Source organism: Notolepis coatsorum (assembly GCF_963971535.1).
Source record: "Notolepis coatsorum genome assembly, chromosome: 12".
NCBI lineage: Eukaryota > Metazoa > Chordata > Actinopteri > Aulopiformes > Paralepididae > Notolepis > Notolepis coatsorum.
In genome coordinates, this window is record NC_140176.1 from 118502240 (window position 1) to 118574328 (window position 72089).

At 44.1% G+C, this 72089-nt stretch overlaps 1 protein-coding gene across 1 annotated transcript; it reads left to right on the plus strand.

Moving 5' to 3' along the window:
* Nucleotides 1-13023: 13023 nt before the first annotated feature.
* On the plus strand, nucleotides 13024-51574 carry LOC311238288 (TBCC domain-containing protein 1-like). Its single transcript, XM_084326314.1, has 9 exons — nucleotides 13024-13127; nucleotides 17877-17944; nucleotides 18612-18878; nucleotides 20812-20967; nucleotides 24089-24205; nucleotides 26990-27230; nucleotides 46104-46290; nucleotides 46870-47388; nucleotides 50687-51574. Exons 2-9 carry the CDS (start codon nucleotides 17879-17881, stop codon nucleotides 50829-50831), a joined length of 1698 nt encoding a protein of 565 aa, XP_084182440.1. The 5' UTR covers nucleotides 13024-13127; nucleotides 17877-17878; the 3' UTR covers nucleotides 50832-51574.
* Nucleotides 51575-72089: the final 20515 nt, after the last annotated feature.

Below are 72089 nucleotides of genomic sequence, written 5' to 3' on the forward strand. Positions count from 1 at the left end.
AGGAGGCCGTGCAAACTGCAATGGAATATGGGGCATCTCTCTCTCTTTACCTAATATTTTGATTCTATCCTGACATTTTTCAGTTGGAAGGGCAGTCTATATGCGTAACGGTAAAAAAAAAAATAATAATAATATATTTTTATTTTATTAAATTTTTTCCAAAAAGGGCACTTTTTTGATGAGGCTCAAAAAGGCAGGTGCTCAAGCACCCCTTGGCCTCTATGTGTGCACGTGCCTGCATACCACTCTTCATACTGTTCATTCTGTTAAATGTTCATACTGTATACATCTTAGCACATTCATACCTACCTTTACTGTTTATTGTATTTATATATTATACATAATATGTAAGTTAAATTACACTGCACTTTACTGCTTCTTTTGCACTTCTGGTTCGATCCTAAACTGCATTTCGTTGTCTCAGTACTTGTAGTCTGTGCAAATGACAATAAAGTTGAATCTAATCTAAATATCAATCATGCCAGAAACTACTCAATTAAGCCAAGAAAAGAAGTTTGGTCAACAGTAGAAAATATACAAGGCAAGCAATTGCATTCCACAATTCTTTTTTGCATTATAGGCCTATAATATGTCCAGGTAGAGGGTAAAGGTCCAGTCTTCCACTCGTGTTGTTGGTAGTGCTAGATTCGGGCCTTGCTGTCATGACTGCTGCTCACAAACCTCAGACTGGACGCACGCACGTCATTATAGTGGTAATTTATCCTAGAAAACAAAACGGAGATAGAGTTATGGAGTTGCACATGTACTCTACAACAACACGCATCTTGTATCTCTTCTCATCTTGAACATTTCCATTCCACAGCATGCAAGCATCCTGCTTCAAGAGGTGTATGATTGTGTATGTGACAATAAAACTATTTGATTTGATTTCAATATTTTAGAGGGTTTAGAGTTCACCCACCAGTTTCTGCTGTGGGAAACTTGGTATTTTAGTATACATATTTTGTTTGCTTAATCATAACATCTAACTTTTATAGATCGACGTCTTACCATGGTTAGCTGTGCAGCATTTGGATGTACCAATCGGTCCGAGAAAGGGATCCGGATGTATGGCTTATTGGCTTCCCAAAAGACACAGACAGGAGAAGAAAAAGGTTGACTAGTTTATATAGTTTAACTAGTATACAGCTCAGACAACAACTTAAAGGTCAGGCCAGCTTGACTTAGATATGACATGGCCAAGTAAATCACATCTTGTTCTTTTTCTCGTTGTCTTCATATCAATCTTGTGACAGATACGACAAAACCCATAATCTCACCTTTGTTTACCTTTCTTGTCATTATCTTATTAATTTGTCATCTTAATTTGTCATATTTTAAACTGTGCATAATCTTTCTATGGCCATAGAAACGGATAATAAACTATATTCTATTTTTGATACAATTTGACTCATCTGAATTTCTACAGTTTCACTGTTTGGCTAATTTAAAATATTCCACAACAGGTTCAATGTGTTTTACTGTAATATGTACATGACTACAATGAATTTGTGATTGACAATTATGGGGTAAAGTCTGGAATGATTCTGCAGGCACATTTTGAGGGAGAGCAATTCACAGCAAACTAAAAGGGCCAACTAAAATTGAAGGCTGATGCTGTTCCAACCATATTTGTGCATCGCCCTAAGCCCAAGAGGAGGAATAGTCCCGCTGTGAGAGCCAGCCCAAAACCTCCAGCACATGTTCATGCAGTGGCCAATGACCACACATATCCATATAAAGATGGAACCATGAGTATTAGGGGAGGTGTTTGACATGCTGAAGGTAGATGGCCTGACAGAGATGGAGAGGGAGTGTGTGCTGACTCTGGACGAGATGTCAATGTGACGTTACCCGGCCACACAGGAGAGGCAACACATGCATGTCTTTTTATGTTGGCAAGGGAGCATGACACGATGGAAACAAGTAGTGGCTTACCACTACAGTGGCAATTCCACTAATGGGGCAATTTATAAAGCAATCATCCTGGACATTATTGACAGAGCAGCTTTCATAGGGCTACATGTAATTAACGTCACCACACACATGGGCAGCCCTAATCTGGCAATGTGGAAGTGGACCTTTGGAGTGAACCACAACAAAACATCTGTCCCACATCCAGCAAGACCAGACAGTAGGCTATACTTCCTGCCAGACGTCCCACATCTGGTGAAGAACCCGAGGAGTGCCCTGGTCCATGGACAGACGTTTACAATTCCACCAGATTCCATAGAGAAAGAGAACCTCTCATCCAATGAAGTTTCAATTGGTCCATTGAAAGATTTTGGTGGATTTTCAAGAGGGGATGGTAATGAAAGAATTTGGGGTGAACAGGCAGCTAACTTATTTAATATATAATATATTGGCTTGACAAACCTTATAGTGCAGCTGTAGTTTCAAACCATTGGTCTATCATTGCCAGATTTCTTGGTCTGCTTTGTAAATCAGAAATATAGATCTGTTTTGCAAGATGCAAGCTAACCATGTTAGTTGAGCAACTTATTATGCATTGTAATCAGATGTGCTAATACGGTCGAAACTATGTGTTGCTCACTAACAATAAATCGAATAAACGAAGTATATATAAATAATTTGAGGTAAATGTAACGTTAGGCCAATGCATTGGTTATGGTAACGTTAGCTAACTGCATTTAGAATCTAACAAGCTATTAACTTACGATAAACATTAACTAAAGCTGGCTACATAAAATACCACTATTGACTAAATCCATGAGTCGTCTGCTAATGCGTTAAAAATGTAAAAAAAAATGCAGTAAGTAAAGTAAACTTACTTACCAGCGAGTGCCCCTCGGAAAACAATGAAAAGTAATGGCGTTCAAGGCTGGAAAACGTTCACTGCTTGGAACTACGGACCGCCCATGAGGCGCTTCACTTCCACATTCCACGATAACAATGAAAGCCTATGAGAGTGTCACAACTCTTATTATATGGCTCTGATTGTACCCATTCTGCAATCTGTTAAATAAAGTTTTCTTTCATTCATTCATGATGGCAGACCGATCCAGGGCGGAGGTCTCACATCGACATGCTGTCCGTTTCACCTGTTTTCTACGGCGTTAGATTCTTTTTTTTTTTAAACTTTGGCCATTTCCCTGGCTCTTTTATACGTTTATCGCATTTATACTTGGTCAAGTTCGACCGACAGAAGCAGGCTGAAAGGGTTCAGATGGGGGGGAAGACACTCTGGGAAAGGCACGGCTGCAGTCCGGGATTCGAACTCGCTCAGCCCCAGATCCGTGACGAGCACGGTTGTCCACGGCGCTGAAATAGCACTCGCGGTACGTGGTGAGCTACTGGAGCTCCCCGGCGTTAGATTCTTAACACATTGACTGCCACGCTTCTATCCATCAATGTATGATCACTGCCACCAGTCTAAGCCTATGGAGATGTTCACCTTCTTTGCAGGGCTATAACTTTTTTAATTGTATTGCTAAATTGACATTACTATGGCCCATTCAACATCGATTATCTATCATTCAGGATGTAGGAACGTTATACTTTTTCATTAATAGATTCTTCCAAAAATACCGTCTAGAATATAATTATGTTTTTATCGTTTTCTGCAGTAATTCCTAGAATGTGAGTTATAGGCATAAACGCATATATAGATTATCAACTGCTGTTTATTGCCGATACACGCTATATTAAAAATTTCAACTGTACATGATCCTAAACGTTATGACTCATCATGCGCGGATGAACGGGGGGGGGGTCGTTTATAATTCCGTGATCGTCAGTAAATGCTTTATGTAGTATGGGTTGATTTATTGATCAGATGGTTTGTAAATAAAGAAATGTACAATCGCCTTGAAAATAACGTTACTGTCCTCTTACCGTTCACCGATGAGACTGGAGGAAAAAGATCCCACTTATTTGACGTCGATCGACTAGATCCATTTCCGGTTTGTGTGGCGCAATAAACGCCCAAATCATATCAATTATTGAGTTATGGCAGCGATCCATATACACGGATGTGTGTCTAGAGTCCCGCAACAATATGTGACTGCCGGACGGATTTCCCAGATGCACCGAGATCACCAGATCCATTTCTGGTTGTAACTCGCCCGATCATCCACCAGGCGGCTGTATTGAAGCGTTGCACTGTTGTGCAGAGTCCCACTGTCTCAGCAGAGGCTGGGTGGCGGAATTATGAATAACATGGCGAAAAAATGAAATATGATCTCAATAACGTCGTACGCCGTGCTTTGGCAGAATTCGCATGACCAGCAAACCCGTCGTACAACGTGATTGGCGGTCAATGTGTTAACCATCTGCAGCCTGACATCCACCAGGGTTATTTTCTCCTCCTGTACTGCTACCGCCTGTCACCTAGAGGGCCCTCCAACCTGGTGGGAGAGCTGTACAAAAGACGGCAGAACCATTGACTGCTCTTCCCACCACCTGAAAATGAGACATGGACCCATGTTTTTGTACTTGTGTTGATGTGTTATTGTATTATTATAGCTATTGTGTCTGCCCAGAACGCAGCCGCCCGTCTGATCTCCAACTTACCAAAGTCAGCCCATGTTACCCCACTTCTTAGGGACCTGGCTCCCCATCGCCGCAACGAATTTGCTTCAAGGTCCTCGACCTGGCATATCGTGCAGCGAAGGGAACGGCTCCCTCCTGCCTCCGGTCAATGGTCTCTAACTACACACCCTCAAGACCCCTCCGCTCTACATCTTCTGGCCGCCTCAGACCCACTCCTATCCGAGCTCCGGGGTGGGCCACAATGGTGGAACGAACATCCCACCACAGTTAGGACAGCCGAAACATGATCAATCTTTCGCCGTCAACTAAAAACACACTTCTTCAATCAATAACTGAAATTAAAAAAATTATAATAACACTCTTACTGTCTTATACTATCATGCACTCCTCCTACTATACTAATATGTCTTTACTACTATGCACTCATCACTGCAGCACCCAAGTTTCAGCACTGTTTGATGAACATTGTTACTCAGTTGTAAGAGTCGTACCCTTCCTGCTGACTTGTCGTACAGAACCTGTAAGTCGCTTTGGATAAAAGCGTCAGCTAAATGACTAAATGTAAATGTATTCTTGTCTGGGAACCTACCTTCTTTTACGCCCAGGTCAATTTAGGTAGACATTTGAGCTTTTGCCATGATATGACTAATACGTCTTGGATGGGACTATACGACACTAGGTGGAACTAGGCTTGAATACGTCTCAGATGGCACTATACAACACTAGGTGGAACTAGAATTGAATACGTCTCGGGCAACTACGACACTACAGTAGGTGGAGTTGAATACGTCTCGGGCGACTACGACACTAGGTGGAACTAGGTTTGAATACATCTCAGGGGGGACTATGATGCTAGGTGGAACTAGAGTTGAATACATCTCAGGGGGGACTATATGACTAGGGTTGAATACGTCTAAGGGGACTATATGACACTAGGTGGAACTAGGGTTGAATACGTCTCGGGACTATACGACACGAGATGGAACTAGGGTTGAATACGTCTCGGGACTATATGACACGAGATGGAACTAGGGTTGAATACGTCTCAGGGGAGACTATAGACACGGTAGAACTAGGGTTGAATATGTCTCAAGGGGGACCATACAACACTAGGTGGACATGGGTTGCACATTTTACAAAATTATGCTCAATATCTGTAGAGGCTTACTTTGATCTTTAATGTTGAATATTAAGCTTGTACTGCCAAATTCAGATGATAAATAAATCATTGAAGCTTGGCATCAAGCATTAAAGGCATGATGACAAGCGGACGGAGCAACTTAACCATGCACTCTGCACTGGGCTGTTTCTCCCCATCTCCTCCCCTCCCCTTTACTACAGATGTCCCTGAAACAAAACCATGAGTGAATGAACAGCAGGGTCATTACAATAGGCTGATCCTGTTGTACTCAAACCGTGACCCCAAAACCGAGGTACGTACCGAACCGTAGCTTCTGTGTACCGTTACACCCCTATTGAGTAGAATTCAGTGAGCTCCAATGGGCACAAGGAGCAGTCCAGTCCAATAGGCAAAGCAAGACACGTTAACACACACCATATAACTAGAGTTATGATAATAACTCGTTATATTGAGCCCATTTTAATTTAGTTATATTAAGGTCAGAGGTCAAGGAACGACTTTGACTTTGGTATTAAGGTCTCCACAGATTATCACTCATTCCTCACGACCGACAATGGGATCAAAATGGGGGACCCTGATGTAAACAGGACGAAAGTCTTTCTCTGGTCTGCATCCCCTTAAACAATTGTGTGTATTGAGCCGTTGCCCGTTTGATTGAATGATTGATTGAAAAGTTTATTAACAGATTGCAGAATGGGTACAGTACAGTACAGCTCAATACATACAATTGTTAAGGGGATGCAGACCAGAGAAAGACTTTCGTCTTGTTTACATCAGGGTCCCCCATTTTCAATTCATCATAACATATATGACATACATGACATACAGATAGACAGTACTGCTATATCTATACATTTATGACATATCAGATTTGCAAATACAGTACTGTTTGTGATACAAAAGTGTCCAGAAAAAGAGTGTATATACATTTGACGTAGAAACTGTACATTGGAGGAGGTTGGGTGGGTGGGGGCTGTACATTGGAGGTGGGGGGGGGGGTTGGGTAGGGGGGGAACACACATTGTACACTGTACATTGGAATACTGACAAAGCCATACTTGGTCATTTACAGTACAACTAGGTTAGGACATTTCAAGTTCAAGTTTCTTTAATAGTTGTTATACAAAATGCTTCTTACTGTTACGCTCCAGAGACTGTGCTAGACAAGATAAGTATGAAATAACATAGTATAGCATGTAAATTAGAAGTAAAAAATTAGGTCACAGTGTTCAGTATAGACATATGTACAATGTTCGATGCAGAATAGACGTAACTGAGTTACCATATAATATACAATATACTATGCAGTGTACTAATATACAATACTATATAGTGCAAAGCAGAAATGGGATGAGGTACAATTTAGGTACAATTTACAGTAAGGTGTAGTTGTAGTGCAAATCCTTTATCAATAAATATAAAGTGTGTTTAGGTGATCTAAAGTGTCGAGAGTGGGTGCTGCAGTGTGTTGTTTGTTTAAAGTGAGTGTGCGTGTGGATGTGTGTGCTGTGTGCATTTGATGGTTGTTGTATAGTGTTTATTGTTCGTTGAGCAGCCTGATGGCCTGGGGATAGAAGCTTCTTCTGAGTCTTTCTGTGCTCGCCTTGAGACTCCGGTATCGCTTGCCTGACCGCAGCAGTTCAAAGAGGCAGTTGTTCGGGTGGCTGGAGTCCTTAATGATTCTCTTAGCCTTACCCCTGCACCGCTTGTTGTAAATGTTCTGGAGGGTGGGGAGCCCCCCTCCAATTGTACGTTCGGCTGAACGTGTCACTCTTTGTAGTCTGCTTCGGTCTTGTGCAGTGCTATTCCCAAACCAGGAGGTGATGTTGCCAGTCAGGATGCTCTCTATTGTACATGAGTAGAAGTTCTTAAGGATCTTCTGACTGACTTGGAACTTCCTTAGGCGCCTGAGGAAGTAGAGGCGTTGTCGTGCCTTCTTCACAACACTGTCAATGTGTGTGGTCCATGTCAAGTCCTCGGATATGTGGGCTCCGAGGTACTTAAAGCTGTTCACTCTCTCAACCGGTGCCCCGTCGATGCTGAGGGGGCTGTAGTCCTTGACCCCCGACCTCCTGAAGTCCACAATCATCTCCTTTGTTTTGCTGACGTTCAGGGAGAGGCTGTTTTCCTGGCACCATCCCGCCAGGACCCTGACCTCTTCCAGGTAGGCCCTCTCGTCGTTTGCAGAGATCAGGCCCACCACTACTGTGTCGTCAGCAAATTTGATGATTGTGTTGTTACTCCGCTGAGCCACACAGTCGTGTGTGTACAGGGAGTAGAGGAGGGGACTCAGAACACAGCCCTGGGGGGCCCCTATGTTGAGGGTGATGGATGAGGAGGTGCAGTTGCCTGCTCTCACCACCTGGGGTCTGCCCGTCAGGAAGTCCAAGACCCACTGGCAGAGGTCATAGTTCAAGCCCAGGTCCCTGAGCTTGGCTATGAGTTTGGAGGGGACTATGGTATTGAATGCCGAGCTGTAGTCGATGAATAGCATTCTCACATAGTTCCCCTTCCTCTTGTCCAGGTGTGATGCTGCTGTGTGCAGCACATGGGCTATGGCGTCCTCCGTGGACCTGTTGGGGCGGTATGCAAATTGCAGGGGGTCCAGGTTGATGGGGAGGGAGGAGCAGATGTAGCCCTTTACTAGCTTCTTAAAGCACTTCATGGCTATGGAGGTGAGAGCTACAGGGGCCAGTTTCGAATTGCAGTCTCCCGTAGGTGTTTTTTGAGAGTGTTTTTGAAAGTGGGTAGTGATTCACATTCCTTTACAGCTTTGGGTAGGGCGTTCCACATTGATGTGGCATAATTGCGAAACGTGTTTAGTCCCTTGTTTGAGCCGAATCTGGGTTTAACATGATTTGTGGAGCTCCCTCTGGTGTTGTGATCGTGGTATTCACTGACCTTTGGGAAGTATTTTGACATGTACATGGGTACCTTGGTCGCGTAGTGTATCTTGTAGACCAGGCCCATTGCAAGTTACTGTACTCTGTCGTCTACTCTAAGCCATCCTAGGTTGTCAAAGTGGGCAGGGGTGAGGTGGGTTCTAGGAGTCAGGTCAAGCAGTAGTCTGACTAGCTTGTTTTGAGATGTTTGTAATTTGTTTTTTAGTGCCTTTGAGGTGCTTTGGTACCATGAGGTGCAAGCATAGTCGTAGTACCCTTGAATGAGTGCTCCTGCTAGAGTCTTCAGGGTATTCTTGTTTACCAGAGAGGAGATCCGGTACAAGAATCGAGTTTGTTGTTTGACTTTTTTTTATTACATTGGATGCCATTTTGTCACAGGAAAGATTAGCCTCTAGGATGGAACCCAGGTAGGTAATTTCATCTTTCCTTGTAACAATATTGTCACCCACTGTAACCAAGAAGCCGTCGGTCTTGCTGAGTTTGTTATTTGAACCGAAGAGAATGGACTCTGTTTTGCCCATGTGTAATGATAGTTTGTTGTCGGCGAGCCATATGCAGATTTTGCCTAGTTCCGAGCTGAGGGCTTTTTCAACCTGTACCCTGTTCTTGTCAGAGACCAGCAGGGCTGAGTCGTCCGCAAACAGGAACAAGTTGCAGTCACAAGCTGACGACATGTCATTTGCATAAATTAGGAATAGTAGCGGTCCTAGTATGCTTCCTTGTGGAACACCACAGCTCACTGTGGGGGGGGGGGGGGGTAGGGTACCGTTTACCTCCACCATCTGTTCTCTCCCCTCCAGGTAGGATTGTATCCAGCTCACTGATAGACTATCAAAACCAATTGCTTTTAGCTTGTCAATCAGAATGGTGTGATTGACAGTGTCGAAGGCCTTTTGTAGGTCCAGCATGACCATGCCGCAGTATTTGCCCGCGTCCACCTCTTGTTTGATGTGGTCGTTCAAATAGAGAAGGCATGTGTCAGTGGAGTGGGATGTTCTTTTTTTTTTTGATCCACTTTTTCTCTCATTTTTCTATATTTTCTCCCATCCCAATTTCGTATCATCCAATTCAACCCTCCCCTGTCACGAACGCTGTTTCTTGCCTCCCACAAGCCGGCTGCAATGTGGACTAAGGTCGCTTTCACACAGGGGCTGTTTGGTCCGGACTTTCGGCGGAACTCTGGTCCGCCTGAAAACGTAGGTCTCGGTTCGGCTTCAGCGGACCAAACGCGAACCAAATATAGGAAGTGATTATTATTACCACTGCTCGCAGCACTCACTGCAAAACAAGCACACTGCATCTAATCTCTCTATCTATCTATCTATCTATCTATCTATCTATCTATCTATCTATCTATCTATCTATCTATCTATCTATCTATCTATCTATCTATCTATCTATCTATCTATCTATCTATCTATCTATCTATCTATCTATCTATCTATCTATCTATCTATCTATCTCTCTCTCTCTCTCTCTCTCTCTCTCTCTCTCTCTCTCTCTCTCTCTCTCTCTCTCTCTCTCTCTCTCTCTCTCTCTCTCTCTCTCTCTCTCTCTCTATCTATCTCTCTCTCTATCTATCTATCTATCTATCTATCTATCTATCTATCTATCTATCTATCTATCTATCTATCTATCTATCTATCTATCTATCTCTATCTAATCTATCTATATATCTAACTGTGCATCTTGGGAAGAAGGAAGAAAAAACGCGGCTTATTATTATTACCGAGGCGCACGGCATTGGATCAATGCCACGTCAATACTATTATTACCTTACCACTGCTCGCAGCATTCATTCACTGCAAAACAAGCACACTGCATCTATCTCTCTATCTATCTATCTAGTATATATCTGTGCATCTTGGGAATGTGCTTCAATAGAACAATGGATCAATGCCATGTCAAAATTCGCCTCCACTGATCTGGAGGGCTCGCAGACAGTCCACACACAGACACACACACGCGCGCGCGCACACACGGGCTCGCAGCCACACACACATTTCCACTGTCCAATAGACAAGCGCCCTTTTCGACCGCGTGACATTGTTCAGAAGGTCTCGGTCCGCCTCACAGATTTCTATGTGAACGCAGGCGAACCAAATGAAGAATGCAACAATGTTGCAACTTCACCCCCAGAACCGCACCGAGTCCACCAAAACTATATGTGAAAGCGACCGTCATACATAGCACAAGTTCCCTCCGGTACTTGAGGTAACAGCAGTCGCATCTTTTCACCTGCGCAGCTCGATCTCTCAGTGGCGAGGAGTAACGCGTGGGAGGCTCACGCTGCCCCCGACACTTCCTGATTCTACTGCGCAGGCGCACCAACCGACCTGTAGGAGTCGCTGTCCACAACGCCCGATCCCCACCCATCAGTTTCCCACCCCCTAATACGGCCAATGTGTATTAGTACGGACGACCAGCTAAACTGAAAGCAATGTGGAGAGGCGAGCCCAGCGTCTCCGCATTCGTGGCGAGCGCCTTGCCCACTACGCCACGTAGCCGCCCTGGAGTGGGATGTTCTGAAGCCAGATTGGAATTCGTAGATTAGATTTTTTTCTGCAAGGTACTTTTCGATCTGTTCGTATACTATTTTTTCCATGACTTTCGAGATGGATGTAAGGATAGAAACAGGGCGGTAGTTGCCCGGGTCTAATTTGCTGCCCTTTTTGTGCAGGGGTGTTACTCTCGCAATTTTGAAGTCCTTGGGGACGTGTCCCTGTTTTATGGAGAGGTTTATTATGTGTGTGATGACTGGGGTGATGGCGGCTGCTGAGTCTCTGAGGAATTTGGAGGGGATGTTGTCATGGCCAGTGGCCTTGTTTGGTTGGAGGGTGCTCAGTTTTTTGAGTACCTCATCTGTAGTTACCATTTCCAGTTTGAAGTCGTCTTTGTGGACGCCTAGGTTCTTGTAGTATGCTACTATATTGCGTACTGTATTGTACCCATTCTGCAATCTGTTAATAAACATTTCAATCAATCAATCAATCAATCACTGAATACGACCAAACCGGAAATACTATACTACGGCTCACTAAGCTTACTTAAGTAACTTCTCCCTTGTCTCTGCTTAATTAACGCACATCTGAAATCTCTTTTGCCATCGGAAGACTCGCCTCTTCTTCCAGACCGCCCGCCCTTTGGGCGGACCAATGTCGGGTCTATGTCAAATGTATATATACTCTTTTTCTGGATTTTTTTTTAGTATCACAAACAGTACTGTATTTGAAAATCTGGTATGTCATAAATGTATAGATGTAGCAGTAGCTACTGTCTATCTGTATGTCGTGTGTGTGTGTCATATGATGAATTGAAAATGGGGGACCCTGATGGAAACAAGACGAAAGTCTTTCTCAGGTCTGCATTGATTGATTGATTGAAAAGTTTATTAACAGATTGCAGAATGGGTACAGTACAGTACAGCTCAATACATACAATTGTTAAGAGGATGCAGACCTGAGAAAGACTTTCGTCTTGTTTCCATCAGGGTCCCCCATTTTCAATTCATCATGCATCCTCTTAACAATTGTATGTATTGAGCTGTACTGTACTGTACCCATTCTGCAATCTGTTAATAAACTTTTCAATCAATCAATCAAACCAACATTTGTCTATCTCTATAACAAACATAAGTTTGAACTGACACCAGTTGTGTTGACCGACAGCGCGGAGTAGGGTATATCTGCAGAGCCGTAAGCCCAACGTAAATGACCAATGTACAGTCATTTACCTAGTATGGTTTTGTCAATAGTCCAATGTACAATTTTGTTTGTTTGTACAGAGTCTCCCCCCCCTCAATGTACAGTTTTGCTTGTTTATACAGTGTGCCCCTCCAATGTACAGTCATTTACCTAGTATGGTTTTGTCAATAGTCCAATGTACAATTTTGTTTGTTTGTACAGAGTCTCCCCCCCCTCAATGTACAGTTTTGCTTGTTTATACAGTGTGCCCCCCCCCCCCCCCCCCCCCAACCACCTCCAATGTAAATTACCCAGTATGGTTGTCAATATCCCAGTGTACCCAACCCCCCCCACCCAACCTCCTCCAATGTACAGTTTCTACGTCAAATGTATATACTCCCTTTTCTTGACTCCTTCTGTATCACAAACAGTACTGTATTTGCAAATCTGGTATGTCATAAATGTATAGATGTAGCAGTACTGACTATCTGTATGTCATGTATGTCATATATGTCCTGATGAATTGAAAATGGGGGACCCTGGTGTAAACAAGACGAAAGTCTTTCTCTGGTCTGCATCCCCTTAACAATTGTGTGTATTGAGCTGTACTGTATTGTACCCATTCTGCAATCTGTTAATAAAGTTTTCAATCAATCAATCAATCAATCAAACGTCTGGGCGGGGCTTCGGGGCTTCGGGGCTTCGGGGCTTGTACTCGGTTACTCGGTTGGGCTTTGGCTCTGCAGATATCCCCTATTGGCTGACAAACTGCACCAGTGGAGCTCACGCGCCGTCGCGCGCAACAGATGGAACTTCAATCAAAGATGTCTCCACAACAACCAGGGCGCCGAGCAGCACGTCGGAGATAAAGCGACGTACACCTGGCAGGTCTGTGTGCTTCCTCGTTCACTCTCACGTATGAAAGACTATCCATTTCTCTCTCTCTGGGACATTGAGGCGGAACGGTGAGGATTTGCTCGAAGAAGGAGAACAGTAGCAACTTAAAAGTAACGCAAGACCACAGGAAGCAGTCTCACGGACTCTAGCTAACCTAGCTAACAATAGCTAACCGTTAGCTAATTAACGTTAGTTAGCTAAGCCTAAACCGGTGCTTGGTTACAGTTCCAGCTGTCAGGAATAACAGTGTTATCATCACATTGCTGTTGACTGTGAAGATAACGCTACGTTATGTTGCTATGCGCTGATGATGACGACGATGAGCATTCCAAGTATTGTTTGAGCAATCGAAAGGGGATAGAGCAACCTATTCATTCATGATGAATTGAAAATGGGGGACCCTGATGTAAACAAGACGAAAGTCTTTCTCTGGTCTGCATCCCCTTAACAATTGTGTGTATTGAGCCGTACTGTATTGTACCCATTCTGCAATCTGTTAAATACAAATTCCAATCAATCAAAAACCTTACTGTCCGATATGCCATGGGTCTTGTTCTCCGTGTGGGTTTGATTGATTGATTGCAAACTTTATTAACAGATTGCAGAATGGGTACAGTACAGTACAGCTCAATACATGATACAATTGTTAAGGGGATGCAGACCAGAGAAAGACTTTCGTCTTGTTTACATCAGGGTCCCCCATTTTCAATTCATCGTAACATATATGACATACATGACATACAGATAGACAGTAGGCTACTGCTACATCTATACATTTATGACATACCAAATACAGTACTGTTTGTGATACAAAAAGAGTTCAGAAAAAAGAGTATATACATTGGGTAGGTGGGGGTGGGGGGGACTGTACATTGGAGGTGGTTGGGTGGGTGGGTGGGCGGGGGGGGGGGGGGGGTTGGGTAGGAGTGGGGGGGAGGTTGGGTAGGAGGGGTGGGTGGGGGACACTGTACAACTGTACAAACAAACCTGTACATTTGAATATTGACAAGACCATACTTGGTAATTTACTGTACATTGGGGGGGTTGTGTTCGGACATTTACAGGGGCCAGTTTCGAGTTGCAGTCTCCCTTAGGTGTTTTTTGAGAGTGTTTTTGAAAGTGGGTAGTGATTCACATTCCTTTACAGCTTTGGGTAGGGCGTTCCACATTGATGTGGCATAATTGCGAAACGTGTTTAGTCCCTTGTTTGAGCCGAATCTGGGTTTAACATGATTTGTGGAACTCCCTCTGGTGTTGTGGTCGTGGTATTCACTGACCTTTGGGAAGTATTTTGACATGTACATGGGTACCTTGGTCGTGTAGTGTATCTTGTAGACCAGGCCCATTGCAAGTTGCTGTACTCTGTCGTCTACTCTAAGCCATCCTAGGTAGTCAAAGTGGGCAGGCGTGAGGTGGGTTCTAGGAGTAAGGTCAAGTAGTAGTCTGACCAGTTTGTTTTGAGATGTTTGTAATTTTGTTTTTAGCGCCTTTGAGGTGCTTTGGTACCATGAGGTGCAAGCATAGTCGTAGTACCCTTGAATGAGTGCTCCTGCCAGAGTCTTCAGGGTATTCTTGTTTACCAGTGAGGAGATCCGGTACAAGAATCGAGTTCGTTGGTTGACTTTTTTTATTACATTGGATGCCATTTTGTCACAGGAAAGATTAGCCTCTAGGATGGAACCCAGGTAGGTAATTTCATCTTTCCTTGTGACAATATTGTCACCCACTGTAACTGAGAAGCCGTCGGTCTTGCTGAGTTTGTTATTTGAACCGAAGAGAATGGACTCTGTTTTGCCCATGTGTAATGATAGTTTGTTATCAGCGAGCCAGGTGCAGATTTTGCCTAGTTCTGAGCTGAGGGTTTTTTCAACCTGTAACTTGTTCTTGTCAGAGACCAGCAGGGCTGAGTCGTCCGCAAACAGGAACAAGTTGCAGTCACAAGCTGACGACATGTCATTTGCATAAATTAGGAACAGTAGCGGACCTAGTATGCTTCCTTGTGGAACACCACAGCTCACTGGGAGGGGGGGGGGGGATAGGGTACCGTTTACCTCCACCATCTGCTCTCTCCCCTCCAGGTAGGATTGCATCCAGCTCACTGATAGACTATCAAAACCAATTGCTTTGGGAAGCATGTTTAGTTGTTTACCACTACATATACAATAAAGTAATGTGTGAATAGCTAGCCAATGTTATCGATTTGTACAGTCTTCGGACAACAATCGTATTGTTTCTCTATCTGGTATAATGATCGGGTCCTCAATCTTCAAGTTCAAGTTTCACGTTTCTTTTATTAATCATGTATGGTCAACGGTACAGTAGGAGCAGCACTAGATGCATTGGAGTACTAGTCATATAATGGTACACCAAGTAAGATAAAAAAAAAGTAAATAAACATGGAATAACACAAGTAAGAGATATAACACTATGTACATATATGAAAATGGGGATTTGTGTGTACAAGTGAGAGTGCATACAACAGTATTTGTGAGGGAGCGGCTCACACAGACACTAGGCCTAACAAAAATAATGGTTGGTTTCAGGTTGCCGACCGACCCTGCCGATTTAGGTGCGACCCAATATATTTTATGAGTTTTAAAAAAAAATTATATATTAAAAAAAAAAAAATCCTTTTTTTTTTTTTTTTTTTAGAATAAAGTTTCATAGAAATCTTAGTCAAACATTTAGTATTATGGATATTAAACATGCTGGCAGAGTACATGCATCCATGTTGTTGTGAACATTTTAACCCTTTCACTGCCACACGACAGCCGGTTAACCCTTTCACTGTGACAATACAGAAGGTTAGCCCTTTACTATCACACAACCGACGGCGATGCTCCATCATTAGCATCATTAGCTCCGCATCCGCTAATGATGCTAATGATGGAGCATCGCCGTCGGTTGTGTGATAGTAAAGGGCTAACCTTCTGTCGTGTGGCAGTGAAAGGGTTAATTAAATAAAGAAATTCCCTATCCATAGTCGCCGTGGGAAAGAATAAAAAATAAAATAAAAATAAAATAAATTCCCTACCTACCCATGGCCAAACTGACAACCAACCTGAAACCAACTATTATTTTTGTTAGGCCCTACACATTCACCATTTCCCTTCGGATTGGACTGAGAACTGCACCCCCCCCCCCCCCCCATCATTCATTTCATATAATTATTACATATTATCATACCTACAAACATTCATTCATAGTATCATACATACCTTCACATCCCTCCAAACATCTGTAGTGCTACTGTATTTATGAACATCACTCTCTCCTAAAGCTAGAGAGAACAGAGGGAGAACCCTTTGGAATGCAGCTGATCCTATGCTGAGGAAATCTCCACCTCTGCTTATTTTTAAAGCAAACTACAATTTGCTCAAAATTCTCATCCAAAAGTAGTAGATAGATAATGGGTCATACATGTAGGTATGCATTTGGTTATGTGGGTGGGTAGGTTTGTGGGCAGGTGGGTGGGTTGTTATATATTATTATGTACACAGTATATGCATGTATGTACTGTGTGTATGTATGTTTGTATTAACACATCTTTTTAATGTATTCTGGTATTTTATAATATGCATATTTTTGTATTTTTGTATGTTTGATTTTATAAAACAGGGGAAGTTCTTGATACGCCTCTAGGCTTCTAACTTCTCCTTCACAATCGTTATAACTTATTATGTATTGTTTTTACTTCTGTTTAACTGTGTTAATAAACAAACAAACAAACAAACAAACCCTCCAATCAGTGATGTCACTGGGATGTCAAATCAGGGGCTGCTCCATAGACAATGAATGGGGCTCTAACTTAGTTAGAGCTCTAACACTCTAATAAGATGATCTCAGATTCAATCTATTGTCATTGTACAAGTACAGGCACAGAGTACAACGAAATGAAGTTGGCAGCTAACCAGAGCGCAAAGGAGCAGTAAAGTGCACTGCAGTATACAGTATAATGTGAATATGTGGAGTATATATGATGAAGCTACTTAGTATTATGTGTGCTAAGCTAATGTACACTATTACATACAGTGGTATGAGTATGAATACACAATGTTAGTAATCCATACTAGCCAGTTGTTTAAATAATACGGGTAGGTATGGATATATAATATATATACAGATAAATGTGTGTACAGTTTGTATGTTATGCATATGTATATTAGGGCTGTCAAAGTTAATAACGTGTTAACGCAAATGTGTATTAGCGCCATTCATTTCTTTGACGCATAATGCACATGTTTCATCGTCTATGGGTATTGGGTAAGCCCCCTGATTTTAAAATCAGAATCGGCCTTTATTTGTCATTGTATAGTATACTAAATAAATGTACTTGCCACTCTAATGGTGTATAAAATACATTATAAAAACACAGGACACAGTTAAAAACAGCAGTGTAAACATGTAGTTAAAAAAATAAAGACTGGGTATAAAAATCATTAAATTAAATATTTCACGTAATTGTAAAGTGCCCGGTGGATAGCAGCATATGGTTCTCAATGTCTTCATGTATTGAGTGCAAATTGCTTTAAATCCCAGTTACATCACTAAATAGCTGATTTGAGAGTGGTGCATGTTCATAAATACTGACTGAATACTGTCCTGGGACACGGGAAGAAACGTGTGTGAATTATTAAAATGGGTGACATTCCTCGTTTCATGCATTATATTCTAACATTGCTCTTCACAACTTGGAAGATTAACACCCAGTCCTGGTCTTCCTGTGTGCTTCTCCCTCAGACATGGAGGCAGGGGCCGCTGTGAGCATATGGCCCCGCATGGAGCCCTTCCTCCTGGGAGCGCTGCAGGTGAACATCCAGCACTCTGGTTGATATCTCTGGCGCACCGACTTTGTAGCATAATCGTTTGATTCGATAAAGGTTAAAAAAACAAGACGACGATAATCTTTCGTTTTTAATATTTCATAACATTCCCTGAGAGCAACTATCTATAGTTGCTCAGTTCTGTATTTGTTTATCTGTGTTTTCTTTTCTATTTCTGAACTATTTTGAGTATTGCTAGATAACGCTGGTATAACGGTCCTAGGTGCAGGGTTCGCACAAGGTCCATGAAGTGCTTAAAGTGCTTGATTTTTTTTACAAAAAGAAGTCTAGCTCTGAAATACTTTGAAAATAGCAATTTTTTTACAAGGTGCTTAAAAAGTACTTGCAATTCAAATCAACCATTCACATTGAATGTTTTGTTCATCCATGATCAAATTGTTCTGAATCAAGAAATCAATATTTTGTTCCGTTTTAAAAACATATCTGACGAGTCGCTGTCTCGCTCCAACTGCTTTTCCTCATTTCTTCGCATGTGATGCTCTAGCTGGCAAGCAGGCCAAGAAGATGCTTAAAAAAACAGCATTTAAAAGTGAATTGTATCCTTCGAGTGACATCATTGAAAAATAGTGCTTGGAAAAGTACTTAAAAGTCCTTGGAATTTCATTTTGCAATGTCTGTGGGAACCCGGTAGGTGGCTCCCCACACCAAGCTTGGCCTGCACTACCTGCGTAAGATGGCGGTCTACGTGCGCACGCGGGACGGCTGCTTCCCCAGGCTGGGCTGGGTCATGTGGAGACACATCGCCTGTGGGAAGCTACAGCTGCCGGAGGACCTCGCGTGGCTCTACTTCGAGACCTTTGACCTCCTCATAGGCCACACCCCCGAGGAGAGGCTGGAGTGGGCAGAGTCGCTATCCCTGTGCTCCTCCCCTAAAGAGCTGGACCACCAAAGGAGCAAGGTGAGGAAAAACGATAGAACGTGGGTCAAAGAGAAGGCTGAGAATTAGCTGCTCTAATACTATCCCATTGTGTTGTTCATTCGCTTGTGTGTGTCTGTGTGGACAAAATTAGACTGGTATGGTCCTGTTAAGACGAGTTTCTTTTGACATGCAATGGAGCAAAATCCCAAATGACTGACTTTAAATGCTGAGAAAACTCCAATTAACACTTTGATTGCCTAAGGCTAAATTCATGATATACCATAGGTTGCCAGCTCTATTTGTCTATGGATAAGTACCCCTTCTTTGCAGGGCTATAACTTTTTAAATTCTATTGCTAAATTGCCATTATTATGGCCCATTCAAAGTCCTATATGTATTGTTCATTGTGTAGCAACGTTAAACTTTTTCATTCACATATTCATAGTAAAATATGGTCTAATGTATAAGTATGTTTTCATCTCATTCTGCAGCTTTCTCCAGAACGTGATCTATAGCCCCAAATGCATTATATTGATGATGAAATACAGTTTGATGGCAATCGGCGTGATATAAAAAATGTCAACTGGACGTACTTCTAGAATGATCTACGTATGATCTGATGATGACCGGATGGGCGGGGGATCGTTTATAATTCCGTGGGCAGCGTTATATCATTCATCTAGTGTGGGTCATATGTTCATCAGAGCAGTTTATATCGAACACGTTAAAAAATAACGCTGAATCTTACCGTATCTTCCTTGCGCCGTTGGACAATCAGCGTGGTGTAGACCGTTTTCGATTATGGGATGTTTATCCTGAAGAACCATTTCCAGGTTGTATACTACTATATACGTCCAAATAACGTTGTTTATTGAGTTAGGGCGAGCGATTGATCATCCAGTGTGTTGAGATGGAGTCCGGCTACCGATCGCGAGTGCCCGGAGCACATAGGATGAGCACTTCCTGTTTGGCGAGCCCCTCCCTGCCGATCGGCCACCAGATGGCGCTCTCGAACCGTTAAACAGTTGATGGGAGCTCACCAGTACATCTCAGGGCTCCGGAAAGAAAATATGATTTCGATCACAGATTTTTGAAATATTGATATCAAAGACGAGTTACGGCGTCTTCGGCAACTTGAGCATGGCGGGGAAGGACGCCTAAAAACGTCTTCCGGCAGCCAAAGTGTTAAGAGTCCTCGTCTGATTTAAGGTGTACGTATTTTTTATTTATTTTTTAAAATCTTTTCCCCCCTCCTTTTTCCGCTTTTCTCCCATCCCAATGTTAGTCGTTATGCCAATTCCCAATCCCCTGGTCGTTGCGCACTTTGGTCCGGGAGCGCGGAGACTACCACTGCTTCTTTTCACCTGGCAGCGCGGACTCTCACTGGGAGAGTGTAATGTGTGGAAGGTCACACTACCTCCCCCAGATCCTTCCCTCGCTGTGCAGGCGCCCCGACCGAACTGTAGGAGTCTCTGTTTTACAACGACCAAGACCCACCCTCACCGGCTTCCCACCCACTGACACTGCCAATTGTGTCAGCACGGACGCCCGACCAAGCCGGTACCACTGGCAGTTGGATTCGATCCCACTGTCTCTGCGGTGGTAGACAGACGCTTAGTCCGCTGCGTTACCCGGCCGCCCATACTCCACATGTTTTAACCGGAAAATGCTCATTGTGCGATTACGACCTTGTTTACCGTGTACCCCTCCTGGTTGTTTCACAATTTGTACGGTAAGTCGCTTTGGATAAAAGCGTCAGCTGAATGTAAAATGTAAATTAATGTACTACCTACTTTGCTTCTATGTCTATACTACTATCTACTATGTACTATGTTACTATGCCTATACTACTATCTACTATGCTACCTACTATGTCTATACTACTATGCACTACTGAAGCACTCGAGTGCTAAATGACTCGATGTAATTGCAGCGCATGTAACGGCAGCCTCTCGCCTCTGCTCTCCTCCAGCTGAGTGTGGACACCATGCAGTTCCTCCTCTTCCTCCACATACAGCAGTTGAACCGTGTGTCTCTGCGCACCTCTCTGATCGGTGAGGAGTGGCCCCGCGCTCGCTCCCCCTCCTCCTGCTCGGAGCGCGAGGCCAAGACCAGCTCCCTGAACAAGGTCTGACCCGCTCGCATACAGCGAGGTTCTGTCTCATGTCGACGATGGCAGACTAGGCTTGAGACGGAGAGCACAGCACATTCAATTAATTAAATTAATATTAAATTCATAATTCTCTATTTAAGTAAAGATTAATTTTAGGGCTGTCAGTTTATCGCGTTAATTAGATTAATTAATTACATAGCAAATTATCGCGGTATGAAAATTAACTCAAAAAGAATTACAAAAAATTTATTGGTGCGGCTAGGTGGTGCAGTGGGCAAGGCGCTCACCACCAATGCAGGAGACGCTGGGTTCGAGCCCAGCTCTCCGCATTGCTATCAGCTTGGCTGGTCGTTCATACTAATACAATTGGCAGTATTAGGGGGTGGGAAGCTGATGGGTGGGGATCGGACGTTGTGGACAGCGACTCCTACAGGTCGGTTGGTGCGCCTGCGCAGCAGAATCAGGAAGCGACGGGGGCGGCGTGCCCTCCAAACGCAGACCCCCTGACGCTGAGAGATCGCGCTGTGCAGGTGAAAAGATGCGACGGCTGCTTCCTCGAGTACCGGAGGGGACACGTGATGTAAGGCTTCGTCCACATTGCAGCCGGCTTGTGGGAGGCATGGCCTAACAGCGTTCGAGACAGGGGAGGGTAGAATTGGCCCATAGGAAATTGGGATGGGAGAAAAATAGAAAATGGGAGATTTTTTTTTCTTTTTTTAATATAAATCTCATTCATTCCATAAGAACGTAGAATTTTTATATTGTCCATTTGCATGTTCTTGGTATCTGATTCTAGGGACATCTATGGATCTCAGGGAATGTATTCCCAGTGTCAGAAATACTGTGTCTGTTACTAGGCTTGAGTAAATTGTAATGAACCAAATGAGAATATCAATAAAAAAAAATGTTATCTTTGACTGTGAATAACACTATGCTCAAATTGACCAGACCTGAAAAATCTAAGCAAATTAATAGATGGAAGATGATTAAACAGAAGGTTTTGTAGATGCAGTACTGAATTCTGCCATCCGGACACATGCAATTTGAAATATGATTATAGAATATCAGGCATAAAATGGTTATGCGATTAAAATGCGATTAATTTGATTAATTAATTACAAATCCTGTAATTAATTACATTCATTTTTTTAATCGCCTGACGGCACTATTTATAAAGCACCTTTCATACATGTCATGCAGCTCAAAGTGCTGTACACAAACATACGCATATGTAAAACATCACATTAATTCGACAACAGTAATAAAAGTACCGCAAATAGGCAAAGCACAGTAAAATAACACATTTCAGTAAAAGATCAATACATACAATTAAAAACATATAATAATAAAGGCCTTAAAAGGTATTAGAAAGTCTTAAATTTCATTTGCACAGGTACTAAATTTTTGGGGGGGCAGCCTGGCTGTCGGGAGATTAAATAATATTAAATATATGAAATGTTTTTGTATTCAAGTCGTTGTTTTTTGTGGGGCTACCGGGAGCTTGGTGCGTCTGGTGAGAGCTTGTATGGAACGTGCAAGAAATTAATTTGGCGCACAAGTGCAGCCGCCAGTTCAATGTTGCTATGTGGGGTTTTCTTGTGCTTGTGAAATTGGTATTAAATTCAGCTCCGTAAAAGGTATACTCTGAATGGCAGACTAGACGGAGAGCAACCATTTTTGCAAATGGATGCTTACTATTCTATAATTCAAACCATTATCTGTTGCTGAGGACCAGTATCTCTTAACACTTTCAGTGCCCGGCCATTAACATGGGAAACATGGTTAAATGCTAGGACCCACTTCAATGATAGCGTTGTGAACGCATAATCTGTCTTAAATTATGGCTGTGTCTAATCTGCCTGTCGCTTATCAATGACTTGTTTGCAGTCAACATTGTCGAAACAGATTGTTTTTTGTTTATTATACTTTTTTTGAGGACATAGAAATCGAAGTATATGTCTGCATATATACATTATTGTATTGTCATTGTCCACATAGAACAGATAACAACATTAAACAGAAAAAAAAAACTAAAAAAAACACAGAGTTCAAAAGTAAATAATAAGTCAAACAAACACTGACTTGGTCGCACGACAGTCGTCTCAAAAGTATATACATAGTATATCAAATATATAGCACATGTTCAGGTACCCAAATATGCTTCTCCAATGTATATAAGGTATATCAAATAACTCACGTTGAATTAACGTTCACACAGATGAATACCAGCAAGCAGCATACAAATTGCAGAAACAGATTGTTTTTTAATCTGTTCATTTTCGTTTTATAGCATTTTGAAAAGCCCTAGTTTTTCAGGAAAATATATAGATTCCGTGATAAAAGGCATTTACTGGAATATTCGAGCATACACAAAAACGTTGTAATTTTTCGGCCTATTTATGAATCGTTTTCAAATAAACGCTAGATTATCGATAGTATAATGTACTTATGCACGCTATAGAGGCGGGCTGAAATATCGATTCTCTCATTTCCTGATCGCGCACACACAGACACACACACACGCATAGGGCAAACGCTTATATCTCTGTGAAAACAGCTCTGATTATCCTAAGACTGGTAAAATAAATTCCTTACCTGAGATCAGATGTTATCCAAAAAGATTATTCCAATTCCTGATCGCCATTCCAAATATCGATCACGCTTATTGATTACAGTGTTAGGTCCTGTAAATACATAATCCACACGTTTTCCGGGCCGGTGAGCACAATCGATCCTTCAGTTGGCTTGAGGGAAAAGTAAAATGAGCAAACTGGCCACCCCCCCTTCAGCAGTGTAAAGTAATGGGGTGCAGTACCACAAGGAGAGACGATAGGGGGCGGTATCTTCCCAATTGAGCTCAGAGAGACTCTGCAGCACTAAATCGAGGCTCGATTGATGAAATATAAATTAAAATCGCCAATAAATTAAAAAAAAACGACAAACAAACGCTATATAGCGTCGAGGGCACTCAAAGGTCGGCATGAACTAACGACAAACCGCGTCCGTGGCACTGAAATATCTATTATTAATATCCGGTAATGACGTTTGTTCTCACCTATTAGTAATCTGTGACAGCCACCCCATACTGGCCTCTTACGGTCCCCTCTCTCTCTGTCTGGCTGTGTTGGCTCAGCAGAACTGGGACGACCAGGCCCACCTGTCCTTTGTTCAGACCCACCTGTGTGACCTAGTGGAGCTGCTAGTGGAACCGGGCCAGTTGTCGCGTTCTGGACAGGCCACCCGAGACAGCCAGGTCTGTAGATCACGGATCCACTGCAATTCTGTAGCGACAAACGGAATGCATACATACAGTATATAAATGTTCAATCACTAAGTGTGTCTGACTTTTGCCACCTAAACTGCACGGACCTACAACGTAGTATACTGCACCTGTGTAGTGTGTGTACTGTGTATACGTCACTTACTCATAGTATACAGTGCATCCGGAAAGTATTCATACCCCTTAATTTTTTCCACATTTTGTTATGTTACAGCCTTATTCCAAAATGGATTAAATATTTTTTCCCCTTCAAAAAATCTACACACAATTAGGGATGGGTACCTTTCACATTTGAACCGATACCGGTACCGGTACCTGTGAATCGATACCGGTACCCAACGGTACCTTTTTTCGGTACTTTAGTCTCAAGAAATTTAATTTACCTACCTCAGTCGTAAAAAAAAAAATCCAAACTTCAAATAACTACAATTTCGACAGTTTTCGGCTTGCCATTGCTTGCCATTGCTCAAATCCTAGGTAAGCATATATTGTGCGTGTGAACGTTGACATGAAAAGAAAAAAGTAAAAAAAAAAAAAAAAAGTAAAAAAAAAATAATAAAAAATATTTTATTTATTTTTTTTTAATTTTTTTTTGGTTTCTCACTTGATTCGATACTCGGTAGTACCGACGTATTTCGGTTCGGTACCTCAAAAGTACCGAATTCGGTACCCATCCCTACACACAATACCCAATAATGACAAAGTGAAAAAGGTTTTTTAGAATTTTTTGCAAATGTATAATATTTTTTTTTAAAGTATAAACAGATAAGTACATAAGTATTCACACCCTTTACTCAATACTTTGTTGAAGCACCTTTGGCAGCAATTACAGCCTCAAGTCTTCTTGAGTATGATGCTACAAGTTTGGCACACCTATTTTGGGCAGTTTCTCCCATTCTTCTTTGCAGATTGTCTCAAGCTCCATCAGGTTGGATGGGGAGCGTCGGTGCACAGCCATTTTCAGATCTTTCCAGAGATGTTCAATCGGGTTCAAGTCTGGGCTCTGGCTGGGACACTCAAGGACATTCACAGACTTGTCCCGAAGCCACTCCTTTGTTATCCTGGCTGTGTGCTTAGTCATTGTCCTGTTGGAAGGTGAACCTTCGCCCCAGTCTGAGGTCCAGAGCACTCTGGAAGAGGTTTTCATCAAGGATCTCTCTGTACATTGCTGCATTCATCTTTCCCTTGATCCTGACTAGTCTCCCAGTTCCTTCCGCTGAAAAACATCCCTACAGCATGATGCTGCCACCACCATGCTTCATTGTAGGGATGGTATTGACCAGGTGATAAGCGGTGCCTGATTTCCTCCAAACATGGTGCTTGGCATTCGGGGGCAAAGAGTTAAATCTTGGTTTCATCAGACCAGACAATTTTGTTTCTCATGGTCTGAGAGTCCTTTAGGTGCCTTTTGGAAAACTCCATGCGGGCTGTCATGTGCCTTTTACTGGGGAGTGGCTTCCGTCTGGCCACTCTACCATAAAGGCCTGATTGGTGGAGTGCTGCAGAGATGGTTGTCCTTCTGGAAGGTTCTCCCATCTCCACAGAGGAACACTGGAGCTCTGTCAGAGTGACCATCGGGTTCTTGGTCACCTCCCTGACCAAGGCCCTTCTCCCCCGATGGCTCAGTTTGGCCGGGCGGCCAGCTCTAGGAAGAGTCCTGGTGGTTCCAAACTTCTTCCATTTGCGAATTATGTAGACGACTGTGCTCGTTGGGACCTTCAATGCTGCAGCAATTTTTTTGTACCCTTCCCCAGATCTGTGCCTCGATACAATCCTGTCTTGGAGGTCTACAGACCATTCATTGGACTTCATGGCTTGGTTTGTGCTCTGACATGCACCGTCAACTGTGGGACCTAATATAGACTGGTTGTGTGCCTTTACAAATTATGCCCATCAATTGAATTTACCACAGGTGGACTCTAATCACGTTGTAGAAACATCTCAAGGATGATCAGAATTTTGAGTGTCATAGCAAAGGGTGTGAATACTTATGTACATGTGATTATTAAATCTTTTTATTTTTAATACATTTGCAAAAAATTCTAAATCTTTTTTCATTTAGTCATTATGGGGTATTGTTAGGGATGGGTACCTTTCACATTTGAACCGATACCGGTACCTGTGAATCGATACCGGTACCCAACGGTACCCTTTTTCGGTACTTTAGTCTCAAGAAATTTAATTTACCTACCTCAGTCGTAAAAAAAAAAATCCAAACTTCAAATAACTACAATTTCGACAGTTTTCGGCTTGCCATTGCTCCGACTGCTTTGTTGTTGAATCAAGTCAAATCCTAGGTAAGCATATATTGTGCGTGTGAACGTTGACATGAAAAAAAAAAAGTTAAAATACTTTCCGGATGCACTGTATATTCAGTGTTTTTTGGCCATATTTATTGTAACGTATATTATAACTGATAGGGCGGGCATACATACCCTCATCTGCACCTTTGATTACACTGCTTACTTGCTCATATGCTTATAGTTAATTATCTTGTTTACACTGCTTATTTGTATCTTTACTAAAATTGTATTGCCTATATTTATGTCCGTGATTACCCTGCCCATACCTGTACCTCCCCTCCCCCATACTGCTATGACGCATGCATTTCCCCATGGGGATCAATAAAGGAATATCTTATCTTAGCTTAGTTTATTTTAGCTTCGTTTATTTTAGCTTAGCTTATTTTAGCTTAGCTTATCTTATTTTAGCTTAGCTTGCTATAGTGAGGCTGACTGTGCTGTGGTTACTGTGCAGGTGTCCCTGGAGGCGCTGCAGGGGCTCAGCCTGCTCCTGGAGGGCACGATGAGCCGCTGCAGGACCATCCACCCGCTCCACTGGCTGCTGTCCAGGGCCCCGCTGCAGGCCGAGGCCGGCTATTCCAAACTCCGCTGCTCCTTCCCCGTGCAGCAGCTCCTCGCCTGGCTCCGGAGCAGCCTCACGCTCAACCCTTTTGGCATTCTGCGCACGGGCAAGAAGCTGGCCTGGGCCCAGCAAGGTATGCTAATTCCTAGAATTTGGATCGGATGAATCCCCCCTCATTAAAGATGCTGTAAGTGGTATTTCTTTGTTAAGATAATTGTTAAATAGCTCTATATTCTGACAGTCCCTCCACTCTGCAGTAAACACAAAATACATTTCCTGGTATCCCTTCCCACTTTAACCAATCAGGAGAGCAAACACTAGATATTTGTACTTATTTCAAGAAATAGAATAGAATATAAGTACTTTATTGATCCAGAGGGAAATTCAGCACCACAGATCACTCACAATAAACATTTAGGTAGTCAAAAACAAGAATACCCAGTTAAAAGAGGTAAGGTAATGGCTCATTTAAAAAGCCTGAAAGCTGATGTTATAATCTTCAAGAGACACATATTAAGAATATAGCCAGGAACAAGTTACGCATGGGATGGGGATCACAAATATTTCAATCAAACTTCGGGGCCAGGGCCAGAGGGGTCGCTATTATTATCAAGAGGGGTGTGATCATGTGTGCACAATCGCGGATCCGAATGGTAGATTTGTAATTGTATCAGGGACACTTAATTGTGTTCTTGTAACATTGATAAACGTGTATGGTCAAAATTTTGATGATCCACATTTTTCTGAGACAGTTCTGAATAGAATTCCTGATGTCGGTAATACAAATATTATATTGGGTGGCGACTTCAATTGTATAATTGATCCTGTGTTGGATAAAAAGTCATCAAAGGTATCCGTGAACAGCAAAGCCAGTGAGGTGTTAAAAAGTGCCATGCACAATCTAAATCTGGTTGACATATGGAGGCTACGCAATCCTACCAACAGAGACTACTCTTTTTTCTCTCCAGTGCATAAATCCTATTCTAGGATTGATTTCATGCTGTTAGACTCTAAACTGATATCCAATGTTGTGTCCACACAATACCATACTATCCTGATAAGTGATCATGCTCCCATGTCACTGGATGTTAGGTTCACTAGACATAGAAAGGAACGCACCTGGAGATTTGACAACACAATCTTAAAAGAGAAGAGTTTCTTAAAATACATGCCAGCTAGGCTACCTGACATTATAGACACAAATGATACAGGGGATGTGGATGACTCAACACTGTGGGAAGCCATCAAGGCAGTGCTTAGAGGTAGCATCATATCATACGTGGCAGGTAGGAGAAAACAAATGTCAAAAAGACTAGTGGAGTTGGATGATTCTGTGTCTCAACTAGAACACCTGTACAGGGTCTCTGCGGATCCCGACATCCTGAATTCTATAGTCTCTCAAAGAGATGAGTACAATACTATTTTATCTACACAGGTCAATAAGCAATTGAATATGATAAAACAGATACAATTTGAAATAGGTGACAAACCTCAGAAACTGCTGGCACGTCAATTAAGACAGGCGCAAGCTTCCCGTGCAATACTACAAATAAAATCAGACACAGGCACTGTTCTTACAGACCCTAAAGAGATAAATGCACGTTTTATGGAGTTCTATTCAAAATTGTATACATCAAATGGCAACCATGACATTGATGCTATTAAGGCATTTCTCTCTGAATTAAACCTACCTCAGCTTGATGGCGAGGCAGAAGCTGCATTGGAAAGGGACATCTCCATAGGAGAAATAGTAGAGGCAATTACAGAATTCCCGAACAATAAAGCACCTGGCCCTGATGGCTTTACGGCAGAATTCTACAAGCACTACTCTAAGGAACTATCTCTGCTGCTGCTTCGTATGTTTAAACATGCCGCATCGGATGGTAGACTACCTCAAACACTGTATAATGCAAATATTTGACAAAGCTGCTTAGCAAGATTCTGGCCAAGCGGCTAAAAGCTCACATTCAGAAGATAGTGCACCCGGATCAAACAGGCTTTATTCCTAATAGACATATTTATTACAACTTAAGACGGTTATTCAATATACTTTATACGAAACACAATACAGAGACCGTGGTGATTTCAGTGGATGCTCAGAAGGCCTTCGATCAGGTCGAGAGTATGTATGAGACCCTAGAGGCATTTGGTTTTGGAAGGTGTTTATTGACTGGATACAGATTTTGTATGCTCATCCCACAGCAAGTGTAGTTACTAACCAGGATATTTCTTCTCAGTTTCCACTATACCGTGGGACAAGGCAAGGAGATCCATGCTCCTTATCTTTTCGATTTAGTCATAGAAACACTAGCTACAAAAATTCGACAACATCCTAGAATATCACCTGTCTCCATTAAAGGGCAAAAGCATCATTTATCAATGTATGCAGACGACATTTTGTTATACGTATCTAACCCACAGGAGTCCCTTCCTCCAATTATGGAATTGTTTAATTATTTTGGCTCTCTTTCAGGTTTTCAAATTAATTGGGATAAAAGTGAATTAATGCCAATACAATTAAATAAGGATAGCTCCTCATTGAACTCTGTCCCCTTTAAGATGACCAAAGATAGATTTACTTACCTAGGAGTGACCGTTACTAAAAAACCTGAACTCTTACTTGAAGAGAATTGGAAATTAAAAATAAAACAGTTGAAACAGAATATAGATTTTTGGAAGACCCTCCCACTGTCACTGGTTGGGAGAGTAAACGCTATTAAAATGGTGGTTCTTCCGAGATTTACATACATCTTTCAGTCAATTCCAGTATTCATACCACAGCGGTATTTCAAAAAGTTAGACTCTATTATAATCCCCTTTATTTGGCAGAATAAAGCTGCACATATTAGCAAAAAACACTTATGTAAAACAAAAAATGAGGGTGGCTTTGGTCTTCCAGACTTCAAATGTTACTACTGGTCTGCACATTTAAAACAATATGGCTTTCTGGAGAAGTGCTAACCTTACGGAGGGCATGGAGGAGGTCACTCCTGCATGGCTCTCAATGGAGCAAGCAGCTTGTCAGGGAACCTCTCTCCTAGCCCTTTTGAATAGCCCTGTCAAGATAAACAAATCACTATATGAAGGGAATTCTATAGTACATAGCTCCTTGAAGGTATGGAAACAGATTAAAGCATACTTGAAAGCTCCAAATATGTATACAGACACTCCAATCGGTAATAACCATGCCTTTAAGCCATCCACTATGGATCAAGGGTTTGCACAGTGGAAGGTGAAGGGTATAGGGAGCTTGAAGGACTTGTACCAAGAGGGCCAGTTTCTATCATTCGAGCAACTGAAGGTCAAACACGATTTACCGCCAACAAATTTTTTCCGCTATCTACAGATACGGAACTTCGTAAGGACTCATGTAGATACATGGTCAGACATTCCTCAGCATCAAGCACTGGAAAATATAATTAATGTTAGACCAGGTAGTAAAGAGGCGGTGTCAAAAATATACCAGACACTTTTCAATCAGGTAATAGTTAGCACAGAAAGATATAGGACTGAGTGGGAGTCAGAACTGGGGATACCCCTCAATGAGGAATTCTGGGAAACGTGTCTTACAAATATTCACCAGTGCTCTGTAAATGTTAGAATCAACTTGATTCAATTTAAAGTGATACACAGGTTGCACTACTCAAAGGTGAAAGTGAATAAGATGTATCCTAGCATATCAGCACTGTGTAACAAATGTAAAAATCAAGATGGTACCCTTACACATCAACTCTGGTCTTGTCCCAACTTACACACGTTCTGGTCTGATATATTTGACTTTTATTCAAAAGCTTTTAATAAACAGTGGGAACCCTGCCCCTTAGTGGCCATTTTGGGCTATAGCGACGATGTCACTAAGTACTCTGACAATGAAAAAAGGCCGATATATTTAGGTGCTGTGTTGGCTAAAAAGCTCATTCTGAGACGTTGGAAGTCTGATGCAGCACCCTCATTTGAAATGTGGATGAGAGAGCTGGGTGAGACCCTCTACTTAGAGAGGCTTAGATTTAAAAATACAGGACGGAGAAAGGTGTTTGATACGACATGGGGACCGGTGTTGGACTACTTAAAGGGTCTGAGGGAGGATGAAGAGGATATATAAGTTCAAAATGTCACTCATATTACAGTAATGTCTGAACTGAAGGTATATTCGCTGTTGTGTCTTGGCTTTTGGCCTTTTTCTAATGCTCGGATTTTTATTTATTTTTTTGGTCTCTTTTTTATTTCCCAGCAAAAATCTAACTTATTTAACTATCCTGTTTATATGTATGTATGGACCCGCCAAAGGAAAGAAAGAATGTTTATTTTGAACAAGAAAAAAATAAGATTGCATGTGTGCATCAATATGGAATGTGACTAAAGTAATGTGCAATAAAAATACATATATATATTAAAAAAATAAAATAAAATACGTCTTACCAAGCCAAATTAGCTTACTGCACTGGCAGATAATTGTACTTGTTTCAAGCACATTTGCTTTTAAAACTATTTTTTTTTATTTCTTATTTTTGTCAAGACCATTTTTGCAGTGTGGAGTTATCTCTCCTGATTGGATAAAGTAGGAACGGAATACCAGCAAATGTACTTTGTGTTTACTGCAGAGCAGGAGGGACTGGGAGACCCATGTTACAAACACTCTATATCAGTGATGGCTGTCAGAATGTAGAGCTATTATTTTAACATGCATTTAAAATGTATAAATAAAATGCCACTTCCACCTTTAACCTGACCTGCCAGATGGTCTATTACACAGAACCATCTGGGAAGTCATCCTCTGAAACTGTTGGTCCAAACCACTGTGTGCATAACCTGAAGCCGGACCAGATCGATTCACGCTTGATCTCATGAAGCCACCTGCCATGCAAGGTTATCCCCCCATGAGCAGAGCAAGTTGGGATTTGATGTATTCCTGTGGTTCAGACTGTATAGTCAGCAGCTAGTATGGTTTAGTCATTTCAAGACAGTATAGCCATTGTCCCTGGTGGAATGAGAGCAGTCCGGAATGTGGCTTTGTACGCGTGTCCATGTCTCCAGAAACGGAAAGGTCTTTATTGCCAAGTAGTTTTCACATACAAGGAATTTGATTTGGTCGTTTTCGGTGCAACATTAACAGACGGACAACAACGGACAGATAAGGAAATAAAAGGTGGAATAAAATAAGATGGAATATAAACTAAATTAAAATAGAGGTATAATATAATTATAGGAGACTTCCGGTTTAGCTACAACATGTAGCACACGCATTTTGCAATTGCTCCGCTCCCACCAACGCTAATTTCGTTTAAAAACATTATTTGGACAGTAAAGAAAGAGAATAGACCACATCGTATGTATTGTTAAGACCCTCTACTAACCATATCAAAAGACAAAATGGTTAAAGGTAGAAAGGTGGCAGAGAAAATAACTACGGCAACTTCAACGGCGCAGGACGTAACAAAACGAGAGACACTTCCTAACCGTCGCTGGTTCTGAGCCGACGGCGACAAGCTCCGAGGAGGAGAAGGAAGAGGACAATTTACCGGGATCATCGATTACGGTCCCCGAAAGAGAGTTAATAGAGACCAACATAAAAGAAGGTACAGAATCAAGCTCCGTGAAAGCGAGAGCAGCCAGATTTATGGATTCCAACGTCACTGCATCTATCTACCATATGCCGCCAACTGAAGAAAGCAGAAATCCACCCGATTTCAACACACTGACTAACCTGATGGTAGAACAGTCTAACCTGATGAAAGAACAGATGGTAGAACAGTCTAACCTGCAGATTACACACATCAAGGCGCTCGAGGCAAACGTCGATGCTAAATTCGATCGCATCGAGGCTAAATTCGATCGCATCGATGAGAAATTAGAAGAAGTCAAGAAAGCGATCGATGCACAGTCAAAGCGAATCACGACAGTGGAGATTTCGGTGACAGAAAACACAAAAGCAGTCAAGGCGAACGAAGGTAGCATGACAGAGATGGGAGAAGAGATGGAAAAAGTGAAAGATGAATATCGGAGGGAAATACAAGGGCTTAAAAACGAAGCGATGGAGAGGCAACTAGAAACCCAACGTTACCACAGGCGGAATAACATCCGCATTGTGGGGCTTGATGAAGCAGTGAACTGCGAAGACATCAACTTTCCAAAAGAGTTATCAACGATTTTGGATAACACCGATCCAAACAAAGTGCCAGAAGTGGAACAAGTTTACAGAATCGGTTCCCAGGGGCAAAGTATCAACGGGCCGAGAGTCATCATTGTCACTCTGCGGAAAACTACAACAAGGGATGACATCATCAAATATGCTCGCAACCAACGTGGGAAGCTGAAGTATGGTGATAAACCAATATTTATCTACGAAGATTTGAGCAAAGAGGCCATCATCCGACGTCTACCATACAAAGATGTGATGCAAAAGCTGTACAAAGCCGGCTACAAGCCAAGGCTAGCATATCCGGCGCTGTTATCATTCTTGGGCAATAACGGCCGCAGGTCAGGTCCATATACACCTTTTGAAGCTGAGGATTTCCTGAATCAAAATGTAGCAAATAACCCAAAGCATGACGAAAATGCCAGAAACAGTTAAGCCTCTCTCTAAATATATACCAGTGTTGGAATGACTTTATTGTGTTCATCAATGAGGTCATTCCACCAGTGTTGGAATGACATTGTTGTGTTCATCAAAGTAGCAAACGATATGCAAGTCGTCTATAACAAAGTGTACTGTGTATAATACGATTCATAATACATTATAATTTCAGTCTCTGGTCTCAGAGGGGACAAATAAATATCATTGCAAAAAGATCTATCTGGAATATTCTGGGTTTATCGCTCAAACGCCCTGGGACTCTTAGATCATTCTGGAAAGTAAAATAGTCTAGGCACTAGTATATTCTACAACCTTCTAGAATATAAGGCACCATGACAACGAAGCATACAACTCTAACAATAACATTCGGTGTGTATACACATAGCAGATATTAAATTAAATGAAGTGCAATCAGTCCTTAATAATACTTTAAAATTAACCACACATAAACGTATGAGCACAGCAAGGTTATTCTAACAATTTAAGTAATCACTCCATTAAAGGCACATTGAAGCGCTAAAAGGCGCTGCTTTTCTATCTTATCTAATCAGTTAAATCGGTTCTAGTGGCTTCTCCACGTTGATAATTATTTATCTCTTATTCCTTATCTATATCTTTCCATTGATTTTTATTTAATTTAATTTTTTCTTCTCATTACTCTATATTTTTTAAATATATTTTAACTTACATTGTTCTTTTCCAAAGTTCTTCACATTAAGGTGTCAATATTACTCTATATTTTTTAAATATATTTTAACTTACATTATTCTTTTCCAATGTTCTTCACATTAAGGTGTCAATATTGCTCTACAATCTTTTCCTTTTTTTCCCCCACACGTTAGTGGAGGGTTCAAAGGAATGTCGATGAAGGTTTATTCTCTTTTTTTATTTTATTTTTTATTTTTATCTTTATGTTATTTATCACAATACTTCATTACAGTAAGGGAAGGTGCAAGACCAAAAGCGACATTCTATTGCAATAGAATGGAAATGTTAGATCCTATGGCAATTAGCATAGGAAAATTAGGATTACAATGCTCAGTTTGGGCAATCCGGTGGACCATGGGAGAAAGTCAATCGCGGAGGATGTGTTCTTGGAACACAGGCATGTTCGACTTTCTGGGTGAGGGGAAAATAGGGGATTTTTATTTGTATATATATATGTTTTTAAGCTCAGCTCTCAACGGGACCTCATTAATTGGATGTGCATCTATTGTAGCTTCATACTCCAGAAACATTACCAAAAACTACACGAAAACATGCATAGACTATGGCTAGTTTGAATATAATGGTATGGAACACCGGTGGGATAAACAAACAACACAAGCGCAAAAGCGTGCTCACACTGATGAAAAAAGAACATGTGGACGTGGCTCTATTAAGCGAAACGCACATTTTAGAGGGAGACATAAATACGTTAGCGGATAACATATACCATAATATTAGTCACTCTTCTTTTGCTACGAGAACTAGAGGGGTAGCCATAGTAGTCAGACGCAAATTAAATATCGAATTGAAAGGGGTATGGTCGGATGCTGAGGGGCGCATAACTATAGCTAGGATTATACACAATAACAGGAAAATTGCATTGGCAGCGGTATATGCCCCGAATTTGTACGAAGTGGGTTTCTTCACTTCACTAACAGGAGAAATGTTAAACCATCCCGAGTACTCATATATAATAGGTGCGGATTTTAATGCCATTTGGAACCCAAGGATGGACAAAACTTACCTTTCCTTCTCAAGCGAACAAAAGAATTCATCTAAAGCATTAAAATATTCGTCGAAATCAACAGGAGTAACTGATTTATGGCGTTCACTTAACCCCATGACCCGCAAGTACTCCTGTCGTTCGGCGAGACACAACACACTATCCAGAATTGATTACGTCTTTGCATCCCCGAGAATATTTGATAAATATGAAGTGGAAATGACACCCAATGCGCTATCAGATCACTGCTACTTAATCCTGAAAGCAACATTTGGTACACTATCTGCCCGGGCCCCAAGATGGCGTTTTAATTCGATGCTGCTTAACAACAAGGAATTCATTACACAAATTAAAGAAGCTCTCACAGTATTCCTACAAGACAATGCTAACTCGGTGCAAGATCCCAGAATATTATGGATGTCGGTAAAGAATATGATCAAGGATTTCTCGGATAGATTTACCTCCATATTGCGCAAAAAACAAAACACAAAACTGTCTGAAATGGAAACGCTTTACTCAACGCTTTTTAATTCTTTAAAATACAACAACTCTACCAGACTAGATAACCAAGTTAACATTCTAAAGACAGAGATCAAAGCAATGTACAGACAAAAATCGGAATTGCAAATACGCAGCACTAGACAACAGCAGTACTTCCAAGGTTCTAAACCTAGTCACCTATTAGCCATGCGACTAAGAATTAATGCAAAATTTGCAGATATAACTGCCATTAGGAAACAACAAGCTCTAGTAACAGAACCCAAAATAATAAACGATACATTCAAAGAATTCTACTCCGATTTATATAACTCAGAAACGACCTTTGATCAAGACAAATTAGACACATATCTTAATCAAATTACTCTCCCTAAACTTACGGAGGAAGACGCTAAACAGTTAGAAGTACCGATCACATTAGAAGAACTCAAGAAGGCCATATCCGGAATGAAAAACGGCAAAGCTCCGGGAATTGACGGTATCCCATCAGAAATGTACATTTCTTGCTGGGACATATTTGGACCCTTATTACTAAATATGATCTTATACTCAGTCAAAGAGGGAAGCTTCATAGAACACCAAAATACCGCACTCATTTCAGTTCTTCACAAAAAAGACAAAGACCCCACTGAGTGCGGTAGTTACCGTCCTTTAAGCCTCCTCGGAACCGATGTCAAACTGTACTCTAAGATATTAGCCATCAGATTGCAAAAGCATATGACGTCTTTAGTTCATCCGGACCAAACAGGCTTCATAAAAGGTCGCCTGATCAATGATAACATAAGGCGAATACTGCACGTACTAGATACAGACAAAGAGGACATCACACCTAAGGCGATACTATCCCTGGATGCTATGAAAGCATTTGACAGGTTGGAATGGTCGTTTCTATGGGCAGTATTGGAAAGGATGGGGTTAGGAAAAGGTTTCATTGATATGATTAAAGTACTATACAAGGACCCATCGGCCAGGATTACAACAGGCACATTCATCTCCGATATCTTTCCGGTATCACGCTCAGCCAGACAAGGTTGCCCTCTTAGTCCCGGACTATTCGATCTATCATTAGAACCTTTAGCACAATTTATAAGACAATCCCAACACATAGAACCAATAGTAATCAAGGGCACACATCATAAAATTAGTTTATATGCGGACGACGTAATATTGTTCATGCAAAACCCCAACAACACATTGCCGCTTATACTCAAGTTGATAGAGAACTTTGGTGATTTATCGGGATTTAAAATAAATTGGCCTAAGTCGGCTTTTCTTCCTCTTAACACCAGTGCAAAAAAAGAGACAACCCTCCCAGGTGCGATACCCATGGTCAAACATTTCAGATGCTTGGGTGTGGAAATATTTCCCACCATAAGACAAACGGTGAAGCACAATTACACAAAAATACAGAACAAAATCAAAGACGACCTGGACAGGTGGGCAAAACTTAAAAACTCAGTACAGGCAAGGGTATCAATAGTTAAGATGGATGTATTACCAAGAATCAATTTCTTCAGCTCAATGCTTCCGTTACCTCCTCCAGAGGGCTACTGGAAAAGATTACAAACCTCCACATACAAATTTATTTGGAATAACAAACCACCTCGCATAAAAAGATCCACCGCACAGAGAAATAAAGCAGACGGTGGCATGGCAGTCCCAGATTTTTTACAATATTTTAATGCCTTCACATTAAGACCATTGAAGAAGATATGGTTTGACCCCGAGGCTTTGGTATCTTGGAGAAAATTAGAAGAAAACATAGTAGCCCCACAGAGATTGAAAGACATAGCATACACTAAACTTTCAATCAAGCATTGTGAGCGAGAATTTGGCCCAATAATTACCCATGCAATCAGGACATGGCGGGAAACACAAAGGAAATTTCCTAACCCTCAAGTATGGCATAATCACACTCCCATATTCAATAACAATGCTCTCTTAATGGGAAAACGACCTATAAGATTCCCTATATGGGAAGAGAGAGGCATACACTCATTAGGGGATATTTTTAATAACAAGGGCCTCTGTAGTTATGTCGAAATATGCATAAAGTTTAACCTCACCGAGTCCACATGGCTTTTTTACATACAGTTACGACTTTGTATGAGATCTCACAGTGTTCCATTACACATACCAATTGAACACCACAGATACCACAAATTTTTCTATGAAAGAGATACATTGGGAGGTTTTGTATCAGGTTTTTATTATCAATTACTAACGTCCTCGTATGAAACCCTTCAACTAGACAATGTCTGGAGGAGGGATATACCAGACCTGGAAAATGACTTTGATTGGCAAGGAGCCTGGGCAAATGTCCGACTTACATCAAGGAACCCGGATCATCAACAAATCAATCTGAACTATATTCACAGGACATACTTGACTCCTATAAGGCTGTGCAAAATGGGGCTTATACAAGACTCCAAATGCTCCCAATGTACAAATGGGGACGAAGGAACATTTATGCACATGTATTGGGACTGCCCACCAGTTAAGGCATTCTGGAAAGATGTGTCCCAACAATTATCAATACTCGTATTTTGGAATATACCTGTACACCCCGCGGTATTGCTATTGAATGATGTTTTTGAGTTTGCAGTGAATCCACAACTAAAAAGATTGGTTTTATCGGGTATCACAGTAGCTAAAAAACTGATCGCATCACGTTGGTTTCAACCGGAAAAAATGTGCCGGAAAGTGTGGTTTCTTACATATCTCGATGTGATATATCAAGAAATATCTACAGCAAGAATTCTGGGGCTCAATGAATCCAAAATGTCAATGTGGTTAGAAGTGGTGGAGAGAATAAAAGCTAGCCTATAATGGTAGTGTCTGGTTAGGAGTGAGGGATAATGGAGGTACTATCCAAGAGGGGGTCCGGGAGGGGGGGGTTTGAGCTGGAGCATATGTGTGTAGGGTTTTAGAAAATAGGTATTAGGGGTATATTATATACTAACATTTATATAATTGTAACTTCGCTGGATATACACTGTATACGGTTAAAATGTTATTATTGACTATTTTTGTTTTATCCTGTTTCTGTACTTGCATATATTTTAACCACCTTTACTGAAAGTTTCATTATACATTGTGTGTTGAGTACTGACTTTTAATAAGTTTTGTTTTGCAATAATAAAAAAAATTAAAAAAAAATATATATATAATTATAGAAAAAAAATAACAATCGGCCAGGGCTGTACAACTGCATGATGTGGTCAAGTATATACACTAATTAGAATAAAAATATCAATACAGTGGGATGGAATATTTAGCAGGGCTGTGCAATCGGGCAGTTATGTGCAAATAGTATGAACAGTGAAGTATTGTATATAAAATTATATCCATTATCCAGCCATTACCTGTCTTGTCTCCAGCTGTCCCCTGTGTCTGTCTCCAACTATCACCTGTCTGTCTCCAGCTGTCCCCTGTCTGTCTCCAACTATCACCTGTCTGTCTCCAGCTGTCCCCTGTCTGTCTCCAGCTGTCCCCTGTCTGTCTCCAACTATCACCTGTCTGTCTCCAGCTGTCCCCTGTCTGTCTCCAACTATCCCCTGTCTGTCTCCAACTGTCCCCTGTCTGTCTCCAGCTGTCCCCTGTCTGTCTCCAACTATCACCTGTCTGTCTCCAGCTGTCCCCTGTCTGTCTCCAACTATCACCTGTCTGTCTCCAGCTGTCCCCTGTCTGTCTCCAGCTGTCCCCTGTCTGTCTCCAACTGTCCCCTGTCTGTCTCCAGCTGTCCCCTGTCTGTCTCCAACTATCACCTGTCTGTCTCCAGCTGTCCCCTGTCTGTCTCCAACTATCACCTGTCTGTCTCCAACTATCACCTGTCTGTCTCCAACTATCACCTGTCTGTCTCCAGCTGTCCCCTGTCTGTCTCCAACTATCACCTGTCTGTCTCCAGCTGTCCCCTGTCTGTCTCCAACTATCACCTGTCTGTCTCCAACTATCACCTGTCTGTCTCCAGCTGTCCCCTGTCTGTCTCCAGCTGTCTCCTGTCTGTCTCCAGCTGTCTCCTGTCTGTCTCCAGCTGTCCCCTGTCTGTCTCCAGCTGTCCCCTGTCTGTCTCCAACTATCCCTTGTCTGTCTCCAACTATCACCTGTCTGTCTCCAGCTGTCCCCTGTCTGTCTCCAGCTGTCTCCTGTCTGTCTCCAACTATCTCCTGTCTGTCTCCAGCTGTCTCCTGTCTGTCTCCAGCTGTCCCCTGTCTGTCTCCAGCTGTCCCCTGTCTGTCTCCAGCTGTCCCCTGTCTGTCTCCAACTATCACCTGTCTGTCTCCAGCTGTCCCCTGTCTGTCTCCAACTATCACCTGTCTGTCTCCAGCTGACCCCTGTCTGTCTCCAACTATCACCTGTCTGTCTCCAGCTGTCCCCTGTCTGTCTCCAGCTGTCCCCTGTCTGTCTCCAACTATCCCCTGTCTGTCTCCAGCTGTCCCCTCTGTCTGTCTCCAGCTGTCCCCTGTCTGTCTCCAGCTGTCCCCTGTCTGTCTCCAGCTGTCCCCTCTGTCTGTCTCCAGCTGTCCCCTGTCTGTCTCCAACTATCACCTGTCTGTCTCCAGCTGTCCCCTCTGTCTGTCTCCAGCTGTCCCCTGTCTGTCTCCAACTATCACCTGTCTGTCTCCAGCTGTCCCCTGTCTGTCTCCAACTATCACCTGTCTGTCTCCAACTATCACCTGTCTGTCTCCAGCTGTCCCCTGTCTGTCTCCAGCTGTCCCCTGTCTGTCTCCAACTATCACCTGTCTGTCTCCAACTATCACCTGTCTGTCTCCAGCTGTCCCCTGTCTGTCTCCAACTATCCCCTGTCTGTCTCCAACTATCACCTGTCTGTCTCCAGCTGTCCCCTGTCTGTCTCCAACTATCACCTGTCTGTCTCCAACTATCACCTGTCTGTCTCCAGCTGTCTCCTGTCTGTCTCCAACTATCACCTGTCTGTCTCCAGCTGTCACCTGTCTGTCTCCAGCTGTCCCCTCTGTCTCCAACTATCACCTGTCTGTCTCCAACTATCACCTGTCTGTCTCCAGCTGTCACCTGTCTGTCTCCAGCTGTCCCCTGTCTGTCTCCAGCTGTCCCCTGTCTGTCTCCAACTATCACCTGTCTGTCTCCAGCTGTCCCCTCTGTCTCCAACTATCACCTGTCTGTCTCCAACTATCACCTGTCTGTCTCCAGCTGTCCCCTGTCTGTCTCCAGCTGTCCCCTGTCTGTCTCCAACTATCACCTGTCTGTCTCCAGCTGTCCCCTGTCTGTCTCCAGCTGTCCCCTGTCTGTCTCCAGCTGTCCCCTGTCTGTCTCCAGCTGTCCCCTGTCTGTCTCCAGCTGTCCCCTGTCTGTCTCCAGCTGTCCCCTGTCTGTCTCCAGCTGTCCCCTGTCTGTCTCCAGCTGTCCCCTGTCTGTCTCCAGCTGTCCCCTGTCTGTCTCCAGCTATCACCTGTCTGTCTCCAACTGTCCCCTGTCTGTCTCCAACTGTCTCCTGTCTGTCTCCAGCTGTCCCTTGTCTGTCTCCAACTATCACCTGTCTGTCTCCAGCTGTCCCCTGTCTGTCTCCAGCTGTCTCCTGTCTGTCTCCAACTATCACCTGTCTGTCTCCAACTATCACCTGTCTGTCTCCAGCTGTCCCCTGTCTGTCTCCAACTATCACCTGTCTGTCTCCAACTATCACCTGTCTGTCTCCAGCTGTCCCCTGTCTGTCTCCAGCTGTCCCCTGTCTGTCTCCAACTGTCTCCTGTCTGTCTCCAGCTGTCCCCTGTCTGTCTCCAGCTGTCTCCTGTCTGTCTCCAGCTGTCTCCTGTCTGTCTCCAGCTGTCCCCTGTCTGTCTCCAGCTGACCCCTGTCTGTCTCCAGCTGTCCCCTGTCTGTCTCCAACTATCACCTGTCTGTCTCCAGCTGTCCCCTGTCTGTCTCCAACTATCCCCTGTCTGTCTCCAGCTGTCCCCTGTCTGTCTCCAACTATCACCTGTCTGTCTCCAGCTGTCCCCTGTCTGTCTCCAACTATCCCCTGTCTGTCTCCAACTATCACCTGTCTGTCTCCAACTATCACCTGTCTGTCTCCAGCTGTCCCATGTCTGTCTCCAGCTGTCCCCTGTCTGTCTCCAGCTGTCCCCGGTCTGTCTCCAGCTGTCCCCTGTCTGTCTCCAACTATCACCTGTCTGTCTCCAACTATCACCTGTCTGTCTCCAGCTGTCCCCTGTCTGTCTCCAACTATCACCTGTCTGTCTCCAACTATCACCTGTCTGTCTCCAACTATCACCTGTCTGTCTCCAGCTGTCCCCTGTCTGTCTCCAACTATCACCTGTCTGTCTCCAACTATCACCTGTCTGTCTCCAGCTGTCTCCTGTCTGTCTCCAACTATCACCTGTCTGTCTCCAGCTGTCCCCTCTGTCTCCAACTATCACCTGTCTGTCTCCAACTATCACCTGTCTGTCTCCAGCTGTCCCCTGTCTGTCTCCAACTATCACCTGTCTGTCTCCAGCTGTCCCCTGTCTGTCTCCAGCTGTCCCCTCTGTCTCCAACTATCACCTGTCTGTCTCCAACTATCACCTGTCTGTCTCCAGCTGTCCCCTCTGTCTCCAACTATCACCTGTCTGTCTCCAACTATCACCTGTCTGTCTCCAGCTGTCACCTGTCTGTCTCCAGCTGTCCCCTGTCTGTCTCCAACTATCACCTGTCTGTCTCCAGCTGTCCCCTGTCTGTCTCCAACTATCCCCTGTCTGTCTCCAACTATCACCTGTCTGTCTCCAGCTGTCCCCTGTCTGTCTCCAACTATCACCTGTCTGTCTCCAGCTGTCCCCTGTCTGTCTCCAGCTGTCCCCTGTCTGTCTCCAACTATCCCCTGTCTGTCTCCAACTGTCCCCTGTCTGTCTCCAACTATCACCTGTCTGTCTCCAGCTGTCCCCTGTCTGTCTCCAACTATCACCTGTCTGTCTCCAACTATCACCTGTCTGTCTCCAGCTGTCCCCTGTCTGTCTCCAACTATCACCTGTCTGTCTCCAACTATCACCTGTCTGTCTCCAACTATCCCCTGTCTGTCTCCAGCTGTCCCCTGTCTGTCTCCAGCTGTCCCCTGTCTGTCTCCAGCTGTCTCCTGTCTGTCTCCAACTGTCTCCTGTCTGTCTCCAGCTGTCCCCTGTCTGTCTCCAACTATCACCTGTCTGTCTCCAGCTGTCCCCTGTCTGTCTCCAGCTGTCCCCTGTCTGTCTCCAACTGTCTCCTGTCTGTCTCCAGCTGTCCCCTGTCTGTCTCCAACTATCACCTGTCTGTCTCCAGCTGTCCCCTGTCTGTCTCCAACTATCACCTGTCTGTCTCCAACTATCACCTGTCTGTCTCCAACTATCACCTGTCTGTCTCCAACTATCCCCTGTCTGTCTCCAGCTGTCCCCTGTCTGTCTCCAACTATCACCTGTCTGTCTCCAACTATCACCTGTCTGTCTCCAGCTGTCTCCTGTCTGTCTCCAGCTGTCCCCTGTCTGTCTCCAACTATCACCTGTCTGTCTCCAGCTGTCCCCTGTCTGTCTCCAACTATCACCTGTCTGTCTCCAGCTGTCCCCTGTCTGTCTCCAGCTATCACCTGTCTGTCTCCAGCTATCACCTGTCTGTCTCCAACTATCACCTGTCTGTCTCCAGCTATCACCTGTCTGTCTCCAGCTATCACCTGTCTGTCTCCAACTATCACCTGTCTGTCTCCAGCTGTCCCCTGTCTGTCTCCAGCTGTCCCCTGTCTGTCTCCAACTATCACCTGTCTGTCTCCAACTATCACCTGTCTGTCTCCAACTATCACCTGTCTGTCTCCAGCTATCACCTGTCTGTCTCCAGCTGTCCCCTGTCTGTCTCCAACTATCACCTGTCTGTCTCCAACTATCACCTGTCTGTCTCCAGCTGTCCCCTGTCTGTCTCCAACTATCACCTGTCTGTCTCCAACTATCACCTGTCTGTCTCCAGCTGTCCCCTGTCTGTCTCCAGCTGTCCCCTGTCTGTCTCCAACTATCACCTGTCTGTCTCCAACTATCACCTGTCTGTCTCCAGCTGTCCCGTCTACCTGTCTGTCTCCAGCTGTCCCCTGTCTGTCTCCAGCTGTCCCCTGTCTGTCTCCAACTATCCCCTGTCTGTCTCCAGCTGTCCCGTCTACCTGTCTGTCTCCAGCTGTCCCCTGTCTGTCTCCAGCTGTCCCCTGTCTGTCTCCAACTATCCCGTCTACCTGTCTGTCTCCAGCTGTCCCCTGTCTGTCTCCAGCTGTCCCCTGTCTGTCTCCAACTATCCCCTGTCTGTCTCCAGCTGTCCCCTGTCTGTCTCCAACTATCACCTGTCTGTCTCCAGCTGTCCCCTGTCTGTCTCCAGCTGTCCCCTGTCTGTCTCCAACTATCACCTGTCTGTCTCCAGCTGTCCCCTGTCTGTCTCCAACTATCACCTGTCTGTCTCCAGCTGTCCCCTGTCTGTCTCCAACTGTCCCCTGTCTGTCTCCAGCTGTCCCCTGTCTGTCTCCAGCTGTCCCCTGTCTGTCTCCAACTATCACCTGTCTGTCTCCAACTATCACCTGTCTGTCTCCAACTGTCCCCTGTCTGTCTCCAGCTGTCCCCTGTCTGTCTCCAGCTGTCTCCTGTCTGTCTCCAGCTGTCCCCTGTCTGTGTCCAACTATCACCTGTCTGTCTCCAGCGGTCCCCTGTCTGTCTCCAGCTGTCCCCTGTCTGTCTCCAACTATCACCTGTCTGTCTCCAGCTGTCCCCTGTCTGTCTCCAGCTGTCCCCTGTCTGTCTCCAACTATCCCGTCTACCTGTCTGTCTCCAGCTGTCCCCTGTCTGTCTCCAGCTGTCCCCTGTCTGTCTCCAGCTGTCCCCTGTCTGTCTCCAACTATCACCTGTCTGTCTCCAACTATCCCCTGTCTGTCTCCAGCTATCACCTGTCTGTCTCCAGCTGTCCCCTGTCTGTCTCCAACTATCACCTGTCTGTCTCCAACTATCACCTGTCTGTCTCCAGCTGTCCCCTGTCTGTCTCCAACTATCACCTGTGTCTGTCTCCAACTATCACCTGTCTGTCTCCAACTGTCCCCTGTGTCTGTCTCCAACTATCACCTGTCTGTCTCCAACTATCACCTGTCTGTCTCCAGCTGTCCCCTGTCTGTCTCCAGCTGTCCCCTGTCTGTCTCCAGCTGTCCCCTGTCTGTCTCCAGCTGTCCCCTGTCTGTCTCCAACTATCACCTGTCTGTCTCCAGCTGTCCCCTGTCTGTCTCCAACTATCACCTGTCTGTCTCCAGCTGTCCCCTGTCTGTCTCCAACTATCACCTGTCTGTCTCCAACTATCACCTGTCTGTCTCCAGCGGTCCCCTGTGTCTGTCTCCAACTATCACCTGTCTGTCTCCAACTATCACCTGTCTGTCTCCAGCTGTCCCCTGTCTGTCTCCAGCTGTCCCCTGTCTGTCTCCAGCTGTCCCCTGTCTGTCTCCAACTATCACCTGTCTGTCTCCAACTATCACCTGTCTGTCTCCAACTATCACCTGTGTCTGTCTCCAACTATCACCTGTCTGTCTCCAACTATCACCTGTCTGTCTCCAGCTGTCCCCTGTCTGTCTCCAGCTGTCCCCTGTCTGTCTCCAGCTGTCCCCTGTCTGTCTCCAGCTGTCCCCTGTCTGTCTCCAGCTGTCCCCTGTCTGTCTCCAACTATCACCTGTCTGTCTCCAACTATCACCTGTCTGTCTCCAGCTGTCCCCTGTCTGTCTCCAGCTGTCCCGTCTACCTGTCTGTCTCCAACTATCACCTGTCTGTCTCCAGCTGTCCCCTGTCTGTCTCCAACTATCACCTGTCTGTCTCCAACTATCACCTGTCTGTCTGTCTCCAGCTGTCTGTCTGTCTCCAACTGTCCCCGGTCTGTCTCCAGCTGTCCCCTGTGTCTGTCTTCAACTATCACCTGTCTGTCTCCAGCTGTCCCCTGTCTGTCTCCAGCTGTCCCCGGTCTGTCTCCAGCTGTCCCCTGTCTGTCTCCAGCTGTCCCCTGTCTACCTGTCTGTCTCCAGCTGTCCCCGGTCTGTCTCCAGCTGTCCCCTGTCTACCTGTCTGTCTCCAACTATCCCCTGTCTGTCTCCAGCTGTCCCCTGTCTACCTGTCTGTCTCCAACTGTCTACCTGTCTGTCTCCAACTATCCCCCGTCTACCTGTCTGTCTCCAGCTATCCCCTGTCTACCCGTCTGTCTCCGTTATGTTTCTGACGGTCCTCTCGTCCTGTCTCTGTGCCCTCCAGTGGAGGGAGCCATGAAGAGGGCGAGGATCGCCAGGAACACACACATGGCTCCCGCCGGCAGCAGGATTGTGTTGATGACGCAGGTCTACAAACAGACTCTGGCTAAAGACTCCGACAAGTTGGCCGGTGCCAACATCAGAGTACACCGATGCTCCGACGCCTTCATATACCTGCTCTCGCCTCTCCGGTAAGAGTCGCTCTCAGATGGGTTGTGATACAGATAATTGTCAAATGTTGTAGCTTTCATCTGCTGTTTTGTCTGAAAACCTGTGATTGACACACACCGATCCCCGCTGGGCACGGTGTTGTCATGCTCTTTATAATCTTTGATTTGATTTCAAACCTTTTTATTTTGACTCGTAAGACACTGAGGTTACCCTCATTTACAGCAACGACGAGCTTACAAAACAAGTTTCATACATATAGGCACAGTGAATAAGAATAAACAATAGAATCTGCTAAGATGGTTACAAGTCGACACACAGTGGTCGGAGATCATACTTTTAAATGCAGCAAGAGAAGGAAGAACCTTCAGCTTCACAGTCAGTTGGAGGACATTCCAGGTGTTTAAAGCATCAAAGGAAAAAGCATTTTTCAGTCAAACCAGTCTTGCCCCAACTAATCGGACTTCCCAACACCAATGCCTTCCTAAACCATGTAGAATCTCCAGAATATATCTGCCTCCTGTATGTATAATTTAATTTGTGTATTCAAATAAAGCATTCAAAATATATATGTGTGTGTGTGTGTGTGTGTGTGTGTGTAGATCGGTGAGCGTGGATAAGTGCCGCAACAGCACGGTGGTCCTGGGGCCCGTGGAGACCAGTGTCCACATCCACGGCTGTGAGAACGTGCGGGTGGTGTGCGTCGCCGGCCGCGTCGCCATAGGAGCCTCGTCCCGCTGCACTGTCTACGCCCTGACGCCCACCCGCCCTCTCCTCCTACCCGGGAACACGGACCTCACCCTGGGCCCCTTCCACACGCACTACCCCAACCTGGAGGACCACATGGCCAGCGTAGGCTTAGCCGTGGTCCCCAACATCTGGGATCAGCCCTTACTGCTGGGGACCGAGGGCCTCGTCAACACCTCCGCCTCCTCCAGCCCGGGCTGCTACCGCCTGCTGCCACCGGCGGAGTTTCACACCCTGGTGGTGCCGTTTCAGATGGAGGGGGACACGTGCGAGGTGCCCGGGGGGCTGCCGCCGATCTACCAGGCCGCCGTGAAGGAGGGGGAGCAGAGGATGCAGAGCTGGAAGAAGACCCTGAAGGAGGCGCGCCTCAACGAGTGAGTAGCGGGTCCTGCTGTAGCCCTGCATGCGAGTGAATACACAGTCCCTTATACGATGATGTAAAAATCCTACAATTAAGGGGGCTTTCTCACTAGCCATCCGGGGTTGAATCCACGATCGCACCAAAATAAGTGTGATGAGAACGCTCCCCCCCCCCCGTCACCGGGGACGCTGATTCGCTCCAAGACGGGACCGCTTGAAAAGGTGGTTTCGGGTGCGAACCAGTGTCCCAACGGAACGGAACGGAGTGTGGTGTGCAAGCAAACCTGTAATGCTTTCATGCTTGCTTGAATTTTGGGCAGATAAAAACATACAGCAACAACTGGACAATACCCACAAAAACGACAATATTTATAATATACAACTCCGTTGTTTAATCACTACCCACAGTAACGTGGCCGATGACGGAGCGATCGCAGGTGTACCAAACTGTACCAAACACGGAGGAGGCTTGCTGTAACAAGTGGTTCTGTTGGTGCTAACCTGCTTGCCCAGAATAGAGTTGTATTCATACTTCAATTTTTAAATATTATTTAGGTCCGTTTGGGATTGTAGTGTAAAACCTGCTCCAACGAGGGAAGCTGTGTTGCAATTTAGCCGAGCGCTTATGTCTCTCTCTCTCTATCAAGACACGCACGCATGAAAACACACAGACACGCACGCAGAGAGAGAGACAGACAGACACACAGACACACAGACAGACACACAGACAGACACACAGACACAGACAGACAGACAGACAGACAGACAGACCTTCCTTCCTGGCGTACAGGTGTCGTAAAGAAATGTCAAAGGTACTCACAGTTGCACAAGGGTTTCGGACAGACGAACGCTAGGGTTTGAAAGCTTGGCGTTGCTAATAAACATTAAAAAAAAATATATATATAAACTGCTCAACACGGCTTTATTTCCGCCTTTGGGTGCCGTGATCATCAGAGCTGTGATCATCAGAGCCGTGTTGACCAGTTTATACAAATGATTACATCGCTTGAAACATTTGTTATGTCAAGCAATTACTTTCCAACACTGGCTGCCATTGAATGTTTGTGCTCATGTGAAAAGAGGTAATGACTATTTTTGGGCCTTGATGGTCTTCTGTGGGATTTATATCTGTATATATATATATATATATATATATATATATATATATATATATATATATATATATATATATATACATATATGTTTTGTCCTAAAGTTGTAGTTTTATAAACAAACATCATCTATTATACAGGCCAAATACAATAGGCATCAATAGGAGTCTCTGTTTTCCTAACGAAGTAGGCGCAGCCGGGAGAAAAGCCAAAGAACCAGACAATACATCACAACCAGCGTTTCCGTTAGCCGGTAATTACCGGTATTTGACCGGCAAAATCTGTTGAAGTCCGACATATTTAATCTCTCCGGTCTTAATGTCCGGTGAAAATAATTCCCTGAGTCTAAGCACAATTTGATTATTTGAATTGTATTAAAATAGGCTAAAATTAAATAGCCTATGCGATGAACGAAACAATCATTACATTTGTTTCATCGTTGCTTCTAATAATGACAACGACGTTGTCAGCGAGAGCTTAGTGCTGGGTGTGCAAACTTTTGTGAAGCTGCAGAGCCGGAGCAGCAGCAGCACAATGCAGTACTCCAGCAGTACTCCAATTCAGCCATTTTCAATTCAATGTTGGGTGGGGGGCGCTGCTGTGCGGTCCCCAGAAAAGAGCCAATAACAGCTGAATCTGCTGCTCTGCATCGACATACTCTCGCAAATAAGTCATTGGGAGGTGGAGAGAGCGAGAGTCGTCACGCAAACCCACGATAATGTTGCCGTCTCTCTGTCAAATTTCTCAGTTCTTCGCTTGATATAATTAATACAAATGTCCAATATAACGGAATTCGTTAGCTCATAAAAATGTGATTATAACAGACTGTTGTTTATTAATGTCGGGCGACTGCCCACAGACACCTATTTGATTTAAAGTCGGCAGCAGCACGAGTCTCGGGACTTATTTTATTTGGAATATAATGACTTTATACGCAAAAGTAGCCTAGTTTTAAGTAAAAATATTATAAATCTACATGCCTTGATGATGTCATTCTTTTGTTTTGTTGTCATTCTTTTGCCTATCAATTGTTTTTAAGCTCAATAAACTCTGACCGGAATTTCTCTCATTTGACCGGTAGATTGAAATCTACCGGACACTGAGGCCGGCAACAATTTTTTCTAACGGAAACCCTGATCACAACATAGCGTGGTGCTACCGTTTGGGGTCGTGACATACAGTCACAGAGTGCCAAAACCAGAGCTCACGCAGCGCCGAAACCATTGTCTCACTCAGCCGTCCAGTAGGCTGCTGCGTCAGCAGTGGAACGTTATGGTGGAACCATATAATGTGGAGCGGTCAGCTGGTGAGACGTCGTGGTGAGACCAACACCCCAGACGGAGCTGACCTCTGCTCTGTGTTCTGACTGACCTGCGGGTGGGACAGCTGAACCCGCTCTGTGTTCTGCCTGATTGATTGATTGATTGAAACAGATTAACAGAATGGGTACAATACAGTACGGCTCAATACAAAACAACTGCTAAGAGGATGCAGACCAGAAAAAGACTTTCGTCTTGTTTACATCGGGACCCCCCATTTTCAATTCATCAGGCCATTTATGACATACAAGATATACAGAACTATGTAGTAAAAAGAGACCATAAAAAAATATATACCGGTACATCCGAAGGGGAAGAAACTGTACATTGGTTTGGGGGGGTTGGACATTTACAGGGCCTGACCTGCAGGGTTGGACAGCTGACCCCGCTCTGTGTTCTGGCTGACCTGCGGGTTGGAGATGAGTGGAACGTGCTCAGACTGAAGCAAAATACATGTATTTACAGGTGGAACGGCTATATTTTACAGTTGACCTGAGATCACAAAATATAGCCTTAAACTAGAAAAAAAAGTCTTAAAAAGGATAAATAAAGTATAAAAATAATATAGATATCTATAAATAAAAATTATATATAATAATAGATAATAATAGAGTAACAGTATTGCGCATTCAGTTCACACAGTGTAGTGGTAGAAGGATGTAAAGTACACTAACACTATGCATTGTTGTAATGTAGTGGAGTTGATGGTGAAGTCACAGCAGCATTGAGAGTGTGTAGCGTTCACAGTTTGATCAGTCAGTGATGTGGGGGGGAGGGGTTGAGCATTGAGGTGTCTGTGTCTTCCTACCTGGCCTTGCACTAGAAGTCTGTACACCGCTAACAGGCCTGTTGTATTGCCCCCCCCCCCCCCCCCCCCCCAGGGAGCAGAAGCAGCAGTTCCAGGCCTTGGTGGAGGAGAAGTTCGTGGAGTGGCTGCTGAAGACGGGACACAAGGCGGAGATGGACAGCCTCATCCCCCCTACCCTGCCCTCCGCGGACCCCTCCCCGCAGCCCGTCAGAGCCTGAAGCTAGCGGCGCCGAGTGCGTCAGGACTAGACGGGCGGTGAGACACGGATGCCTATGACCTGCTGACTTGTAGAGCCGTCCCGGATCGATGAAGGACTTGGCAGCGGTACTGGTGCCTCTGCCGGTCCTCACTTGATCAGGGCTCTTGTGACGAGGCCATGAGAGCCAACGGGACAGGCTCATGTTGCCTTTTATTAAGTTGGTACAGTATATATAGACTGGTGTATTTTTTTTAAATAATAATTAATGAAATTAATAATTGAAAAATCTGGTTTTAACTCTTTTTGAGACCCATGTAGCCCTCGTTTTGTATTCTTTAGGGGGGAGGGCAGGGGGTGGTTAGGGTAGAGTAGATCAACAGTAGATGCCACATAGAAACGGTATACATCATCTGAAAGCAGGGAGCCTGAGGATTAATTTGGGACCTGGCTCGGCACTGTGTCAAGTTTCTATAGTCGTAAATCTGTAATAAACGTTGTGTTTTGGTTAGGCGCCTGTTTAAATTGTATAAGGGCATAGAACATTATGATGGAAGTGTACGGTGGCCATGTCGCAGAAGTTGTTGTTGCAGCATTTCCTGGGTTGAGGCCATTTGTTACAGATTTGGTGCAAAATTGGGGCGGCTACGTGGTGCAGTGGGCAAGGCGCTCACCACGAATGCTGGAAACGCTGGGTTCGCCTGTTCGAGCCCAGCGCTCCACATTGCTCTCAGTTTAGCTGGTCGTCCGTACTAATACACATTGGCAGTATTAGGGGGTGGGAAACTGATGGGTGGGGATCGGGCGTTGTGGACAGCGACTCCTACAGGTCGGTTGGTGCGCCTGCGCAGTAGAATCAGGAAGCGATGGGGGCGGCGCCCCTCCAAAGCGCAGACCCCTGACGCTGAAAGATCGCGCCGCGCAGGTGAAAAGATGCGACTGCTGTTACCTCGAGTATCGGAGGGGACTCGTGCTATGTATGACTTAGTCCACATTGCAGCCGGCTTGTGGGAGGCAAGAAACAGCGTTCGAGACAGGGGAGGGTTGAATTGGACAATATGAAATTGGGATGGGAGAAAAATAGAAAATGGGAGAAAAAGTGGATAAAAAAAAGATTTGGTGCAAAATTTAACCCGTTCTTGGGCCACTCTGGAATTGATAAACATGGTCAAAAATCCCTCCAAAATACCACATTAACACTTTCAGTGCCCATCACGTCATATGATGTTTTATCAGCCCAATGCATCAATGCCCACGACGACAATTATCGTTTTATTTTTTTATTGGCGATCTGAATTCATATTTCATCAACCGAGTCTCCCGTTGGTACACCAGCCCCATCAGCAGCTCAGAATGGAAAAAAGCGCCCCCCCTATCGTCTATCCCTGAGTAACTGCGCGTCAGTCGCTTAGACTGACCTGGGATCAGTCGATATGTAGAGGCGGGGCCAGCTGGCTCCCTGAGCTGGCAAGCCGTCTGATGAACATGGAAGTCATCGCGGGACGGGAATCAGCCTGGAATATATATTCACAGTAGCCAATCGATAGTAGACGGTAGTGATCGATTTTTGGAATGGCGATCAGGAATTGGAATGATCTTTTTGGAGAACATCTGATCTGAGGTAAGGAATCTATTTGACCAGTCTTGGGATAATCAGAGTTGTATTCGCTGAGATATCAACGTGTCCCCTATGTATGTGTGTGTGTGTGTGCGCGATCGCTGATGAGGAACTCGATAATCGATTTTCAGCTTGCGGCCCCAGCGTGCATACGTACACATATACTATCGATAATCTAGCATTTATTTTAAAACTATTCATAAATAGGCCGAAAAATGACAGTTTTTGTGTATTCTAGAATATTCCATTAAACGTCTATCATGGAATCTTTAAATTTCCCTTGAAAACGAGGGCTTTTCAAAATGCTATAAAACGAAAATGAACCGATAAAAAAACAAATCCGCTTCGACAATGTTGACTGGAAAACGAGTCATTGATAAGCGACGGGCAGATTAGACACATAGCCATAATTTAAAACATAGATTAGGCGTTATTAACGCTAACATTGAAGTGGATGGTGGGAATTCAAGCACTAAATCGTGCGCCCCCTGCTGGCACTGAAAGTGTTAAGATAAGTGATGGGATGTGAAGATTGGATGGTGACCACTTCTGTTCTGGGACCCCCCACCCCCTGCCCCCCTTATGGTCAATAAACATAGGAAAGCCATATCCTCTGAATGCCCTACGTCTCTAGGTTGTGGCTGTACAGTTTCACAAGGCTATGATTATCCTAGAGATCACAATAGGTAATTTTATACAGTAAGGTCAAGTAAAAAAAAAAAAAAAACTCGCCTACCACTGCAGAGACTCTGGGATCGAATCCAGCTGTAAGCGGTACCTCCGGCTTGGTAAGTCGTCCCTACTAACACAATTGGCAGTGTTAGCGGGTGGGAGGCCGGTGGGGTATGTGTCCTGGTCGTTGTAAACTGCGACTCCTACTGGTCGGTCGGGGCGCCTGTTCAGCAGGGAGGGGATCGGGGGGAAATAGCGTGAACCTCTGCATGCGTTACATTCCCCCAGTGAGAGTCCTCGCTGTCAGGTGAAAAGAAGCGGCTGGCTGACTCCACATGTATCGGAGGAGGCATGTGGTAGTTCTACACCCTCCCTAGGCCGACAGTGGGACAATGCGCGCAACGACCAGGAAGGGAATTGGCATAACGACTCAATTGGGATGGGAGCAAAAATACAGAAAAAGTGAGAAAAAAAAGAAAAGAAAAAATAAATAAATACAATAGAAAAAAAATAGTTTTACTACAATGAAATGGCTTCTATGGGGAGTAACACATGAATACAATTGGGCTCATTGGATCCACAAGAGTGTCAGATTTCCAGTCGTACCCCTGCTATGCAATTCCCAGATTGTATGCAGAAATGATCAAATACACCATTTTTTGAATAGGTGAAAATAACCCATCTTTATTTAGCATGCAAAAAAACTGCACGGTTCTTGCCTCAAACTGCATGTGTTTAGCATAAAGTGGGCATGTCTGTAAAGGGGAGACTCGTGGCTACCCATAGAAGCCATTTTCATTCAGACATCCTGGGGTCAGAGGTCATGGAACCCCTTTGGAATATGTTTCCCCCCAAAAAACAAAACTTTGCCCAACTTTGGAGCCTTATTTAGTCTGTAGTTTAATATACCAGTATCTTCACTAGACAGTCTCACCTGCAGGTCTCGAGGGGTTAACACAGGAGACTGATATTAAAGGAATGTTATTGTACTGTATTTCTCACAGGGTGAGGTGAGGAAAAAACAAGCAACATGCTATAAGCAATGGATTCAGTGCAAATGTGCCAAGTGAACCTAAATAATCCCAAGTTTGCCGTTTGGACACATTACTACCCATGTCTTTATGAATGTGAATGTATATTTTGTATGAATATGCCTTTTTCCGTTAGCATTTGATTGTGGTCATTTGCCGAGGCCTGCTGTGCCTTGTAATCGACCTTGGCATTTATGAGCTCTTCCGGTACTTCAGGCCTGTAGACCTCCTTCACTTCATGGCCATGTTGGTGGACCTTGGTGCCTGGCTGGTGGAATTGGCCGTTTGCTCAAATGTTAAAACGTTTCTATAAAAAAATAAATGCCACTTCAAGAAGCAAAATAACAACAGGCTGAATACACCATCAGAATTTCAAACTCCTGATTACCCGATTCCCGCTGCCTTGGTTGTTGTGTTTTGAAATAGTATATGGAAGTGAATTAGTCACCTGCTCATTGAAATGCATTCATCTATCTTTTATCTTTTATCTTAAAAACATAACGATGGCTGTGAAGTGAAGAGGTTGAATGGCTTCATGCAATTTGTATTCTGTTGAAATCCGGTCCACTCGTTAGAACAGCTTGAAGGAGGTAAAGTCCAAACGGAACAGGACCGTTGCAATACACACCTCTGAAAGGGACGCCTCCCAAGGCAGTATTTCTCTTATATAGGTCAATGTACACCTATATAATAGGTATAGGTACTGTACACCTGGACCCATATTCACAAGGCTTCCCAGAGTAGCAGTGCTGATCTGAGGTCTGTGACAAGGAGCCCTCGTCTTTAATAACCTTATTCAATCTCAACCGATCAGTGCTCCTGCTTCCGAGAGGCTTTATGCAAAATACGGTCCCATCTAAGTTACATTATTAATGTCGTAGAGAATATTTATGTATGTAAACTATCCAGAATGCTGTCAGTTCTTGTCCTTGTTTCAATAAAAGGCCAGTGAAGGATATTATGTATAGATTATGCTGTTATGTCTTACTGCAATAGCTTAGTCGCCAAACATCCCTTTCTGTTTAATTGCACTATGCCCACTACAGTTACGAGATGCAATCAAGCAATATTTTTTTAAGAGCACATGTTTGTTTTGTTCCCATTTTAATTGTAACAAACTGAATAAACTTGTAAAAGAAATACACGTACAAAGACTTCCTTTCATCTGTATCTGCCGCAAACGCTACTGCTGCACACTATTCCAGCTAAATAACATTTCAATCAATACATACTGTTGTGGAATATTTTAAAAAGGAGCCTAACAGTGAAACTAGAAATTCAGATGAGTCAAGTATCAAAAGAACAGAGTTTATTTTCTGTGGCCACAGAAAAGTATCCTCAGTTTTCAATCAGAGCCAAGTGAAACACGAGCATCTGACCACAAAGTGAGAAAGAACTCTGGTCAGACTTACCATTAAATACACCAGCTGGGAATGACTAATAAAAACAAAGATGAAAAAATTTAAACAAATATGGGTTTAGGGGTTTTGTCATGTCTCACACAAGATTGATATGAAAATGAAAACGAAAAAACAACAAGATGTGATTTTCTTGGACATGTCATATCTAAGTCAAGCTGTCCTGGGCATCGGCCGTTGTTTTAAGACCTAGTGGAGAAATATGTATTTAAACGGCTATGAACATTCCCAGTAAGCTGTACAAATGATGTAATAGAATGAAACATCATATTTTCTATAACAATACACAGTTAGGTAATGTAAGATTATAAAATACAAGTTCTAAGGCTTGTAGAATAGTTACGCATTTGGACTCCAATTGTACCTTTGGCAAAAAGGAGTACATTCACACACAAACCTGCATGGTGTGCGCGCTACACATCTATCTGGGCTCAAACCTGCATGGTGTGCGCGCTACACAGCTGTATCTGGGCTCAAACCTGCATGGTGTGCGCGCTACACATCTATCTGGGCACAAACCTGCATGGTGTACGCGCTACACATCTATCTGGGCACAAACCTGCATGGTGTGCGCGCTACACATCTATCTGGGCACAAACCTGCATGGTGTGCGCGCTACACATCTATCTGGGCACAAACCTGCATGGTGTGCGCGCTACACAGCTGTATCTGGGCTCACACAAACCTGCATGGTGTGCGCGCTACACAGCTGTATCTGGGCTCACACAAAGAAGATAGAATCAAAAGAAGAAAACAACATTGTGCAGTAACAGGTAGCAGGTAACATGGAGTGACAAAAATTTTCTCGGTATCTGTACATAGTTATTTACAGAGCATGTGGGACATGCTAGTTAGCTTTGGTAGTGCAATACACTGTTCCTGTTATTCTAATTTAAAGTGTCCTTTCCTTTGGCCATAAGTGTGCGTGTGTGCGACATGAGTGTGTGCCCGCTCATGTTAAAGTGTTAAGTGGCTGCTCGTGTGTGAGCGTGCACAGTGTGCGTGTCGTGTGTGTGTTCATGTGTGCTCGTTCAAGTTCAAGTTCTCAAGTTCTTTAATAGTTGTCATACAGAAGTACAGAATACTTTCATACAAAATGCTTCTTACTGTTACGCTCCAGAGACTGTGCTAGACAAGATAGTATCAAATAACATAATAACATAATATAGCATGAATTTAGAAGAAGAAAATGAGGTCACAGTGTTCGGTATAGACATATGTACAATGTTCTGAGTTACCATATAATATACAATACACAATACTATGCAGTGTACTAATGTACAGTACTATCTAGTGCAAAGCAGAAATGGGATGAGGTACAATTTTAGGTACAATTTACAGTAAGGTGTACGAGTTGTAGTGCAATCCTTCATCCATAAATATAAAGTGTGGGGAGTGGGTGCTACAGTGTGTTTGTTTAAAGTGGGTGTGTGCTATAAAGTGTGTGGAGTGGGTGCTACAGTGTGTTTGTTTAAAGTGGGTGTGTGCGTGTGGATGTGTGTGCTATGTGCGTTTGGTGGTTGTTGTTGTGTAGTGTTCATTCATTGTTCGTTTAGCAGCCTGATGGCCTGGGGATAGAAGCTACTTCTGAGTCTTTCTGTGCTCGCCTTGAGACTCCTGTATCGCTTGCCTGACCGCAGCAGTTCGAAGAGGCAGTTGTTCGGGTGACTGGAGTCTTTAATGATTCTCTTAGCCTTGCCCTTGCAACGCTTGTAGTAAATGTTCTGGAGGGTGGGGAGCCCCCCTCCAATTGTGCGTTCGGCTGAACGTGTCACTCTTTGTAGTCTGCTTTGGTCTTTTGCAGTGCTATTCCCAAACCAGGAGGTGATGTTGCCGGTCAAGATGCTCTCTATTGTACATGAGTAGAAGTTCTTAAGGATCTTCTGGCTGACTTGGAACTTCCTTAGGCGCCTGAGGAAGTAGAGGCGTTGTCGTGCCTTCTTCACCACACTGTTAATGTGTGTGGTCCATGTCAAGTCCTCGGATATGTGGACTCCGAGGTACTTGAAACTGTTCACTCTCTCAACCGGTGCCCCGTCGATGCTGAGGGGGCTGTAGTCCTTGACCCCCGACCTCCTGAAGTCCACAATCATCTCCTTTGTTTTGCTGACGTTCAGGGAGAGGCTGTTTTCCTGGCACCATCCCGCCAGGACCTTGACCTCTTCCAGGTAGGCCCTCTCGTCGTTGGCAGAGATCAGGCCCACCACCACTGTGTCGTCAGCAAATTTGACGATTGTATTGCTACTCCGCTGAGCCACACAGTCGTGTGTGTACAGGGAGTAGAGGAGGGGACTCAGAACACAGCCCTGGGGGGCCCCTATGTTGAGGGTGATGGATGAGGAGGTGCAGTTGCCTGCTCTCACCACCTGGGGTCTGCCAGTCAGGAAGTCCAAGACCCACTGGCAGAGGTCATAGCCCAAGCCCAGGTCCCAGTAGGTTGTGTGTGGACAGTTCAATGTTCTGAGCACTCAATGTTCATTGTTCATGGCTCTGATGGCCTGGGGGAAGAAGCTGAGCCTAAGCCGCTCTGTCCTAGTAGCTGGGGTTCGCAGGCGTCTGCCTGACCTCAGCAGCTGAAACAGGCTGTTATTGGGGTGGTGAGGGTCTTTCATTATCCTGCAGGCTCTGGATTTGCACCTCTTGTTGTATAGAACCTGCAGGGGGGGTAGTGCAATACCCGTGGTACGCTCGGCTGAGCGCACCACTCTCTGTAGGGCCTTCTTGTCCTGTGCCGTGCTGTTTCCATACCAGGCAGTGATGTTTCCGGTCAGGATGCTCTCTACAGCTCCTGAGTAGAAGGACTGGAGTATCTTCCCCGATACTCTGAACTTCCTTAACTGTCTCAGGTGGTAGAGACGCTGTTTCGCCTTCTTTACTACTGTTTCTATGTGTGTTGACCATGTCAGGTCCTCTGAGATGTGGACCCCCAGGTACTTGAAGCTGCTCACCCTGTCCACGGTAGCCCCGTTTATCATCAGTGGTGTGTGCGTCTCCTGCTGTCCTCTCCTATAATCCACGATCAGAGTCGAGTCCCCATTACCCGAGTCCGAGTCCGAGTCATCAAGGTTGAGTCCACTCCACTCTGGCAGTCAAAGAGCTGACCTACAAATAAAAAAGGTCTACATTAAACATAAATGACACAGCGGTCACCATTTCAAAGGGAATTTATTTACTTTGTGACACAATAGCCAAACAAATGCACTAGCCATCAATATCTTATGCCAAATGATTAGGGCCTATTACAAAAAATATAATAAATAAATAAATAAATAAAACGTATCAATTAACAAGTCTTGTGCACTTTCCCAGTCTGAATGCAGTCAATGCCCGAGTCCAAGTCCGAGTCATCAGTGCTCAAGTCCAAGTCGAGTCACGAGTCCTGAAAATCAGTCCAGGACTCTGACTCGAGTACTAGTACAACACTGCTGCGCATGTACTTCAACTGTGGAATCAGTGTCTGACAGCAGTGCGCACTTGAGCCTTATCCACTGGGACGTCTGTGTTTTTAAACCATAACGACACACCTGATAATTCACCACATACAATTCTACTTCTACAGCGTGACTGGTGTCTTAAATCATATTAGTATTTCACTTCTAAAGCAAGTTAAAAACAAGACTAGCCTTGCTTAGTAAAGAGAGAAAGAGTGTATGTGTTAATGCCTCCCGTTCACAATCATTTAATTAACCCTGGGTCCACTTAAGATCGGTTAGCTCCACATCAGATATCAGAATTAATAGAGTTCTTCAGCCTGCCACCATCTGACCAAATGGCACGCAAATGGGTGCGACTTATGTGGATAGATTCGAGGGGAAAAAACAATTGTGTTTTCGAGAGTTACGGTTTAAAGGTTACAGGCTGAAACGTCATTATTATAGCGCCAGCATCTGACCAAAAGGCCCCAAATTCAACACTGCAGTCCCCTGGGTCCTCATCAATGAGCGTGAGAATGTTCCAGCATGTCGTCCTTGTGTGTGTGTGTGAGAGAGAGAATGGGAGGCATGTTAACCCATTGAAACCGGGAAACACATTTGTGTGTATATGCAGGCTATAAAATGCATTATTAGCAGGCGTTTTAGGTCTAAATGGGTTAAGATAAGATAAGATAAGATATTCCTTTATTGATCCCCTTGGGGAAATTCAGGCATCATAACGGCATGGGGGAGGGGAGGTACAGGTATGGGCATGGTAATAGTAGAAAGACATCAATACAGGCAATACAAATTATAGTACAGTAGAAAAGTTCAAATAGGCAATGTAAATAATAGGGGTGGAACGGTTCACAAAATCTACGGTTCGGTTCGTATCACGGTTTTAGGTTTACGGTGTTCGGTTCGGTATATGTTGTTTTCTTATTTAAAAAAAAATTAACACTCCAAAAATACCATAAATCAACATAAGATATATAGCCTAAAAATAATCCTACTTTTCAGTTACTCTCAAGGACGTAGTCATGCAAAAACTGAAAGAATGAGGCCATTTGACATCAGGCACATTATTTTGACAGTGACGGTTAAGTGGTCCGCATACGGCGAGCGACCGTTTTTTCACTGAAGACGCTGTTCTGTTCTCAACCATCATTTTCTTTGGACAATAAACCTTATAAACCACATCAGCTGCAGCCTGGACATTAAACTCTGTCAACATCCACAACTTCTTTTGTTACCAGAGTATAAAAACATCTAGTAGGTAGGTGCATCGTGGCGCATTGTTAATTTATTAGTTAATGACAAGCGGCCACTATAGCTTCTCCAACTAACGTTATTTATTTAAATTGTTCCTGTTAATAATAATGAACATAAGTAGCATGGTAATAATACATAAGTTATTGATCAATGAATGTATTGATAAATTAATGGTGTACAAATGATACACCAGTAGAACTTCTGTACTACTTCTACTGTAGAAGTCATGTTATTTCCTCATTGTCCCTGCTGTGTCGCCTGCCGTCGCCTCAAAAAATAGGATCGAGGCGATTTTTTGCCAGGCGACAGAAATTGCTGCGCGACCGTCGCTTCAAAATCTCCTGCCGCGTGGGTGGTCTCATTCATAACAATGGAGGTGATAGAATTCTGTTGGTCGCCTCGCTTAAAAAATCGGTCGCCTGGCAAAAATCGCCCGCCGTGTGCGCACCACTTTAGAGCTAGGAGAGATTTTGGTACAGCAAGAGGGGAGGCATTGCCGAGTTAAACATGCTTCTCATTTATTTGGTAAAAAAAAAGTTTACCTTTTTTAATAATGTTTGGCACACAAAGACCGAACTGACTGAAAAATATAGGCAACATTTGTCAAAGTATTAACTAAGTTAATATTAATACTAATACTATTAACAAAGTATAAACTAAGTATTAACTTAAGACGCTGCCCGGTCCGATTGGCGCCACCAGTCTGCTCCTGCAGACCAGATGCTCCGCTGTGGTGGATCCGAGTGTCTCCCTCCGCTCCGTAGTGCTGCACGCCGACAGCCACTGAAGACACGCTGGTCCCCTCTGTACAACAGGCTACTGCTAGTGGCTACTACATAGGACTGGTTGTGTCCTTTTACAGAGTCCCTTCGGCACAGACCCTATCTAAATGTCCTCTGGTCTGTGCTATATATCGTCTGATATGTCCAGTATAGAGCAGCTATCAACGCATGAGCATCGGGCTACGTTAGGTATTAGCTCCGAGCTAGCTAGCTTCGGCTAACTGCTAACGATAAATGGGGAATACTATAGTCCGCTGTAATGTGCTAATCCCAGACGTTTACTAAACATCGAATTAGCTGGTTACTAAAACTCACTCTCTCTTGGTGGAATAATGTCCGCTTGGTAAGCAACTTTACATCCTTGGTCACCGTCAAACTATAACGTTACGGGACTCTAACGCTGGATGCATTTCTCCCGTCTCGTTCTCTACAAGTCTGGGCAAGTTCAACGTCAGTTCAAGTGTCCTAGAGGAAGTGACGCACTTGCGCTAAACACTACCACCTCTGGCCCACTAGATTGAAGCACTGTCATATAACCTGAGATGCCAGCAGTAGGCAGACAGTGTAACATTATGTGGTAAATAATAACTTAGCTCCCACATATTAAACAGGTAGGTGAACTTAAAGGGGGGTAATCTTAGGTCTATTTTTACCTAATTCCAGACCCTTCAGCACAAATATAATTAACTGAATATAAGCAGGAGCAAGTAGGCAGTGTGATCAAAGGTGCAGATGAGGGTCTGTGTGCCCCATCAGTTATATTATACATTACAATAAATATGGTTACAAATAAACACTAGAACTAAATATATACTATGAGTAAGTTTATATTTAGATTGTAGTGTTTATTGTAACTATATTTATTGTAATATGGTTGATGAGTTGCAAATCGCTTTTGATAAAGGCTATAGGAATGCAGTCCATTTACCATTTCTTAGAAATAATATTAAATTGATTCCCTGGATAAATAAAGAGTTCCCAACCTAATTCCAGCTGAGTACTGAAACCCATAAAGAGAATGCAGGGTGTGTATCCATTGATATTGACAGAGAAGCATTCTGAAGGCAGGTGGGTGACCCTGAAGGGGGGGGGGGGGGTTAGTCTTAGACTAGTGTTTACTGCTGTCGGCTCACAGCAAGAAGGTCCTGGGTTCGATTCCCGCTTGGGGGCCAGGTTGTCAGGTGGGGGTATCTCCCGGGCCTTTCTGTGTGGAGTTTGCATGCAAGGGTTTCTCCCTTAAAAAAAAACAATGTAAAAACATGCAGAACAGATGGCTAACGCTGTTGCGTCCATGACGAAGACAGACATGAGCACTTGGATTGGTGTCCTATGTGTCGTCCATCTCGCATGTGTGTACGCTGCATGATGATGTAGCAATGTGCTACAAATAAAGACTTCTTCAAAGTCCAGTTTCATTCATCTCCACTATTCTTTTATTTAATTTTTCAGGTCGTTTGCCTCGTCTGTGAGAATAAAGTTGAAATCATCAGTTTAGAGAATTGGAATAATAACATCAAGTGAGTAGGAGTACATTCCATCTTCGTACTGTAGTTTGTAATCTGTCCCTCGTACACTTTGTACATACATCTGATTAGCACTGCACTCAGTAGTACTAATTTGTATATTTTGTACACAGTTTAATCACCTGTACATTGTATATTACTATTGCTATTTACTGTTAAATTTGCACTCTGGTTGGATGCCAAACTTCCTTTTGTTGTACTGTACTTGTGCTGTATAATGACAATATACAATACATATAATGTAATCTAATATCAGTGCTTGATCACATTGTGGGTACTGTGTGTTCTTTAGGTTGTACTGTTCAAAACATCGGCCTTCATCCTGGAAAAAGGCCAATGGTAAGTCTTGTTCTGAAGGCAGGGCTCTGCTTTGAGGTGCGACCATAGAGTTCTATACTAACTCTCACACTTCAGGCGCCACAGGTTATCTTATTAGAAATCTTGTGTTTGTGAATGGTAGGTCATGCTGCAGTGGCTGGACCATCCAACCACAGCAGTAATCCATACTCATCCAGTGGTTTCAAGCGCTCCAAGGTACATTTACTGCTAACAATTGAAAGAGTAAAAGTGTCACTACACCTTGCCACGTCATTCCATGACAATTATGTTGAGATTTTAATCACTTTCATTTTTTTGTTGAAACAGAGACATTTGAGTCCCAGTGGCAAGTAAGTATCGTCTGACATCATTTGCATGCTGGAGTTTTACCTTTTCTGTAAGAATTGTTACATTTCACACTTTCATTTGTGATGAGAAAACTCACTCTTGTTAATTGAATTTTTCGCTTGATCCTGAGTCTTTACTCATAATTGGCCATGAGTGGACTCGGAGTGTAGCTATGCCTGTTATCTGCTGTTACACAGCCTGTGGGGCGACAGTGGCTCAGGAGGTAGAGCAGTCTGGTAATTCCGGAGGTTCCCGGTTCGATTCCCGCTCCTCCCAGGCAGCGTGTCGATGTGTCCTTGAGCAAGACACTTGACCCCTAATTGCTCCCGATGAGCAGGTTGGCACCTTGCATGGTCGCCTCTGCCATCGGTCTGTGAATGTGTGAGTGAATGGGTAAAATGTGAGGAACAAATTGTTTTATTTTGTAAAGCGCTTTGGATAAAAGTGCTATATAAATGCAGCCATTTACCATTTGTTGTCGCTTCTCTATTACAGACGGGAAGGGCCACCTTCCAAACAGAAGTTCAGCTCGAAAACGATTAGATTCAGACTCGGGTCAGCTCCTTTCTTCATCTTTGTTAAATAAACTGAATGTAATTCAGTAAACAACATCCTTTGAAAATGTAGGGTAATACAACATCTTGATTTGTGCTATCCATGTTGTACCACAGCTCTCAACTCTGCCGACATGGAGATGTTTGCCCCTATAGAGTTTGACTCGGACGACAACATAAACTCACAATCCGAACAACGGGTAAGTATCGAGGTGGGGTCACGCCGATGGTCATTTTGTGTTTAGATGAGGGAGGCTTTGGCGGCTGAGTTGCGCAGTGGGCAAGGTGCTCGCCACTAACGCAGGAGATGCTGGTATCGAGCCCAGCTCTCGGCGTTGCTACCGGCTTGGCCGGCCGTCATACTAACACAATTGGCAGTGTTAGGGGGTGGGAAAGCCGGTGGGTGGGGATTGGACGTTGTGGACAGCGACTCCTACAGGTCGGTTTGGTGACGCCGGTGCGACGGAAGCAGGAAGTAGTGGGGGCAGCGTGAGCCTCCCACACGTTACTCCTCGCCACTGAGTTCGAGCTGCTGCGGTGAAAAGATGCGACAGGCTGCCTCCTCGTGTACCGGAGGGGACACGTGATGCAAGGCTTCTATCCTCACTACAGCCGACCAGTGGGAGGCATAGTCTAGCAACGTTCAAGACAGGGGAGGGAAGAATTGGAAATACGAAATTGGGATGGGAGAAAAATAGAAAATGGGGATAAAAAGTTGATTAAAAAAAAAGATGAGGGAGGCTTTAATGAGCACAATGGTTAGGGCTGCTCGGTTACCCATTGATCTGAGAGCATCATATGATGACGACTGAATTCTTTCAGCTTTCTTCTCAACCAAAGGCTGCCTTTCTTTTTTTTTATCTACTTTTTCTCCCATTTTCAATTTTTCTCCCATCCCAATTTCGTATCGTTCAATTCTACCCTCCCCTGTCTCGAACGCTGTTAGGCCATGCCTCCCACAGGCCGGCTGCAATGTGGACGAAGCCTTACATCACGTGTCCCCTCCGGTACTCGAGGAAGCAGCAGTCGCATCTTTTCACCTGCACAGCGCGATCTCTCAGCGTCGGGGGTCTGCATGGGAGGGCACGCCGCCCCTGTCGCTTCCTGATTCTGCTGCGCAGGCGCACCAACCGACCTGTAGGAGTCGCTGTCCACAACGTCCGATCCCCACCCATCAGCTTCCCACCCCCTAATACTGCCAATTGTATTAGTATGAACGACCAGCCAAGCTGATAGCAATGCGGAGAGCTGGGCTCGAACCCAGCGTCTCCTGCATTGGTGGTGAGCGCCTTGCCCACTGCACCACCTAGCCGCCCTCAAAGGCTGCCTTTCTGTAATCTTCTACAAGTTACCAAGTAATAACTGGAGAAACGCGCCGTGGCTCCCTCTTCCCTCTCGACACAAGCTGAAACTACTGTTTGGGTTAGGGGGGTGCGGGGCGCACCACTGTGAAGGAAGGGTGTGCTGCATTTACAACACAAGACAAAATGAGAGCCACGCGGCACTATTAGTTTTATCTCTATTATCTTGGGCTGTTAGTAGGGTCATCTGTGGCACTTCCGTGACCGTGGAGAGCGAAGGTCCGTTTCTCAATGGATTTGTCATCTAGGAGGGTTAATAAACAAATTTAGCCGGGGTGTATTTTTTTAAAAGGCGGGGGAAATTCGTGAGTTGATTAATATACAGTATTAAGTACACAGAAGTAATCTCTGAGGTCAATAAAGTCAATGTTTGTGTGTAAACAACAGTTACTGATTTGCGGTTTTCCATTAAATAGGGTATACTGAGAATATGGTGTCCAGTTCATACCATCACATTTTCATAATGAACCAACAATTATTTTGCACTATAGCCTAACATAAAATAGTATTCTGTATGCTAAAGCTAGCAAGGTTAGTCGCTTGTGCCGAATTTAACCCTTGTGCGCTACTTATTTATTTATCTTACTTTGGTGTTAACAAAAACTCTGGGTCCGAATGTACCACCTCACTGGACAGCGCACTACCACTGCTATCTACCTGGGCGTAAATGTCCATGGCATGACAAGGAGTAAAGATCTGGTAGACACTCTGCACAAGAGTGGTGTCTGCATCAGCTATGCAGATACACTGCTCCTCTATGACCACTGGGCTCTGATGGATGTGGAGCAGAAGTGTACAGAACTGACAAAGGTTTGCCAGTACAGATGCCCCCCTGGTAGCAAGAGTGAACCACCTGCTCGTCCCAGGGTAGATCCACCAGTGGATGGGTCAGCTCTGCAGCGTGCTCGGAGCGTGATACATGCACTGTCTCGTGTAGACAATCATGGTACAAGACCACCACCTGAAGAGCAGCGAGTTCCAGGATACAGTGGTGCCCAGTCCTGCTGTCATCCACCACCCAACAAGAGCAAGCCTTACTACCACTAGGGATGGGTATCGTTAGGATTTTATCGATACTACTACTCTTATCGATACTGCTTAACGGTTCGGTGCTTTATCGATACTCTTATCGGTTCTTTTTGGTTCTTTTTTTGCAAGAAAAAAAGACAATTAATTAAGAACAGAATTAACATTGCTTTATTATTTATAAATACAACTTTATAAATAAGTATTATAAATAAATATAATTTCTTCAGCAACAGCAGCAGCAATGTTCTTTTATATATCTTTATAAATAAATATAATAAATTAATATAATTTCTTCAGCAACAGCAGCAACAATGTTTTAAATGTGTCTGACTCTGAATTATAGACTTTTTATAATAAACAACAAATGCAAAAGGCTAACAGAACTGTGACACTCGTTCACCCTATCCTCTGTCATCCTTCCTCTAGCTGCTAGGGAGAAAGGACTTTGGGTGGTGGAGGGAGGTAGAGGGAGGATGTGTGGTGGCCCTGGGCTCACTGGGCTGGGACATAGTGGCTGACGCCTCAGCTTGACGATCTATAACAAGTTTAGATTGTAGTATTTGTAGCTAAACAATTGTTTTGTTTATTAGCCTATTTGTAATAATTCGTTATTAGCCTAGGCAACTCCGTATCTTGGCTTACGGCTGCAGTGGATGCAGATGGAACACTGCGCGCAAGGCAGTCGAATACGCGCATTTCTGCACACTAATATCATGTTTTGCCAACAGATGTTTTGATAAATTGATTTGCTCGTATTGCCACCCTTACTGGCAAATGTTTTGTTGCACTTGTGGCAACGTGCATTGTCGGCATTGACCCTTGTAAAGTATATCCATACTTTAGAACGCTTCGCTCTATCCGCCATGATCACGACTCGGTGCATGCAGAGCTGCTGTCTGTGTGCAGAGCGCTATAGCACGGGGCGTCGGGGACAGAACTTTCATTAAGGAGTACCCGTATGTAGTACCCGTATGTCTATGTGTAGCACTAGCGAGCGACTCGCGAGGAGTGTGTGTAATAATTGACTCGCTGGCTGCGGCTCGCTTCTCGTGCAGAGACAGAGAGAGGATCGTTCGCAACTTTTAAATAATAATAATAATAATAATAATAATTTCTCTAGAGTATCGATAGCAGTACCGAGGACGTCAGAGCTTATAAATACTCCGGTATTTTCTAATATAGTACCGGTTCCCGTTTAAAACCGGGGTCCGGGGGGCATCCCTAACTACCACACAACATACAATGAACCTCCAAGCAAGTCAGTGGTGAATGACATCATGGTGAAACATGTGGAGGCCATGCGGCTGAAGAATATTCCATTCTCCTTTCTTGTTGGTGACCTGCCCACCTACAAGACGATCACTCGGCTCAAGGCGGAGAATCCAGAAATGTTCAAGGACATCATCCCAATCCTCTGAGCTTTCCACCAGCTGATGTCCTACATCTATGCCATCTACAAGAGATTCAAGGGCTCTGGAATGGCAGACACTCTGGTTACAGCAGGGGTAGTAGTGGAGGGGTCGGTAGACCAAGCACTACGAGGAAAGCACTACAGACGGGGCGTGCGGTGCATCCTGCTCTTGAGAGAGGTTCTTATCCAAAATCAACTGTCAAAGATTCTTGAGCACAAAGAACTATCGGAAGACATCAAGGAGAACCTCAACATTCTGCGGAATGCACTGACTGAAACTCAAGAGGCTCTACAGACGGCTTACTGTGATCTTGAGAATGATGGCGACATGAAGGAGCTGATCAACAGAGTTTATAAGAAGCCTGGTACAGACATGGGGGCCATTAGGCTACTAGTTGATCAATTATTATTTTGGAGTGCTATTTGTTGAAGCACCATAGTTATACAAAAGTTACAAAACATATATTAAGAAAAAAAAGAAAGAAAAAAAAAACACCTCCCTTTTGACTGTTCACCTTGTCGTGGTAAGGGAGCTTGAGTACCTCAGTGAACCCTGAGACCTATGCCAGTAGGAGGAAACTCCTAGCAGGTTTTTACCAACCCGGACAGGTCTAGGGTGAGGGGTCAGACAAAGCTGTCAGACAACCTTGTGGAAACAGCATCTGGGGCCAATAATCCACCCTGCTGAAGCAAACGGGGGTGATCATGTCTCCAACTTTCACAGATGGATGGAGTATGGTGGAAGATAGCCACATATCCCCTCTGTCCATAACTCAACTCATCATGAGCAGAGCTTTCATTAGAGCCTAATATGAAGGCTCTGTGACTATTTTGAAAAAAATCCATTTTGGAGCTAAAATTTGGCAGCCATCTTGCATTTGAAGGTCAACAATAGGTCAAATCATTATATAAACACCAAATATGTATTCCTTGATCAAAATAAGCTCTGAAACCATGTATTGTGCATCATTGTAGGTCAAATCATTAAAAAGTTCATTTCCAGGCGGTTAGGTGGCGTAGCGGAGATTGCGTTCGTCACCAACCCCGGAGCTGTGAGCTGGATTCGCCGGTTCGAATCCAGCTCACAGCTCCGGGGTTGTCACCAGCTTGGCTGGCCGTTCACACTAATACAATTGGCTGTATTAGAGGGTGGGAGAAGCTGGCGGGGTGGGTCCGGGTTGTTGTAAACAGCAACTCCTACAGTTCGGTCGGGGCGCCTGCTAAGCGCGGATAGGACCTGAGTGGGATAGTGTGATCCTTCCACACGCTACGCCCTCTCAGGGAGGATCCGCGCTGCCAGGTGAAAAGAAGCGGTTGATTGGCTGGACGTGTGTCGGAGGAAGCACGTGATAGCCTCCACTCTCCCAGATGATCTGACTGTGGGGGGTAAGTGCGCAGCGACCAGGAAGGGGACTGGGAATTGGCATACGACTAACATTGGGATGGGAGAAAATCTGAGGAAAATGGAGGGGGAAAAAGATAAAAAAAAAGTTCATTTCCACGGCAGCCATTTTGGATTTTGGTCTCACGAATTTTTCCCGCCTTTTAAAAAAATACACCCCGGCTAAATTTGTTTATTAACCCTCCTAGATGACAAATCCATTGAGAAACGGACCTTAGCTCTCCACGGTCACGGAAGTGCCACAGATGACCCTACTATGTATGAGAAGGGAGCTTCTCACATGGGCAAAACGGTCCATTCTCTTCGGTTCAAATAACAAACTCAGCAAGACCGACGGCTTCTCAGTTACAGTGGGTGACAATATTGTCACAAGGAAAGATGAAATTACATACCTGGGTTCCATCCTAGAGGCTAATTTTTCCTGTGACAAAATGGCATCCAATGTAATAAAAAAAGTCAACCAACGAACTCTATTCTTGTACCGGATCTCCTCACTGGTAAACAAGAATACCCTGAAGACTCTGGCAGGAGCACTCATTCAAGGGTACTACGACTATGCTTGCACCTCATGGTACCAAAGCACCTCAAAGGCACTAAAAGCCAAATTACAAACATCTCAAAACAAACTAGTCAGACTACTGCTTGACCCTGACTCCTAGAACCCACCTCACCCCTGCCCACTTTGACAACCTAGGATGGCTTAGAGTAGAGTACAGCAACTTGCAATGGGCCTGGTCTACAAGATACACTACACGACCAAGGTACCCATGTACATGTCACTTCCCAAAGGTCAGTGAATACCACGATCACAACACCAGAGGGAGCTCCACAAATCATGTTAAACCCAGATTCGGCTCAAACAAGGGACTAAACACGTTTCGCAATTATGCCACATCAATGTGGAACGCCCTACCCAAAGCTGTAAAGGAATGTGAATCACTACCCACTTTCAAAAACACTCTCAAAGAAACTGGCCCCTACAAATGTCCTAACCCAGTTGTACAGTAAATGACCAAGTATGGCTTTGTCAGTATTCCAATGTACAGTGTCCCACCCCCTACCCAACCCGTTAGGTTGTCGTGAAGCGAGCGTATTAGCAGGTAGCTGTGTTGCGCATTACGAGGGCAGCGGTGGCCTAAAGGTTAGAGAAGCGGGTTTGTGACCGGAAGGTTGCCGGTTCGATCCCCGGGACCGGCAGGAACACCAACCGCTGAAGCAAGGCACTTAACCCCCAACTGCTCCAGTGGAGTTGCTCAGTGGCCAATGGTGTCAACTGTGGTTGTACTGGGCAGCTCCCAGGTGTGAATGGAAATGTGTGAATGTGAAGCAGGGCGTTCCTGAAAAAGAGCATCTGTGCTCAGCGAACCTACCCTGGGTAAATAAAGGCGAAAAAAGAAAATAGAAAAAAAAATTAACCTGTAAAACCCATATTGAGCTATATATTAACTGTTCTGTTCTCAACCATAATTTTCGTTGGACAATAAACCTTACAAACTACATCAGCTGCAGCATGGACATTAAACTCTGTCAACATCCACAACTTCTTTTGTTACCAGAGTATAAAAACATCTAGTAGGTGCATTGTGGCGCATTGTCAATTTATTAGTTAATGACAAGCGGCCACTAACGTTATTTAAATTGTTCCTGTTAATAATAATTAACATAAGTAGCATGGTAATAATACGTAGGTTATTGATCAATGAATGTATTGATAAATTAATAGTGTACAAATGATACACCAGTAGAAGTCATGTTATTTGCTCATTGTCCTTGCTGTGTCGCCAGCCGTCGCCTCAAAAAATAGGATTGAGGCGATATTTAGCCAGGCAACAGAAGTTGCTGCGTGATCGTCGCTCGAAAACCTCCTGCCGTGTGGGTTGTCTCATTCATAACAATGGAAGCGATACAAGTCGGTCGCCTCGCTTAAAAAATCGTTGCCTGGCAAAAATCACCCACTGTGTGCGTTGGGCTTAAGGGAGCCTATTCCATTATCGATCATGATTAACTAAATTGCAAACATGGACAAAATCTGGGCAGAGGAAGTCCGAAAATATAGCTATTCGTACAACATGACGCAGCCACCTACCTAGTGGTTCGGCGGTGTACTGCAACCCACAAACTGACGTGGAAGTATGCCGGTCTAGCTCCCACGCGCAATATATCGGCGACAGCTGACGTTGAAGCATATCTCTGCCTTATCCTGTTAACTGCTATGTCTTAACCCTTTCACTGCCACACTACAGAAGGTTAACCCTTTACTATCACCGTCGGTAGTGTGATAGTAAAGGGTTAACCTTATGTAGTGTGGCAGTGAAAGGGTTAACCTGCTGTTGTGTGACAGTGAAAGGGTTAACCTTCTGTGTATTGTCGCAGTGAAAGGGTTAAGCTGCTGTTGTGTGGCAGTGAAAGGGTTAACTAAATAAACAGCCTCAAAAGAATACGCCTCTTCTTGTATGGTTTAAAGTCAGATTTGTGCGTTACCACCACACATTCTAAGATGGCAGCCTCAGTAAAGGTTGTAACCTTTTGATCATTTACCTATCTCAAGCCACGCCTATTGCCTTTTGGCTTTGTACACCACCACAATGGAATTCACCAGGTGAATGGTGTAGAAATGTCTTATGTTCCATGGCCAGGTGTGTGTTATTCCCTCATTGTTTAATTTACAAGGAGCATACAAGTTTTAAGAGTTAATTTCAAGTGTGGTATTTGCATTTGGAATCTGTTGCCGTCAACTCTCAATATCGGGTCCAAAGAGCTGTCACTATCAGTAAAGCAAGGCATCATTATGCTGGAAAATCTAAACAAACCCATCGGAGAGATCTAAAAAATTCAAATAAAAGTTGTGTTCATATCCATTGTTTGGTACATTCTTAAAAAGAAAGGAAGTCCTGGTGAGCTCAGCGACGCCAAAAGACCACGCCGTGGAAGACCACGCCACGGAAGACCAGCTGTGGTGTATAATGGAAGATTTCTTTCCCTGGTGGAGAAAAACCCCTTCATAACAGCTGACCAGATGAGGAACACTCTCCTGGATTTAGGCATATCTGTGTCACGGTCAACAATCAGGAGCAGACTGATTGAATACAGAGGATTCGACAGACCATTGGTAAGCCTCTAAAACGGGA

Bases quoted from the DNA above. Each gene is read 5' to 3' on its own strand.
- LOC311238288 (XM_084326314.1), top strand. From the start codon at position 17,879: ATGGAGGCAGGGGCCGCTGTGAGCATATGGCCCCGCATGGAGCCCTTC. The intron at 24,206-26,989 runs GTCTGTAGATCA...GTTACTGTGCAG, and splicing joins AGGCCACCCGAGACAGCCAG to GTGTCCCTGGAGGCGCTGCA. The intron at 46,291-46,869 runs GTAAGAGTCGCT...GTGTGTGTGTAG, and splicing joins TACCTGCTCTCGCCTCTCCG to ATCGGTGAGCGTGGATAAGT.